The sequence below is a fragment of the Salmo salar genome, unplaced genomic scaffold (assembly GCF_905237065.1).
Source record: "Salmo salar unplaced genomic scaffold, Ssal_v3.1, whole genome shotgun sequence".
Taxonomy (NCBI): Eukaryota; Metazoa; Chordata; class Actinopteri; order Salmoniformes; family Salmonidae; genus Salmo; species Salmo salar.
The window spans coordinates 1-67,419 of NW_025548648.1; the positions used below are offsets into that span (position 1 = coordinate 1).

General features: G+C 42.5%; 3 protein-coding genes, 1 long non-coding RNA gene and 1 pseudogene across 9 annotated transcripts; all 5 read left to right on the forward strand.

The window, feature by feature from the left end:
• Window positions 1–291: 291 nt before the first annotated feature.
• LOC106598954 (B-cell receptor CD22) lies at window positions 292–25,695 on the forward strand. Of its 4 annotated transcripts, XM_045712635.1 has the most exons (13): window positions 292–634; window positions 805–1,137; window positions 1,249–1,464; window positions 1,697–2,038; window positions 2,144–2,371; window positions 3,645–3,977; window positions 4,089–4,304; window positions 4,482–4,745; window positions 4,950–5,040; window positions 5,222–5,261; window positions 5,532–5,612; window positions 5,791–5,883; window positions 6,053–6,977. In XM_045712635.1, the coding sequence occupies exons 1-13, from the start codon at window positions 445–447 to the stop codon at window positions 6,074–6,076; spliced, it is 2,451 nt and encodes an 816-aa protein (XP_045568591.1). In that variant the 5' UTR covers window positions 292–444; the 3' UTR covers window positions 6,077–6,977. The 4 variants fall into 4 exon arrangements, with proteins under 4 accessions (XP_045568591.1, XP_045568588.1, XP_045568590.1 ...); XM_045712632.1 differs by lacking the exons at window positions 5,222–5,261; window positions 5,532–5,612; window positions 5,791–5,883; window positions 6,053–6,977 and adding exons at window positions 23,467–23,521; window positions 23,605–23,840; window positions 24,748–25,695 and having other exon boundaries at window positions 302–634; XM_045712634.1 differs by lacking the exons at window positions 4,482–4,745; window positions 4,950–5,040; window positions 5,222–5,261; ... (1 more) ...; window positions 5,791–5,883; window positions 6,053–6,977 and adding exons at window positions 22,840–23,103; window positions 23,270–23,360; window positions 23,467–23,521; window positions 23,605–23,840; window positions 24,748–25,695 and having other exon boundaries at window positions 303–634; window positions 1,760–2,038.
• A 9,308-nt stretch (window positions 25,696–35,003) lies between these two features.
• On the forward strand, window positions 35,004–35,914 carry LOC123733209 (uncharacterized). Its single transcript, XR_006763661.1, has 3 exons — window positions 35,004–35,130; window positions 35,417–35,494; window positions 35,744–35,914. It is a non-coding gene; the product is annotated as an uncharacterized lncRNA (long non-coding RNA).
• Window positions 35,915–36,012: 98 nt separating this feature from the next.
• On the forward strand, window positions 36,013–37,171 carry LOC123733208 (uncharacterized). The gene has a single exon (XM_045712639.1). The coding sequence runs from the start codon at window positions 36,264–36,266 to the stop codon at window positions 37,146–37,148; it is 885 nt and encodes a 294-aa protein (XP_045568595.1). The 5' UTR covers window positions 36,013–36,263; the 3' UTR covers window positions 37,149–37,171.
• On the forward strand, window positions 37,152–41,593 carry LOC106597481 (uncharacterized protein K02A2.6-like; annotated as a pseudogene).
• Window positions 41,594–54,218: 12,625 nt separating this feature from the next.
• LOC106601635 (sialoadhesin-like) lies at window positions 54,219–67,347 on the forward strand. 3 transcript variants are annotated; one of them, XM_045712636.1, is made up of 15 exons: window positions 54,219–54,360; window positions 54,751–54,814; window positions 59,907–59,984; window positions 60,267–60,611; window positions 61,378–61,602; window positions 61,773–62,105; window positions 62,217–62,432; window positions 62,596–62,859; window positions 62,968–63,231; window positions 63,436–63,526; window positions 63,641–63,695; window positions 63,790–64,025; window positions 66,109–66,241; window positions 66,638–66,715; window positions 66,976–67,346. In XM_045712636.1, the coding sequence occupies exons 2-13, from the start codon at window positions 54,751–54,753 to the stop codon at window positions 66,200–66,202; spliced, it is 2,265 nt and encodes a 754-aa protein (XP_045568592.1). In that variant the 5' UTR covers window positions 54,219–54,360; the 3' UTR covers window positions 66,203–66,241; window positions 66,638–66,715; window positions 66,976–67,346. The 3 variants fall into 3 exon arrangements, with proteins under 3 accessions (XP_045568592.1, XP_045568594.1, XP_045568593.1); XM_045712638.1 differs by lacking the exon at window positions 54,751–54,814 and having other exon boundaries at window positions 66,976–67,347; XM_045712637.1 differs by lacking the exons at window positions 54,219–54,360; window positions 54,751–54,814 and adding an exon at window positions 59,052–59,349 and having other exon boundaries at window positions 66,976–67,347.
• Window positions 67,348–67,419: the final 72 nt, after the last annotated feature.

Genomic DNA, 67,419 nt, shown 5'->3' on the forward strand with positions numbered 1-67,419 from the left:
ACAGGTACAGTAACATTCTATATACTGGTGATCCTGGAGTCTCTCTGTCTGTAACAGGTACAGTAACATTCTATATACTGGTGATCCTGGAGTCACTCTGTCTGTCACAGGTACAGTAACATTCTATATACTGGTGATCCTGGAGTCACTCTGTCTGTCACAGGTACAGTAACATTCTACATACTGGTGATCCTGGAGTCACTCTGTCTGTAACAGGTACAGTTACATGCTTTATACTGCTTTATACTGCTGTCTTTTGAATTAATATCTACTGTCCATTTCGGTCTAGAAATTGGATTTGTATGTATGAAACAGATTGAAGAATGAAATGAGTATGAGAATGTCTTGCATCATGTGATTAAACTATAGAACAGGTGATTCAGGGTTTTAATGTTGTGATCTACTCCAGCTCTGCAGGTGAAGGTGACTCCAACATGGTCGGCAATGTCGAAGACTCTGACCTGTATCACCACCTGTACTCTGACTGGTAACCCCACCTACATCTGGTACAAGAACGGACAACATCTAGATGAGAGCACCTCCCCCCAGTACAAATACTCAGTCTACAGTAACTATGTAGACAGTTACTCCTGTGCTGTAAAAGGCCATGAGGATCTCCACTCTCCTGCAGTGTGTGAGTGTGGATTTAACTCAGTATTCTACTATAACTCTTCTGTCTGCTAAACAGCCCTCACAGTTGTCTAACCAAACTGCAACACTTTGACAAGACAGGATGGTATAACTACTTTGGATTACTGAAGCTCACGATTCCACTGTGTAAATAATGCCCTCTTTATGTTTCAGGTGTTCAGGGTCAGGACTGCAGCAGAGTAACTTACACCAAGAGGAGAATCTGTGTCTTGAAGGGGTCAACAGTGGACATATCCTGTACTTATGTTGGTTATTATTCCACCACATCAACATTCTGGTTTAGAAGTGATAAGTCGACCCCTGAAGACCTAACCAGCGACCCAGGGTATACAGGTCGTGTGAAGTACACTGGACCATACAGAGGTCCCTTCATCCTGAGAATCACAGACCTGAGAGAGGAGGACTCAGCTGAGTATCGCTTCACTTTTAAAACAGACAACTTTGAATGGGGTCATAGTTTCCCAGGAACAACTCTGTCTGTCACAGGTAATACTACACTGTATGATACAACTGTAAATCATATTGAATTACAGGAGAAAATAAATGAACCATCCTGTTAACACAGAGGTGTATGTGGTTTTATACATATTGTTTCAGGTCTGCAGGTGAAGGTGACTCCTGCTGCAGAGGGACAGAAGACACTGACCTGTATCACTACCTGTACTCTGACTGACAACCCCACCTACATCTGGTACAAGAACGGACAACGTCTAGATGAGCCCACTTCCCAGCAGTACTCTGTCAATAGTTATTATTCAGACAGTTACTCCTGTACTGTAAAAGGCCATGAGGATCACCACTCTCCTGCAGTGTGTGAGTATGAATGAAACTAGTATTTTATGTAGTATCATTTAGAACCAATAAGAATGGTATTACTTTCTCTATCAATATGCTTAACTATATAAATTGGAATGATAAACAGTTTTATAGATATATGTCAATATATATATTTTTCAATTCAAAATGAACCTGTCCAATACATCTAAAACAGTTGAAACTATTCTCATGATCATTTCAGGAAATGATCAGCTACATTTTGTTTCAGGTGTTCTGGGTGAGAGCTGTATGAATGTGACTTACACCCATCATAGTATCTGTGCTTTGAAAGGGTCAACAGTGGACATATCCTGCTTTTACACACATCCCAGTTGGCATAAGGTCACAGAAGTATCCTGGTTCAACAAATGGGAGTCTGGTGTAACTAAAGACCTGAGACAGGACTCAGAGTATGCAGATCGTGTGGAATACCATCGACAAACAGAAAAGGACTCCACCCTGAGAATCACAGACCTGAGAGAGAGTGACTCAACTGAGTACAAGTTTAGATTTACAACTGATAAGGCAAGATGGGGGTACAGCTTCCATGGAACAACTCTGACTGTCACAGGTAACACTGCATAACACATTATACAGTTTTGAAGAGTCATGACGTTAATAATTAACTCACACTAATTCTGAACCATGTACCCTTTTTTGCTCTCATTTAATTCAGGTACTCAGGTGGAGGTGACTCCTGAATGGAGATCAGAGTCGAAGACACTGTCCTGTAGTACCACCTGTCCTCTGAGTAACCACAACCCCACCTACATCTGGTACAAGAACGGACAACATCTAGATGAGAGCACCTCCCCCCAGTACAAAGACCCAGTCTCCAGTAACTATGAGGACAGTTACTCCTGTGCTGTAAAAGGCCATGAGGATCTCCACTCTCCTGCAGTGTGTGAGTGTTTATTTAAGGGACAAATCAAAATGTATTATGGGATGGGACGGAATGGGGCTGGTCTCCAAAGTTGAAAATATTTTCACATGACCCTCCTATTGTACTGTAAAATAAATTGAACACCCTCCCTCGCATAGAATTAATGCAAAATAATGTTTACGGCCACAAATAAAAATAACTGTATTTATAAACGTGAATATTGACTTTGCCACTTCAGCATGCTTTTGTGGCATGGTCGATACCACGCAGGGCTGCGGGCCAGAAGTTTGACGGTTCCCAACCACTACAGACAAGCTCACCCTGCCTGCCTGTTTCATTACACTACGATCATATACAAAATATATGCAATGAATTTTCCACCAACAGGTTTCTGTGCCAATGCAACACACAAGCAATAAGCAAAGCGTACAAATTTCGTTCACTTAAATATCATGGTTTGTGTTTTCAACACCACAATAAATAGACAATGTAAATCTGGACAAACAGAGAATACATCCCTCCCCACCTTGTAGTCTTACCCAGTATCGAAGGCTTGACAATCTCTGAATGTCATTAAACTTTTTGGTGTTTTGTAACAAATGTCTCTTTCCATTCATCAAATGGCTACTGCACAGTTTGGATTGATTGACTGATTGATTTTATTTGTCAGTAAAATACATACACAATATTTTCTGAAGTGACCACGATTGCACAATAAAGTCAGGGACGTATTTCCATTGTGGTCCCTATGTTATACATAAATACATATACAATTATACTGAACAAAAACAAACACAACATGCAACAATTTCAAATATTTTACTGAGTTAGGGTTCATACAAAGAAATCAGTCAATTGAAATAAATTAATTAGGCTCTAATCTATGGATTTCACATGACTGGGCAGGGTCGCAACCATGGGTGGGCTTGAGGGCATGGGCCCACCCACTGGGGAGCCTGGCCCAGCGAATCAGACTGAGTTTTTCACAACAAAAGAGCTTCATTACAGACAGAAATACTCCTCACTTTCATCAGCTGTCTGGGTGGCTGTTCTCAGATGATCCCGCAGGTCAAGAAGCCGGATGTGGAGATCCTGGGCTGAATGTAAAAAAACACTCCATCCTCCCTAAAGCAAAAAATAAATAGATTTATCCCTAATACATCACTGTAAAACTGTATAACATGTATATCTGTGTCTGTGCTAGTTTCACTTTGTAGTAGGAGAACTGTTAGCATTTCTAGAAAGAACTGAGAATATAATCCAGTTGTTCTCTTGTTATGTCACTGTGTTTCAGGTGTTCAGGGTCAGATCTGCAGCAGAGTAACTTACACCAAGAGGAGAATCTGTGTCTTGAAGGGGTCAACAGTGGACATATCCTGTACATATGTTGGTTATTATTCCACCACATCAACATTCTGGTTTAGAAGTGATAAGTCGACCCCTGAAGACCTAACCAGCGACCCAGGGTATACAGGTCGTGTGAAGTACACTGGACCATACAGAGGTCCCTTCATCCTGAGAATCACAGACCTGAGAGAGGAGGACTCAGCTGAGTATCGCTTCACTTTTAAAACAGACTACGTTGAATGGGGTCATAGTTTCCCAGGAACAACTCTGTCTGTCACAGGTAATACTACACTGTATGATACAACTGTAAATCATATTGAATTACAGGAGAAAATAAATGAACCATCCTGTTAACACAGAGGTGTATGTGGTTTTATACATATTGTTTCAGGTCTGCAGGTGAAGGTGACTCCTGCTGCAGAGGGACAGAAGACACTGACCTGTATCACCACCTGTACTCTGACTGACAACCCCACCTACATCTGGTACAAGAATGGACAGAATGTACAAGATAACTCCTCCCCCATGTACTCCATCAGCAGTGAGGATGCAGACAGCTACTACTGTGCTGTAAAAGGCCAAGAGGATCTCAGCTCTCCTGCAGTGTGTGAGTACAGTGCAACAAAATAGTACAGTATTCTATTTGATTTGATTTCTACTTAGCAAGTATCATGCACTCAGGCAAAATAGACATGCCTTACTTTGTCAATAATTTTACAACAAAAATATATCTTTTACTTATTGTTAATACTACTTTGACAAAATGTTTGGTATTTTACATCAGATAAACCTAAGAAGACCTCAGTGTCAGTCAGTCCCTCTGGTGAAATAGTGGAGGGCAGTTCAGTGACTCTGACCTGCAGCAGTGATGCCAACCCACCTGTGGACAAATACACCTGGTACTTTCAAAATAAGACTTTTCTAAATGGATTTGGACAGATGTACAACATAAGTAAGTTCAAGTCTAAGGACAATGGACATTACCACTGTGAGGCCTGGAATGGAAGAGGATCTAGGAACTCTACAGCTCTGATGATCATTTTACCAGGTGAACTTTCATCTTCAATATTTCAATACAAAATGACATTTCATGCTCATCTTAATAATTGTACATTGGCTTATTATACTTTGTTTTATAATTATATATACGTTGAGATTAGATCAGTTAACAGATGTTGTATTATTGTCCTAGACTACATTTATGTTCAATTTATTAAATTACAGTACTCGTATCATCCATATTTTATTATAGTTAAACAGACCTCAGTTCTGACTGCAGCTGTAGGAATCATAGTGGTTGTTCTGGTTCTCATCCTCTGTCTCTCTGGACTCATGTGGTTCAGGTGAGTGAAGAAGGGAAAATTGATATTTGTATTATTCTTTCACCTTATCACTCTGATTTGTTATTAACCTCATTCCTTTATTTATTGGCCCAAAGCCCTTAACTACTAAACTATATTAGTAACACATCAACTTCCACTAGAGGTCAGTAGAGAACAGAACTCACTCTGTCCCTCATTACAGGAGATCCACAGGAGGAAGTGATGCCACAGCAGACACACAGGTGATTATATCACTTACACCAGGACCCCCCCACCCCCCCCCAACAACTCATCAGTCTTTGATTATAGTAATCAGCTGTGTAGTGTTCGGGCAAAAAACAAAATGTGCAGCTCTGAGATCAAAATGTGCAGGGACCAGCTCTGAGTTTGGGAAACCCTGAGTTACAACTCCATTTTCATTAATTTACTGTGTCACGACAGTCTCTTTCATACTATTTTAATTGTTACCTCTCTCTCTCTATCTATCTATCTCTCTCTCTCTCTCTCCACAGAGTGTCCGTCCTGACTGTAACAGTGACACGTACACAGGTCTGAACATGAGGACCATGTCCCCTGACTACGACACTCTGGCAGTAAGTCTCTTATAATTCATTTTGTTTGTTAGTGTGTTTGTTTTATACAGTACTTGAATGTGTATAGAGAAAATGATAGAAAGACTAGTGTCTCAATGAACTCATGCATTTCCTCTCTCCAATTCCATCTTTCTTTCTCTCTCTCTCTCTCTCTCTCTCTCTCTCTCTCTGTCCACAGAATGTCCATCCTGACCCTACCAGTGACCCCAACAGTGACATGTACACACCTCTGAACATGAAGACCAGGTCACCAGAGTATGACACCCTGGCAGTAAGTGTGTGTGTGTGTGTGTGTGTGTGTGTGTGTGTGTGTGTGTGTGTGTGTGTGTGTGTGTGTGTGTGTGTGTGTGTGTGTGTGTGTGTGTGTGTGTGTGTGTGTGTGTGTGTGTGTGTCCATAAACATTTTAAAGGGAGTGCTAATTCAGTATATCTTCTTTCAGAATGTGAGGGGAATCTCCCTCTGAAGAGAAGCACCACAGATCCTGGACTGAAGAGAAGCACCACAGATCCTGGACTGAAGAGAAGCACCACAGATCCTGGACTGAAGAGAAGCACCACAGATCCTGGACTGAAGAGAAGCACCACAGATCCTGGACTAAAGAGAAGCACCACAGAAGCTGGACTAAAGAGAAGCACCACAGAAGCTGGACTGAAGAGAAGCACCACAGATCCTGGACTAAAGAGAAGCACCACAGAAGCTGGACTAAAGAGAAGCACCACAGAAGCTGGACTGAAGAGAAGCACCACAGATCCTGGACTGAAGAGAAGCACCACAGATCCTGGACTGAAGAGAAGCACCACAGATCCTGGCCTGAAGAGAAGCACCACAGAAGCTGGACTGAAGAGCTACTGTTCCAATCCAAAGCCAGGCCTCAAACCTCTATTCTCTTGCTATCATATCTAGATGGTTTTCAAGACCATGAACTTTAACTTTTGAGTAAATGCTGGAATATACATTTTATTATTTTATTATGATAATTATGTATATTGATGATAAATGGGTTATGCTTCTGCTTTTTTTTCAATGGGATTTTTCCATTTCCATATTTTTTCTTGTGTATTAATCTGTTTAATATCTATAGTTGAAGTTTATATTTCTGATCTTTTTCAATGGGATTTTTCCATTTAGGGATTTATAACATCAATAGTCCTACTTTCCTCAGCAACTAATATGGATAATATTGATAAAAGCTTTTTAATATTTTTAGCTTTTGGGTCAAGTTTCTCCTGATGTGTTTAATGATGATTTACTTTGTATTGCTGTCATATATTATTCCACATTTTATATTTGGGGTGGCAGGTAGCCTATATTGGGGTGGCAGGTAGCCTATATTGGGACGGCAGGTAGCCTATATTGGGGCGGCAGGTAGCCTAGTGGTTAGAGCGTTGGACTAGTATCCGGAAGGTTGCAAGATCGAATCCCTGAGCTGACAAGGTACAAATCTGTCGTTCTGCGGCTGAACAAGGCAGGTTACCCACTGTTCCTAGGCCGTCATTGAAAATAAGAATTTGTTCTTAGCTGACTTGCCTAGTTAAATAAAGGTCAAAAATATTATGCAATACGATATTGTTTTTTTTATTAATTTTTTTTTTTTTTATCAGTACATTACATACATTTAAACATTTGCAGTTTTTTACATTTTATATTAATTATAATTGTATATTAGGTAATGCTATATTGTTCAGTGTCATGATATCACTTGTTTTGTCATCACATTTTTCATTATTACGTACTTTATATACGTTAAATACATGTTTACCTTTGCAGTTTTTACTGTGTGGTTTAGTGTCAATACAGTATAAGCATCATGTTGTAAACAAGATCAACATTTAAGACAATAAATACATAGATTATTTGATTAACTAATTATACACTGATTCATAACTATTTCCACTCAGCTCTTGTTTCTTGTATTTCTGCCTATTAGACACATGATGGTGGCATTGAATCATTTAACCATGAGTGGCTAGGCCAGCGTTTCCTAAACTCAGCTCTAACAGCTAGGCTACCCGCCATAGTATAGACAGGCTGCACTACCAGACCCCACCACAGGGGGTATTGTATATGCAGACTGCACTACCAGACCCCACCACAGGGGGTATTGTATATGCAGACTGCACTACCAGACCCCACCACAGGGGGTATTGTATATGCAGACTGCACTACCAGACCCCACCACAGGGGGTATTGTATATACAGACTGCACTACCAGACCCCACCACAGGGGCATTGTATATGCAGACTGCACTACCAGACCCCACCACAGGGGGTATTGTATATGCAGACTGCACTACCAGACCCCACCACAGGGGGTATTGTATATACAGACTGCACTACCAGACCCCACCACAGGGGCATTGTATATGCAGACTGCACTACCAGACCCCACCACAGGGGGTATTGTATATACAGACTGCACTACCAGACCACACCACAGGGAGCATAGTATAGACAGACTGCACTACCAGACCCCACCACAGGGGGTATTGTATCTACAGACTGCACTACCAGACCACACCACAGGGAGCATAATATAGACAGACTGCACTACCAGACCCCACCACAGGGGGTATTGTATATACAGACTGCACTACCAGAACCCACCACAGGGAGCATAGCCATTATTAGAGGAGTTTCTGATTTACCCAAAACACTACAACAATAATGAAATACATGCTGTACATCTAACATTGATTTATTGTGAGGTTTAGCTACAATGTTTCCGGAGGGAAGGACCTCTTCTCCCCTAAGGATTCCAGTGGTGGACCTCTCCTCCCCTCAGGACTCCAGTGGTGGACCTCTCCTCCCCTCAGGACTCCAGTGGTGGATCTCTCCTCCCCTCAGGATTCCAGTGGTGGACCTATCCTCCCCTCAGGACTGCAGTGGTGGACCTCTCCTCCCCTCAGGATTCCAGTGGTGGACCTATCCTCCCCTCAGGACTCCAGTGGTAGAACTCTCCTCCCCTCAGGACTCCAGTGGTAGACCTCTCCTCCCCTAAGGATTCCAGTGGTGGACCTATCCTCCCCTCAGGACTCCAGTGGTGGACCTATCCTCCCCTCAGGACTCCAGTGGTGGACCTCTCCTCCCCTCAGGACTCCAGTGGTGGACCTCACCTCCCCTCTTGACTCCAGTGGTGGACCTCTCCTCCCCTCAGGACTCCAGTGGGTGAGTATGTTTAATTCTGGTTATTCCACAGTATATATTCCTGCAGTTATAGGTTCTATAGGCTGTCTCAAATAGCACCCTGTTCCTATATGCATTGTATTTTGACTGTGGTCACCTCCCTCCCTTCCTCTCCTACATTCTGTACTTTAGTTGTGGGGAGATATAATTAGAATGTAGAACTCTGATACTCTCTATGTTCTGTACTGTAGTTGTGGGGAGATAGAGAGTATCAACGTTCTACATTCTAAATCTAGGTTATGTACTGTAGTTGTGGGGAGAGAGAGAGAGTATCAGAGTTCTACAAGAGAGATTATGTGCCTTTGTCAACTTCAAGAATCCCAACGTGTCCACTTGCACCTTGGAGAGGCTAAAGGTGAGTGGTGGGATGAAACATAATGCTGTCATATGCATTGAACTATGTGAGATGTGCTATGAATTTTTTAGCTTGAACTTAAGGAGTGTGTACTTTTGGGACCATGCTATTGGTTCAATTGTACTTTTGGGACTATGCCATTGGTCCCATTGTACTTTTGAGACTGTACTATTGGTTCCATTGTACGCTTAGGACTGTGCTATTAGTTCCATTGTACTTTTGGGACCATGCTACTGGTTCGTTTGTATGTATTTGGACTACGCCTGCGGTTTGTCTTCCTGTCCAGGGGGTGGAGCTGGAGAGCACCAGGCTGGTGATCAGGTACATAGACAGCTAGTATTATAACAATATAGAAATACATACTGTACATCTAATAATGATTTAATGTGAGGTTTAGCTATGTTTCACCAAAGATAGTACATTAGAATGACTCTCTGGTTTTACAAATAATAAGTGAACCTTTTCTTGTACTTTTGAGACTAATCTATTGGCTCCATTTTACTTTTGGGACAATGCTTTTGGTTCCATTGTACTTTTGGGACTTTGCTATTAGTTCCATTCTAAATATTTTGACTGTTGCTGCTGTTTGTCCTCCTGTCCAGGGGATGGAGCTGGAGAGCACTAGGCTGGTGATCAGGTACCTAGACCGCTGGCTGTAGAGAACACCTCCCTCTCCTCAGAGGACCAACCCTATAGGCCTCATCACCTTCTCAGCCTCCCAGTACGCCTCCACAGGGTACGGACATCCATCTGTCTGTCAAAACATCATTATGAGTTATTCTAAAGTGTTATCAATAAACTCATAAACTTTTGAAATGTACAAAGTGATGGAAGGAGGAAGCAGGAGCACAGGTGCAGGTGTTTGTGTTTTGATACTGTTTGTCTCTCTCTCCCAGGACCAGGAGGATGGCTCCCATCAACGGTGACGAGTGTTTCTTCTGGAGGACCACCGGCTGTTTCTATGGTGACAAATGTCGCTTCAAACACAAGCCTGACTAGAGAGGAAGAGACAGGAATCCATGGCAACGCTGACCACCATGACAACCCTGACCACCACACAGTGACTGGATAGTAGAGAGGGAGGAGAATGATGAAGATTAAGGAAGAGGATGAGGGACCGTGTCCCAACTTTAAAAGGGAACAGGAGGTTTGGGGGGATGATGGATGGGGGGACAGAACACTAGACATATAGAATGAGTGTGTGAAGTGTAAATCAAAGTGAGAAGAGTGCACCTCTGATTTCCTTCCCCCTCTCCCTCGGCATGATCTGTGAAACATGTCATCATTGATGTCAGATGATGGAGATGATGTCATCATTGATGTCAGATGATGGAGATGATGTCATCATTAGAACCTTGATGGGATCTTTGCCCAGTGAACCTCCTCTATGATGACCATGTTGTAAACACTAAGGGGGCTGACATCTGTTGTTATCATGTGTTTTACTGTGTATGTATGTATGGTCATGTGACTGGACATGTGACCTGAAAGTGTGACCCCTTGTGATGTCACTGTGAGACTCACTGCAAGCCTGATGCCATAGGGTGTTTAGTAATTGTCCCTACAGGGGATAAATAAATGTTATTTTTTATTGAATTACAATTGAATATGGGGCATGTTCCAGGCAGACTATATTGCAGTCACCTGCCTGCTCTCACAAACATTAGTCCTTCTCCTTTTTAACCTAAAGGGGTACTATAAATCAAAATCAAATATCTAAATGATCCATGGTACGACCACCTTAAACCAATTCCATATGTCAGCTAGTAGAACCCCCCCAAACGGCTTAGACATGTAGAGGTTCAGAAACCCAGTGTCAGAGGGAGCAATGTCCAGCACCTAAACACACAAATCAAATCAAATTGTATTAGTTACATGCGCCAAACACAACAGGTGTAGACCTTACTGTAAAATGGTTAAAGACAAGCACTTACATAAAAACAACTGCATTGTTAGTTAAGAAAATAATACAAAATGCTATAAAAAAAGATCACACAATAAAATAACAATAATGAAGCAGCAATAAAGATTATTCATTGTCATTTAAAGGAAACACGAATCATGCAGACACAATGGGACACAATAATCCCACACAGACAGACAGACTTAGTTATATGCATGTCAGGGTTCACTTTGGGTCCGTTGTTCTGAAGATCAGTGAGCTGAAGACACCTCTTTCACACAAGCACACTGGAAATTCAGAGCAGCTTGCCTTGGCCTTGGCATAATGACAGCTCAATGTTGTCTGTTGTTTCTAGCTAGCTAATGTTGATAGCTAAATGTTAGCTTGTGAGCTAGCTAGTTAGCTAACTATGGGGTCTTGCTGTAATTCAGCGGCAGCGCATCGTATTGTTCACAATCCAGTCCATTCAGAGTAGCTGTGTGACGCACAAAAATTCTTATTTTATTGCTGAATAACAGCAGCTTCATGTAACTTTTCTACATCCATAACAACCAGCTCTCTAGAATTTGATTCATTCTCCATAAACCTCATATACGCCATCTAGCAGACACTTTTATCTAAAGTCATTCACTCAGTCATTACAGTCATGGTGCATAGATCCTTCATATGGGAAGTCCCAGCAGGAATGGAACCCATTCACTCAGTCATTACAGTCATGGTGCATAAATCCTTCATATGGGAAGTCCCAGCAGGAATGGAACCTGTGAGCCATGCTGTACAAACTGAGTCACACAGGACTACTCTATTCACACTTAGAATAAGAGTGCTGATCTAGGGTCAGTTTAGCCTTTTATTAAACTGTGATGAATAAGAAATGAACCTTGTAAATATTTAATAAGTAACAATTTTTTTTGAATATTTCTTAAAGCAAACTCGGTATCTGATTACAAGAACTTTTGACCAAAACGTTATATATCTGAATTAGTCAGCCTCGATGTTCAGTTATATTTTACATTACTATTATTTTGTTATATGTTATTGTGACAGGTTAAAGGAAATACTCATAGCCTGTTATACATTAAAAAGTATTAGTAAGTTCATAGTATGTGAGGATCTTAAAACATCTAAGGTTAAAAAGATCATGCATTCTATATTAGTTGATAGAGATTGATAACATTCATATAATTGTGTTAAAAAGTTAAAATCCGTCAAGCGTACAAAGGGTAAGAATTGTAAAAGGAATGTGTAAACATTACATTGATTACTTTATTTTGTGGTGCCTAATTGAAGGGGAAAAGTGTTAATCTGTGATCTACTAAATGCTCTTAATCTATGAGCCTGAGATCGATTGCTCTGGTCTCCACCCAAGTTCGCGGGGAAATCGCGGGTTTTTCCTCATTGCACTGAAGGTTATTGAGGAAACGATACCATATCATGCTCGTGATTATTTCTCCCCTTTTTCAGGTACGTTATTGAAGATTAAACAGAGTCATTTAAATGTAATAACTCGCTAACATGTCAAGAGTGTTTAGGTGTGTCTTAGTAACATCTTGAGGAAGTTAGAGTTAAGTTTTCTGAGAGTAATATGAGCTCTGCTCGGTTGCATGAAGGATAGCTTCATACTGAGAGTAGCTGCCATTTTATGTCGATCATCAATGAACATGTGCGTTGTTATTAATAAGATATTTTGCGGTGTTGTTTGTATAATGGTTTTTCAAACACTTTATTGACTGTTGATAAATTGAGTTATGGTTTACTGAGTTAAAGCTTTGTGCTTGACAGTTACATTGATATTAGTATATGTTTCAGTGAATTAGTGTATACTGTTGTGACTTGAATAAGCCTTGTACCCTACAACACTAGCTCTTTCCTGTAGATCTGTTGTTCTGTAAAATGTGTTACTTTTGTAAAATGATTGCACTAAAGGTTATTGAGGAAACGATACCATATCACGCTCGTGATTATTTCTCCCCTTTTTCAGGGGCGTAACAATCTGTCTGAAAAAATCATCAGACTTGTGAGACTAAATATGAACTACTGTATTACTTCATATGGTACTGTAACATGATACACATAATATACGTTTGTGTGATTTCTTAAATAGTTTTTATGACAAGTTAAGGCACAATTTTGCCTCAATGTCCAGGAAAGAGTTCTGCTTGATGCAACGTTTCTTATTGCTTTAAAAAAATGTGTGAAGTGTGATATTTTTTGTAGTCTTTTCAGAATAAACTTCATTGTCATTGTTTCCACCTTGTTATAACAGTTTCTTCAGTGGAGAGGAAATGAAAAGCTTTCAACATCACACCTCTTATAGTGTACAGTACATACAGTAACTACAAATAATACATTTACATTGGTTTGGAGGGCAATAGTGGTTTATTCACCTTCAATATCATCATCATCTGTACAAAATAAACACAGACACTTTCAGAAGGAGCAAATGTCCTGTTACATGAAATATTATTTATTGTCATTTTAAAACACATCATGCAGACACAATATGACATCATGGATGTTTGGAGTGTTGAAGGTAGTTCCATCAGCGAGGGCATTCCACTCCGGAACACAGAAAGATGGAACATACCGGAATGTTCCATGATTGTTAATATATCTCACAGTTTATTTCTTCATTTAAAGCCTTTGTCCTTAGATGAATATCCACCATTTTGTCCAAGTAGTAGTTAGAGAATAGAATACATCATTGTTTAGTGAGAATGTGATGTCATATGTTTCATGACCCCCTAACTAGTGTGAAACTTTCCCAGGTAGGAAGAGAGGGGTGAGGGGTGGATGGGAGAGTGGAGATCCAATGGAGAGGTATCGTTTACCCCCTGACATCTCCATTGAGTCTGTTTTTGGATAGAGCATGGGGCGGGGGCAGTGGGGGTAAATATGGGCGTCCCTTCTGGTATGCCACACCCACAGGAAGTGTCACTAAATGACGTCGAACAGATGCATTGACTGCATGATGTTCTCATCCTGGCCTGGAGGCAGGAAGGGACAAAATGCACAACGGGTAAGAGGCAGCTGGAGATAAGGTTTAATTCTATTTCCATGTATCTCTTTCCTCCTAGAAACCCTGTTGTATAAGAACCCAAAGTGAACCGGAGGGCCTTGTTGTGGTCACAATAACAACCCTTTGTCAGACATCCCTGTGGTCCTTCACACATTCCTGAGTCAGTACCTAGGGATTAGTAGAGGTCATCCAGACCGTTTTTACATGTATAAACAGCTGGATCTCGTCTGAGTGGTTAGCTGACAATGCCGAGACCCGCTACCTACTTAATGCTGATTGGTTTAGGTTCTGTCTGGTCAGAACATGGTGTTGAGGCCCGTCACTCTACTCTTGATGGTCACCACCACCACATACATGCAGACACAGCTGTTTCCATTTGAAGATGTTTTATATTGTTGCGTGGTTATATTCGCTGGTCTCACACTTCAGTAAGGAACTGCATGTCAAAAGTCTGTCAGCAACACAACACTTCTCAAGACTGAAGATGCCGTGCACTAACTAAAGGTGAGGGGAGGCGGTGTCCTGCAGCGCATCCAAGTACCCTGATTGGTTGGATGAACAGCGGTGTGAAGGGTGATTGACAGGGCTGCAGGCCAATCAAGTTGAGAAGGCAAACACATGCACACAGTCATACCATGCCCATTGGGCTCTGGTCAGAGGTAGTGCACTATAGGGATTGGGGTGTCAAGTAGCCAGTGTTGTGTTCCACCATTCTATCTGATTCATTTCCAGTTTGTTATGTTGTTATTATCCCAACATTGTTGAGGACATTATTATTAGGATGGTGCAGTAATGTTGAGATGCCAGTAGGGAGAGCTCTAGTCTAGAACACTGGAATCTTCAGTACCACTTTGATACAGCTGATGAGGAGTGTAAATTTTAATGGGTTTGTAGAATAGAATGAAAATCTAATCAAAAGGTTACCGTGAAATGCTTACATACAAGTCCATGGAGCTTACCAGCTGTCAGCAGCATACCACCCTGCATCCCACTGCTAGCTTGCCTCTGAAGCTAAGCAGTGTTCACCCTGGTCAGTCCCTGGATGGGAGACCAGAACCTACTGGCAGTGGTGTTGGAGGGCCAGTAGGAGGCACTCTTTCCTCAGATCAAAATTATTATATGCCCGAGGGCAGTGATTGGGGATATTGCTCTGTATAGGGTGCTGTCTTTTGGATGGGACATTAAATGGGTGTCCTGACTCTCTGTGGTCACTAAAGATCCCATGGCACTTGTTGTAAGAGTAGGGGTGTTAACCCCAGTGTCCTAGCTAAAATTCTTGATCTGTCGCTCATGCCACCTAATCATCCCCTTATTTGAATTGGCTCATTCATGCCCCCTCCTCTTACCTTTGAACTATTCCCCAGGTTGTTGTTGTAAGTGAGAATGTGTTTTCAGTCAACTTACCTGGAAAAATAAGGCTTAGATAAATAATAATAAATATATATAGAACTTTGACCTTGTCCATGTAGAACTGAGAGGGGCAAGGCAACACATTCTAAGATATTATAAACATTCTAAATAGTTGGCTATAGTAAACACATTCTAAGATATAAACATTCTAAATAGTAGGCTATAGTAAACACATTCTAAGATATTATAAACATTCTAAATAGTAGGCTACAGTAAACACATTCTAAGATATTATAAACATTCTAAATAGTAGGCTACAGTAAACACATTCTAAGATATTATAAACATTCTAAATAGTAGGCTGTAGTAAACACATTCTAAGATATTATAAACATTCTAAATAGTAGGCTATAGTAAACACATTCTAAGATATTATAAACATTCCAAATAGTAGGCTATAGTAAACACATTCTAAGATATTATAAACATTCTAAATAGTAGTCTACAGTAAACACATTCTAAGATATTATAAACATTCTAAATAGTAGGCTGTAGTAAACACATTCTAAGATATTATAAACATTCTAAATAGTAGTCTATAGTAAACACATTCTAAGATATTATAAACATTCTAAATAGTAGGCTGTAGTAAACACATTCTAAGATATTATAAACATTCTAAATAGTAGTCTATAGTAAACACATTCTAAGATATTATAAACATTCTAAATAGTAGGCTGTAGTAAACACATTCTAAGATATTATAAACATTCTAAATAGTAGGCTGTAGTAAACACATTCTAAGATATTATAAACATTCTAAATAGTAGTCTATAGTAAACACATTCTAAGATATTATAAACATTCTAAATAGTAGGCTACAGTAAACACATTCTAAGATATTATAAACATTCCAAATAGCAGGCTATAGTAAACACATTCTAAGATATTATAAACATTCTAAATAGTAGGCTATAGTAAACACTATTCTGACGTGCTGGTCTGGTCCTCATGCATGTTAATGTCTTAAAGAGGAAGGAAAGGACAGTTCTGCATCAGCTACTTGTGTTCTGACTACTATAAATATGTATCAACCACAGAACCAACACTTACTAGCAGTTCCCACTCACTACCAGTCAGTTGACTCACTGTACAAGACCTCTCCCCTTCAGTCTGTAAGTACTCTTGATATCTTGAAATATAGTTGTTTGTTTTTAGCCACAAGTCATGTACTCAAGGGTCTCGGACTTGGAGTGCTGATCTAGGATCAGGTCCTGCTGGTCCATATAAATATGATCTAAATGGGAAAACTAATCCTAGATCCTACTCTGAGACACTTTGTGAATACAGACACTATCATATAATGATGATATTAAAGGTATGTGTGTGTGACTTACTGTTTATCCTCACAGCTTGGGGATAGGAGCTATCATTGAACCTGGTGGTCAGTCTTTAGGCTGCTGTACAGCTTGACGGACCGTAGAGGGTTGAACATTTATCCTCCTATATTTGGGGTTCTGAGGATAAAACAGCTTCAGAACAATCAATGTAGAAATATATGTTTACAGTACTACACATCTGTTCAATAAGTGACTTGTTGTTGTTGATGATGATGATGATTATGACTTTATTTTATCCATTAGATCTTTTTTTCTTGCATCATACCATCTTAAATAGACAGACGTAGACAGACATGCAACACATCACACACATTACATACATAGTACAATAGACTTCCAGACAGACAGTATTCACATAGACAACCATACAGCACAATACAACACAACACAATATGAGCCTGGTTCATTTTCAGTAATGAGGCCCTGTACCCCATTTACAGTTTCTACTTCAATGTATCAGGAGGAGTTATTCACCAGCTATAGAGTGAGTTGTTGTTTATGTTTCTAAGACTGCAGGGTGGGAGATGCAACAATGGCCTTGAGAACAGCAGGAAGTGTGTTGGTGGTCTTTCTCTGGTCTGTAGCAGGTATGGTCTCACTCTTAATTGTATTATAGTATCCTTAGACATTTCTAAAATAATACAGATCTTGATGTTATTCTGGAGTGTTCAGTGGTGTCGTCTGTTAGGAATCTCCACTTCACTTTTATAGCTTCTTTTCACACCTCAATAAGTGCAGCTGTAGTTTCCATTCACACTCAACTCAGCAACTACAGACACAAAGTGTGGACAAAACCCTACTGTTAGTGTAAGCCATTAGGTAATACCCTTGTGTTGTGTGAATGTTTCAGTGGTACTGGGTCAGACTGGCTGGAGTGTGACTTACACCAAGAAGAGTATCTGTGCCTTTAAGGGGTCAAAAGTGGAGCTGTCCTGCTCTTACACATATCCCAGCGTTCATACAATCACAACAACCTTCTGGTTCACTAAATATGATGCTGAGGGGGAAACCTGTGAGTCTGAGAGATGACCCAGACTACAATCGTCGTGTGACGTACCATAGAGATAAGAAGAATAGACTGACAATCAGAGACCTGAGAGAGAAAGACTCAGCTACGTACAAGTTCAGATTTATAACAGATCATACTGGAGGGAAATATACTGGTGATCCTGGAGTCACTCTGTCTGTAACAGGTACAGTAACATTCTATATACTGGTGATCCTGGAGTCACTCTGTCTGTCACAGGTACAGTAACATTCTATATACTGGTGATCCTGGAGTCTCTCTGTCTGTAACAGGTACAGTAACATTCTATATACTGGTGATCCTGGAGTCACTCTGTCTGTAACAGGTACAGTAACATTCTATATACTGGTGATCCTGGAGTCTCTCTGTCTGTCACAGGTCCAGTAACATTCTATATACTGGTGATCCTGGAGTTACTCTGTCTGTCACAGGTACAGTAACATTCTATATACTGGTGATCCTGGAGTCACTCTGTCTGTCACAGGTACAGTAACATTCTATATACTGGTGATCCTGGAGTCTCTCTGTCTGTCACAGGTACAGTAACATTCTATATACTGGTGATCCTGGAGTCTCTCTGTCTGTCACAGGTACAGTAACATTCTATATACTGGTGATCCTGGAGTCTCTCTGTCTGTCACAGGTACAGTAACATTCTATATACTGGTGATCCTGGAGTCACTCTGTCTGTCACAGGTACAGTAACATTCTATATACTGGTGATCCTGGAGTCTGTCTGTAACAGGTACAGTAACATTCTATATACTGGTGATCCTGGAGTCACTCTGTCTGTAACAGGTACAGTAACATTCTATATACTGGTGATCCTGGAGTCTCTCTGTCTGTCACAGGTACAGTAACATTCTATATACTGGTGATCCTGGAGTTACTCTGTCACAGGTACAGTAACATTCTATATACTACTTTTCTTTCCTTTTCAAATCTTTATTTATTTATTTGAGGTTTTGCAGGATGAAATCTATTGAGATGCATCACCTAGTTTTCAAGTGTTTAAATGAAAAATGCAAAGCAAACTATACTTACTAACAAGAATAATATGGCAACTAATCAAATCAAATGTTATTTGTCACATACACATGGTTAGCAGATGTTAATGCGAGTGTAGCGAAATGATTGTGCTTCTAGTTGCAACAATGCAGTAATAACTAACAAGTAATCTAACAAATTCACAACAACTACCTTATTCACACAAATGTAAAGGGATGAATGGGAATATGTACATATAAATATACGGATGAGCGATAGCCGTGCGGCATAGGCAAGATGCAGTAGTCTTTGATGTACCTGTACTGACCTCGCCTTCTGGATGATTGCGGGGTGAACAGGCAGTGCCTCGGGTGGTTGTTGTCCTTGATGATCTTTTTGGCCTTCCTGTGACATCGGGTGGTGTAGGTGTCCTGGAGGGCAGGTAGTTTGCACCCGGTGATGCGTTGTGCAGACCTCAATACCCTCTGGAGAGCCTTATGGTTGTGGGCGGAGCAGCTGCCGTACCAGGCGGTGATACAGCCTGACAGGATGCTCTCGATTGTGCATCTGTAACAGTTTGTGAGGGTTTTAGGTGACAATCCACATTTCTTCAGCCTCCTGAGGTTGAAGAGGCGCTGTTGCACCTTCTTCACCACGCTGTCTGTGTTGGAGGACCATTTCAGTTTGTCCGTGATGTGTACGCCGAGGAACTTAAAAGGGGGGGTGCTCCCTCTGCTGTTTCCTGAAGTCCACAATCATCTCCTTTGTTTTGTTGACATTGAGTGTGAGGTTATTGTCCTGACACCACACTCCGAGGGCCCTCACCTCCTCCCTGTAGGCCGTCTCATCATTGTTGGTAATCAAGCTTACTACTGTAGTGTCGTCTGCAAACTTGATGATTGAGTTGGATGCGTGCATGGCCACGCAGTCATGGGTGAACAGGGAGTACAGGAGAGGTCTCAGAACACACCCTTGTGGGGCCCCAGTGTTGAGGATCAGCAGGGTGGAGATGTTGTTTCCTACCTTCACCACAGCGGGCGGCCCGTCAGGAAGTCCAGGACCCAGTTGCACAGGGAGGGGTCGAGACCCAGAGTCTCGAGCTTAATGACGAGTTTGGAGGGTACTATGGTGTTAAATGCTGAGCTGTAATCGATGAACAGCATTCTTACATAGGTATTCCTCTTGTCCAGATGGGATAGGGCAGTGTGCAGTGTGATGGCGATTGCATCGTCAGTGGACCCATTGGAGTGGGTCTAGGGTGACAGGTAGGGTGGAGGTGATATGATCCTTGACTAGTCTCTCAAAGCACTTCATGATGACAGAAGTGAGTGCTATGGGGCGATAGTAATTTAGTTCAGATAGCTTAGCTTTCTTGGGAACAGGAACACTGGTTTCCATCTTGAAGCATGTGGAGACAACAGACTGGGATAGGGATTGGTTGAATATGTCCGTAAATACACCAGCCAGCTGGTCTGCACATGCTCAGAGGACACAGCTAGGGATGCTGTCTGGGCCGGCAGCCTTGTGAGGGTTAACACGGTTAATGTTTTACTCACGTCGGCCATGGAGAAGGAGAGCCCACAGGTTTTGATAGCAGGCCATGTCAGTGGCACTGTATAGTCCTCAAAGCGAGCAAAGAAGTTGTTTATTCTGTCTGGGAGCAAGACATTGATGTTATCTTTTAGTAATCCGTGATTGACTGTAGACCCTGCCACTTGCGTCTCATATTTGGGCCGTTGAATTGCTACTCTACTTTGTCTCGATACTAACGCTTTGCTTGTTTGATCGCTCACCGAGTCAGCGTATTCATAAATGTTGTTGTCTGAGGCTACCCGCAACACATCCCATTCCACGTGATCAAAGCAATCTTGAAGCGTGGAATCCGATTAGTCAGACCAGCGTTGGACAGATCTGAGCACGGGCATTTCCTGTTTTAGTTTCTGTCTATAGGCTTGGAGTAACAAAATGGAGTCAAGGTCAGATTTGTCGAAAGCAGGGCGAGGTAGGACTCAGGTGAGTATCGCTTCACTTTTAAAACAGACAACTTTGAATGGGGTCATAGTTTCCCAGGAACAACTCTGACTGTCACAGGTAATACTACACTGTATGATACAACTGTAAATCATATTGAATTACAGGAGAAAATAAATGAACCATCCTGTTAACACAGAGGTGTATGTGGTTTTATACATATTGTTTCAGGTCTGCAGGTGAAGGTGACTCCTGCTGCAGAGGGACAGAGGACACTGACCTGTAGCACCACCTGCACTCTGACTAACAACTTCAACCCCACCTACATCTGGTACAAGAACAGACAACCTGTAAGAAAGGCCTCCTCCCCCATGTACTCCATCAGCAGTGAGGATGCAGACAGTTACTCCTGTGCTGTAAAAGGCCACGATGGTCTCAGCTCTCCTGCAGTGTGTGAGTACAGTACAATAGTACTGTCACGCCCTGATCTGTTTCACCTGTCCTTGTGATTGTCTCCACCCCCTCCAGGTGTCTCTTATTTTCCCCAGTGTATTGTTCCCTGTGTTTCCTGTCTTTCTGTGCCAGTTCGTCTTGTATATTCAAGTCAACCAGCGTGTTTTTCCCGTGCTCCTGCTTTTCTATTCTCCTTTACTAGTCCTCCCGGTTTTGACCTTTGCCTGTTTTTCTGGACTCCATTCCCGCCTACCTGACCATTCTGCCTGCCCTGACCTCTAGCCTGCTTGCCATTCTGTACCTCTGAACTGGTTTTGACCTTTTGCCTGTCCACAACCATTCTCTTACCTACCCTTTCTGGATTGTTAATAAACATCTTGGACTCTGACCATCTGCCTCCTGTGTCTGCATCTGTGTCTCACCGTGTGCCCTTATAAGTACAATATACTACTTAGCAAGTATCATGCATCTTACTTTATCAATCATTACAGAACAAAAAGCCTTTTTTACTCATTGTCTATATTACTGTAAAATCTTAGAATTATTATGAAAGTATTGTGACATTAAGGCTTTGGGAAATTAATCTTTTACATCAGACAAACCAAAGAGCACCTCAGTGTCAGTCAGTCCCTCTGGTGAAATAGTGGAGGACAGTTCAGTGACTCTGACCTGCAGCAGTGATGCCAACCCACCTGTGGACAAATACACCTGGTACAAGAAGAATGGAGGTGACTATCAGAGTATGACAGGACCACAGCATGTCTTCAATCAAATCCAGTCATCTGACACTGGAGAGTACTACTGTGAGGCCCAGAATGAGATGGGGACAGACAGGTCTAGGACCATAAACATGGATGTGAAGTGTGAGTAAAGTACAGCTCAGTGTTTGAATGATAAGGTAGCAAAACAATTGGAATTAAATGCATTAGTCCTAAAGCATAACATCTCCATCTGTATTTATTAACGTTTTGTGTAAGTTAGAGTTTTAGATAGTTCTCTGACTTAACAGATCATTTATTTTTGACATGACATTTGTAAATATACTACGGTCATAAATATACTACTGTCATATCCTTCTGACAAATTCTCCTTTACCAGACGGCCCAAAGAGCACCTCAGTGTCAGTCAGTCCCTCTGGTGAAATAGTGGAGGACAGTTCAGTGACTCTGACCTGCAGCAGTGATGCCAACCCACCTGTGGACAAATACACCTGGTACAAGAAGAATGGAGTCTACTATCCATCAACCACCTATATGACCACAGGACCACATCTTGTCTTCAATCATATCAAGTCCTCAGTCACTGGAGAGTACTACTGTGAGGCCTGGAATGGGATTAAGACAGGGAGGCCTGAATATATCAACATCAATGTGAGATGTGAGTAAAGTACAGCTCAGTATCACATGTGTTCCTGTTAATGTTTTGTGTTAGTGGATTCTATTTTTAATAGTCTGGCTTCACAGATTTTGACATATCATGACCATTATAATCATCTGAAAAATTCTAATTTATTTTTTTACGTTTAATTTGTAAATATACTACTGTCATAACCCTCTGATAAATTCTCCTTAACATCAGATAAACCAAAGAACACCTCAGTATCAGTCAGTCCCTCTGGTGAAATAGTGGAGGGCAGTTCAGTGACTCTGACCTGCAGCAGTGATGCCAACCCACCTGTGGACAAATACATCTGGTACTTTCAAAATGAGACTTTTCTAAATGGATTTGGACAGATGTACAACATAAGTAAGTTCAAGTCTAAGGACAATGGACATTACCACTGTGAGGCCTGGAATGGAAGAGGATCTAGGAACTCTACAGCTCTGATGATCATTTTACCAGGTGAACTTTCATCTTCAATATTTCAACACAAAATGACATTTCAATCTAATACTAATAATTATACTTTAGCGTATCATACTTTGTTTAATAATTATATATACATTGAGATTAGATCAGTTAACAAATATTGTACTATTGTACTCATATCATTCATATTTTATTATAGGGAAACAAACATCAGTTCTGAATGCAGCTGCAGGAATCATAGTGGTTGTTCTGGTTCTCATCCTCTGTCTCTCTGGCTTCATGTGGTTCAGGTGAGTGATTCTTTTAAAGATTATTTCACTCTAACTCTTTTTTTATTAACTTCATTTGTTCAATAATTCATTAAATAATAAATGTATTAATTAATGTGCAAACCAGGAAGAAGGCCTCCATATCCACCTCTGACACAAGAGACACATCAGAGAATGTACAGGTGAGTCTGTTACAATCAGATTATTTGTATTGCTTTGTGGAACATTTCTACTCATTATGTTGTCTGTCCTCTCTTCCCATCAGGGAGACTCTAGTCCCGTGTATGAAAACGTCTCAAGCATGGCCATGACCCCTACTGCAGCAAAGACAGCAACCACCGTCATCCAGGATGATGTTCACTATGCCAGCGTCCACTTCTCTCGCTTCAAAAACCAGGAAGTGCCTCTGTACTCCACCGTCCAGCTGCCTCAACCACAGCAACAGGACGAGGATGTCCAGTACGATGCTGTAAAATTCAACCTCTCCAGTGCTGCCAACCGGTGAGCATATTCTGCCATTGAAATAACATAGACTCAATTCTAGAGCATTGTGAATACACCGCATTACAGGAGAAGTTGGCTTTTTTACAACCAAATTTCTGTTTTGTATCTAAATGCCATGTTTTAGAAAGGTCCAGAAAAACTTTTTTGTGATTTCACTTGTTTTAGAGAAACTTACCACATCCAGCAATTCACTTCCTCATCCTCGTTGTGCAGTACGGAGGCTCTGAAAAAACATGAACAAATGCTCCAAAAACACCCAAATACGTCCTTTTAGAAACAGAAAGCTCTCAGTATAGTGATGCAGGTCTTTAGATGTAACAGTTGTACACATTAAATTGTGTCATTCCAAGCTTTATCCACAACGTTATATTCCATTTTGTGTGACTCGTGCTGTTTCCCCGTCCAACTGTTCTATTCTCTGGTGTATCATGCTGCTAGAACGGACGAGAGGCATCGTTCAAGTCTCAACAACATGGAACATAACGTTGCGGATAAAGTTCTGAATGACACAATTTCACTTGTACAACATCTAAAGACATGCACCACTCACTATAGACTATGTATAGCTTTTTTGTTTCTTAAAGCATGTTTTGGGGTGTTTTTGGAGCCCACTTACTGAACAACGAGGACGAGGAAGTGAATAGATGGTTGGGAATAGTTTCTCAAAAAAAGAGTGAATTCGCACCAAAATAATCTGGACCCTCCTATAACATTCCAGTTACATATGTTTTTAGATTTGGTTGTAAACAAGCTATATTCTTGATTACAGCTCATTCACATGCTGCTGCTTATTGGACGAGAAGACCATGATGGGTCTTGGTCAAAGTAATGCACTATAAAAGAGAATATGAAGGTTTTTTGGAGGGCTGCAGATTCAGTTAAATTTCTGTTTCTCTTTCTTCAGACCCACGGCAGCACAAGCAGCTGAGGAGGACTCTTCTGAGATCTATAGTAGAGTCAACAAACCCAGAGGACCTGAACACAACAAACCCAGAACCAAGAAGACCTGAACACAACAAGTTTGACAGAAACCTTGTATATCTGGACATGTCTAGTCCAACTAAGTGTTATAATAATATATCATGATATGCCATTTAGAAATGCTTTCATCCAAAGTGACTTATTATGTGTGGATCCATCTTTCATGCCGGTGGCACCATTGGGAATTGAACCCATACACCATGTTCTACCAACTGAGCCACAGGACTATTGTATTCACACTTAGTAGGAGTGCTGATCTAGGGTCAGTTTTGCCTTTTAAACTATGATGAATAAGATGGGAAACCTTGTAAATCATTTGTATGTTAAATATTTTTCCATAAATGTTTAAGTAACATGGAACAGAATCTGAACACAACTTTGCTTTGTATTTCTGTAATAGCCTCGATGTACAGTTCTATTTTATATGAAGGCTGAGAACATTATAAATATATGTTTTAATTTCTTCTTGATGTTTGCTCACAGGAACAATACTTCTATTCTACAGTTGTCACGACTTCCACCGAGGGTGACTCCTCTCCCTGTTTGGGCGGTGCTCGGCGTCGCCGGCCTACTAGCTGCCACCGATCCACTTTTCCTTTTCATTTAGTGCTGTCTAGTTTTACACACCTGTGTCTTGTTTTCTCTGATTTAGGTGGGTATAATTTTCCCCGCTGCAGGTTAGGCTGCGTGCGGGATTGTTTGCCTTAGGGAACATGTAAGGGGTGCGTGCCTGCACCACGGGCGTTGTTTGTTTTACGGTATGTGTTTACCGGGGATATATTTGCTCGTGGCTAGCGGAGTTGAGATTTCTCCCCTGTGTGTGTCGCTGTGCTTGTGGAACCACCAAAATAAACAATGGATTCTCCTTGAACCCTTCTGCTCTCCTGCTCCTGATTCCACACACCCCCCTCCATCGAGAGGCCTTGTTACAATAGTACCATTCTGTTGCATTCTACAGTACTTTACTATTATACTACATTCTACAGTACTATTCTGTTACATTCTACTGTCCTGTACAGTACTATTCTGTTACATTCTACAGTACTGTACTATTCATTTACATTATACAGTACTATTCTATTACGGTACATTCTACAGTACTATATTGCAGTATACTGTACTATTCTATTACGTTATACAGTCCTATTCTATTACAGTCCTGTACTTTTACAGTACAGTACTTTTACAGTACTATTCTATTACAGTACTGTAATATGATACACAATGTTACCTTGATATTTTCATATACATTTATTATTGGTTTTATGACAAAGTTATGGTAATATTTTACCTCATTGTTCTGATGCAACGTTTCTTATCACTTTGTAGTGTCTGTGACTGTCATATGATGACATGCTATTTTAACAAATCCATTACCTAACGTTTAATTGATTATGTGATTGAATTAAATCATGCAACAATTAACTCACTAATAACCTGGGGCTTATTTAAAGGATTTCTCTCTTCCAAATGAACTCTTACAGATCTAAAAATATCTTACATTTCAGTCATCCATTATTCTTGACCTCATTCAGTCTCATCTGAACGTCGTAAAATTATTGGTTATCTGCACGAACTCTGGTTTCCATAATGAATCAGCAATATACACATTGGCTTATTTATTTAATAACTAAATAATCACACAGAATGACATAAACAAACAGTAGATATTGGTTACTGACAATGATAGAAAAGTCCCTAGTGCACTAAGCGGATATGACCTCTCGGTAGACAAAAGAAAGGGGCGGGAAAGACAAAATGGATTCACTACACAGTCTATAATTACATTCATTGAAATGCTAATCCTTTGCACATGAACGGCCGCTCATTCGAGAATAATTGCAATGTATATATATATATATTTACGCCCCTATGTCGTTGTCATCTTCTCTGTTGGAATCCTTGATCTTCCTGTGGGTTCCTCAGTCTCATTTTGTCCAACTAGTAATAGAGAATAAAGGACATTATTGCATAGTGTGAATGTGATGTCATATAGAATGAGTGCTATGGTCTCCAACACAGCGTGACTCTTGAGCCCCTAACTGTTGTCTGACCATCCCAGGTAGGGGTGTCTCTTTTGGGGGGCAGAGATGGGCTAGAGGTGGATGAGAGAGTGGAGACCCATGGAGGTGTACCTATTGCCCACCTAACTGTTGTCTGATCTTCCCAGGTAGGGGTGTCTCTTTTTTGGGGGAGGGGCATGTTTTACCCCCCTGACAGCCCTAATGAGTCTGTGTTTAGGGATAGAGGAGAGCTAGGGGTGGAGGCTGTGGGGCCAAATATGGGCATCCTGTCCAGAAATTCCTCAATGGTGACCACACCATCTTTGTTCTTGTCCATTTTCTAACAGAGAAACAGTTGAATATGCAACCCTTTCTCTTCCCCGAGGGTGTCTCAGTGGGAGTGGGATATGTAAAAAACACATTTCACACCACACACACACACTGTACAGGTTACACACCTACATCTGAAACAGGACAAATATAAGCACAACCTATTTGACCTTTTTGGTCCTGGTTGTTCATAAGGTCTGAGTGCACCAATAAGGAGAAGATTATGTCCACAGGATCCTTTTAAAACACTTTGTGGAAAACACAGGATGTAGACGTATCTAACCCTTGATCCAATTAGAAACCACAGGATGTAGACGTATCTAACCCTGGATCCAATTAGAAACCACAGGATGTAGACGTATCTAACCCTTGATCCAATTAGAAACCACAGGATGTAGACGTATCTAACCCTGGGGCCTGGATCCAATTAGAAACCACAGGATGTAGACGTATCTAACCCTGGTGCCTGGATCCAATTAGAAACCACATGATGTAGACGTATCTAACCCTGGGGCCTGGATCCAATTACAAACCACAGGATGTAGACGTATCTAACCCTGGGGCCTGGATCCAATTAGAAACCACAGGATGTAGACGAATCTAACCCTGTGGCCTGGATCCAATTAGAAACCACAGGATGTAGACGTATCTAACCCTGGGGCTGGATCCAATTAGAAACCACAGGATGTAGACGTATCTAACGGCCTGGATCCAATTAGAAACCACAGGATGGTGACGTATCTAACCCTGGGGCCTGGATCCAATTAGAAACTGTGCTAAAGCATTTAAAAGGTAATTTCCAATTGAGCCGACATCTGCTGTGTTTACCTTGAATGTGATCTCCACTAACGCAGGAACTCTGCCTTTAAATAAACATATTGTCTACAAGCACATTTGGATTGACTGAAGGGCCACAGTGGATTCAGAAAGTATTCAGACCCCTTGGCTTTTTCCACATTTTGTTAATTAAGTTACAGCCTTATTCTAAAATGGATGAAATTGTTTATTTATTTTCCCCTCAATCTACACACAATACCCATTAATGACAAAGCAAAAACACAATTAAAAATGTTTGCAAACGTGGTTAGTTCTGTTACCTGGAATAAGTTGTCGACATGCTCCATGGGTACATTTTTTATATTATTTAACCAAGTAAGTTGACTGAGAACACATTCTCATCTACAGCAACAACCTGGGAAATAGTTACAGGGAGAGGAGGGGGATGAATCAGCCAATTGGAAGCTGGGGATGAATAGGTGACTGTAATGGTATGAGGGCAAGATTGGGAATTTAGCCAGGACACCAGGGTTAACACCCCTACTCTTATGATAAGTGGCATGGGATCTTTAGTGACCAGAGAGTCAGGACACCCGTTTAGCATCCCATCCAAAAGAGGGCACCCAACACAGGGCAATGTCCCCAATCACTACCCTGGGACATTGGGATATTGTTTTAGACCAAAGGAAAGAGTGCCTCCTACTGGCCCTCCAACACCACTTCCAGCAGCATCTGGTCTCCTATCCAGGGACTGACCAAGACCCACCCTGCTTAGCTTCAGAAACAAGCCAGCAGTGGGATGCAGGGTGGTATGCTGCTGGCCAACACATTCCCATCATATTGTATCATAGATGGAGAGCATGATATGAGTCATCCCCTGGAACACATACACCACCCTAATCCCTATATAGTGCAATACTTTTGACTATGGGCTCTGGGTGTTGCACTATATAGGGATTAGGGTGCCATTTGAGACAGAAACAGTGTAACAGAATATGACATTGGCATGTTGTACCAATACAGACATCAGTTTGTAGCGGTACTGTTAGAGAGAGGTAAAGAGAAAGGTTTTTATGTTCAGGCGCCAGACAGGTATTAACCTGCTGAACTGGAAAGAGTAGGATAGATAGAGAACCACTACCAGACAGGTATTAACCTGCTAAACTGGAAAGAGTAGGATAGATAGAGAACCACTACCAGACAGGTATTAACCTGCTGAACTGGAAAGAGTAGGATAGATAGAGAACCACTACCAGACAGGTATTAACCTGCTGAACTGGAAAGAGTAGGATAGATAGAGAACCACTACCAGACAGGTATTAACCTGCTGAACTGGAAAGAGTAGGATAGATAGAGAACCACTACCAGACAGGTATTAACCTGCTGAACTGGAAAGAGTAGGATAGATAGAGAACCACTACCAGACAGGTATTAACCCTGCTGAACTGGAAAGAGTAGGATAGATAGAGAACCACTACCAGACAGGTATTAACCTGCTGAACTGGAAAGAGTAGGATAGATAGAGAACCACTACCAGACAGGTATTAACCTGCTGAACTGGAAAGAGTAGGATAGATAGAGAACCACTACCAGACAGGTATTAACCTGCTGAACTGGAAAGAGTAGGATAGATAGAGAACCACTACCAGACAGGTATTAACCTGCTGAACTGGAAAGAGTAGGATAGATAGAGAACCACTACCAGACAGGTATTAACCTGCTGAACTGGAAAGAGTAGGATAGATAGAGAACCACTACCAGACAGGTATTAACCTGCTGAACTGGAAAGAGTAGGATAGATAGAGAACCACTACCAGACAGGTATTAACCTGCTGAACTGGAAAGAGTAGGATAGATAGAGAACCACTACCAGACAGGTATTAACCTGCTGAACTGGAAAGAGTAGGATAGATAGAGAACCACTATCAGACAGGTATTAACCTGCTGAACTGGAAAGAGTAGGATAGATAGAGAACCACTACCAGACAGGTATTAACCTGCTGAACTGGAAAGAGTAGGATAGATAGAGAACCACTACCAGACAGGTATTAACCTGCTGAACTGGAAAGAGTAGGATAGATAGAGAACCACTACCAGACAGGTATTAACCTGCTGAACTGGAAAGAGTAGGATAGATAGAGAACCACTACCAGACAGGTATTAACCTGCTGAACTGGAAAGAGTAAGTTAGATAGAGAACCACTACCAGACATCAGCAGAAGAGACTGCCTATAGGGTAGCCTGTTGGCCAGATAGCCAGTGGAGGAAAAGACACCATATAAAAACACACACGTCACAGCACAGGGGTAACCCAACCAATAATACCTCACACAAAATTAATGGCAAAGCAATTCAAAGGCAACTTCCTGGAAACAATGGACAAGAAAGAACCCAGTCATAAAACTTAGAGAATTTAATATATTCTGTATTACCTCCAAGTGGAGGAGGGAGGGGGTATGAATGGGTGTGTTCATAGACAACAAAAGGCCTTAAAAATGTCCAAATGTCAGTTGTCCCACACAAAATCAATAAAGTTCAAAACAATACACTCACACAACCTGCCTCTAACTAAAATGTCAAACAGTACTACAGTGAATTATTAGTTCACTGAAGGCAGTTTACATAAAAAGGAGCGCAGCACAAAGAGAGAACAAATTTCACTGTAAAGCACTGAAGAAGGAGATAGAAAGTGAGATGGGCTAAACTGTTGTGTCCAGGCTTGAACGTGCATTTGTCCGTCCGACACAATACTTGGTTGTTCATTTGACAAAAGCTTGCAACAATGTTGCTAGTAATCGATGAGATCAGAGGCCAGAACGCTTCCAACTTGTCAGGAGTAGCGCGACAAAAGGCGACCAAACTTGGAAACGTTATAACTAAGCACATTGAAACTAAACAAGACTTGCTCTCGCCGATCGAGAGCTCCTAACAGAGCTGGAAGAGCCGTCTTGATTTCCTCTTTCCTGACTGCTGCTGCGCTCTTAAAGTGGCAGTGCATGGTGAAGGCTCCGTGTAGGTTTTCGTTACTAGTGTTTGTGTGCGTAACTGTTGCTTTGTCAAGTAGCCAGGGATGTTTTTCACCATTCTATCTGATTAATTTACAGTTTGTAATGTTGTTATTAGTCCAACATTATTGGGGACATTAATATTTGACGGCTGCAGTAATGTTGCTATGCCACTAGGTGGAGATCTAGTCTAGAACAATATTCCGTCAGTAGCACTTTGATGAGAGTAAATTGAATGTGTTTGTAGAATAGAATGAATGACATCATGGAACTGACCAAATGTAAATGGTACTTTGACCTGTTCCATGTAGAACTCAGAGGGACAAGGCAACACTGTCTTGTTTTGCACGCTTTGTACAAAATAATAAAATGCAGTACTACAGGATATTTCTTAACGTAGCTCTTTATTAGCTAGCTACAACTGCATGTTCACTTATCTCCAACCATGATCAACTGACCATGACCTCACCATCTGGGTGGTCTTAACCAATCATAGCACAGTATGATACGGCGGTAAAATGCATCCAATTACAATTCAGTATGTTTACACATATGAATATTACATCCCCCTTCTTTTAAAACAAAAGACAAATGTTTACATATTCTAAGCGTTTCTTTTGAATACATGCTCTGTAGTATGAACTCAAGGTAAGTAACCATTTATATTGCATACTACACCAACTGAATCAACATAGACTCTGAAACAATGATCCAACATACTGTTACGTTTCGAACAAGGGATTCTCAGCAACTCAGCTTTCACTGTAGAAATGACATCTTAACAATTCAAACAAATACAATACCAAAGCATTTCAAGTGAACTTTCAATAACAAGTTTACAGTCTGGAACTCTTTTAGGGCAGCGATCCACCTACACCCTTTGACATTTCACAGGTCTAAGACAGCTCTGGGCTTGACCTCTCTTCCTGACCTTGTGCGATATGATGTTGAGCATGCTTCTGTGTCAGTCAGCAGTTCTTGTGGTGTTGCAGGTAAGTATGGTGTATGTTGTGCTGTGTGTGTGTTTAGTCCATCACGTTCTCTTTCAGGGGAACAGTTCATCTCATCAGTGTGTTATTCTTTTGTGTTCAGTAGGTGACGACGATTGCGGTGGTACACCGCTCCTTCTGCTGTGCGGACATGATATGAGCGTTCAGTGTCAGCTGGCTGGATGACGACTGCTGGCTTCCAGGGGCCATGCTCCTGGATTGTAACTGACTCTCCGTCGATCAGTGGTGACAGTCTAGCTAACCTGTTGTAGTATCGCTTTTGTTATTGTTGTCTCTGTGCACGTTTTTCATGCATTTCCTTGTAGCTGACGACCTCAGGTTGCAGTTGCTGGTTGGTGCTGGGAAGGCTTGAGCGAAGTCTGCAGCTCATCAACAGCTGGGCTGGTGATTTGAAGTTGATAACTGGAGTGTTGCGGCATTCAAGGAGACTGAGGTAGGGGTCTCTCTTGTCTGCTTTTACTTTGTCCATGAGTGATTTAGCAATCTGCACAGATTTTTCAGCAAGGCCATTACTTTGAGGGTAATGTGGGCTTGTGGTGACATGTGTGAACTCCCATGCTTTTGTGAAGGATTCAAACTCATTTGATTTGTAACAGGGCCCATTGTCAGATATTAAAGTCTCTATAATGCCATGCCTGGCAAAGGCTGCTTTCAGCTTGTATCACAGCTGCAGATGTGGTGCTGTGAAGCTTGTCGAGTTCGAAGTATCTGCTGTAGTAGTCCACTGTTACGATGTAGTACTCGTTGTTCTAGGTGAACAGATCGGTTGCCATGACCTGCCAGGGTTGGTCTGGGATACAGTGAGGTAACATTGGCTCTTTGGTGTTTGAGGGGTGTCGCTCAAGATAGATGGCGCATTTACCAAGAATGTCCTCTATTTTTTTGCACATTCCGGGCCAAAACAAAATGTCCCGTGCTCTCTGTTTGCACTTTTCCATGCCCATGTGTCCAGCGTGGATCTTTGTCAAAATCTCTTCTCCGAGACTGGTAGGAATAATGATTTTCTCTCCTTTGAAAATGATTCCGTTGATCTGTGATAGTTCATCACGATGGTTCCAGAATTCTGAGACGCTCTGAGGGCATTTTCTCCTCTCCTCAGGCCATCCATCCTGTATGACTTTCCTCAGCTGTGTGAGTTGTGAGTCCTTGTCTGTTTCTGCTTGGATCTCCTTCAGTTTTGTGTCACTAACTGGTAAGTTGCTGTACACAGTGTGCACTTGCATGTCCATGCCTTCACTGAGGCTGCTGTCCTTGTAGGTAAGAAACTTTGGAGAGTGTGTCTGCGACAGTGATGTCTTTGCCTAGACGGTGAGTGATTGTGAAGTCGTATTTTTGTAGTTGAAGGATCATTCTCTGTAGCCTTGGCGGGGCTGCGGCTAGTGGTTTCCTCATGATTGACTCAAGGGGCTATGGTTGGATTCCACAATGACTTGTCGTCCATATACGTACTGATGGAAACGTTTTACATCTGAACAGAATGGCATAGAGCTCCTTTTCGATTTGAGCGTAGTTGATTTCACAGTCTGTGAGAGATTTGGAAGCGTAGCCGATGGGTTTTCCTGCTTGCAGTAGCACTGCACCTAGTCCATACTTCGACGTGTCCACTTGGAGTCTGAGCTCTTTGTTGGGGTTGTAGTAGGCAAGGATTGGTCCTGGTTCTCTTGTGATCAAGTCTTTCACACTCTGGAAACCAATGTCGTGTTGCTTGTCCCAGAGAAACTCACTGGACTGCTTTAGCAGTTGACGCAGGAGTGCATTAGCATTGGAGAGGCTGGGTGCGAACTTGGATAAGTAGTTGACCATGCCAAGCACTGTTTCCAGCTCTGCACAGTTCTTTGGTGGCTCCATTTCTTTTATGGCTGAGATCTTCTGTGGATCTGGCTTGATTCCGTTCGCTGTGAGAAGATGTCCAAAGTAGCTAACCTCTGTAGCACCGACTGGGCTCTTCTCGGGGTTGAGCCGAACTCTTCTCTCGCAGGACCTTTGCAGCATCGCGCGGAGGTTTCGGTCGTGCTCCTCTTTGGTTCGACTATAGGCAAGGATGTCGTCCACAACTGCCAAAACTCCGTCTAGGCCTTCATACAGTTCGTCGATCTTTTGCTGAAACTCGTCTTGGGCTGAGACAATCCCAAAAGGCAGGCGACAGAACCTGTAGCGTCCAAACGGTGTGTTGAACATTGTGAGCGTAGACGACTCTTCTGTGAGCTTGATAGCCCAGTAGCCTGATCTAGCGTCCATGACACTGAAGTAGTGTGCTCCTGCTAGCTTGTGTGTGTGATGTCATCTAGCGTCGGTAAAGGGTAATGGGGGGCGTTTGATTGCCATGTTCAAGTCTCTTGGGTCGAGACATACTCGGAGCTTGCCTGTGCGTGGTTTCTCCACCACCACTAACGCGTTTACCCAGTCAGTCGGTTCTGTAACCTTGGTGACTGTGTCAGATTGCTCCATGCTCTCCAACTTTTCTTCAGACGGGCACGGAGAGCAAGGGGAATCTTTCTCGGTGGGTAGAACACAGGGGTTGCGTCTGGGTCAAGGTGAATGGTACATTCTCCTGGGAATAATCCTATTCCTGTAAAAACATCAGCAAACTCCTCCAGTACATTTTCTGTCTCTACTGGTGCTGTCACTGATAAAACTAGCTTGATGAGGTCCATGTCTAAACATGCTTTAAGACCTAGCACTGCAGGTGTTCTAGTGTCAACAACGTAAAAGTCCAACATCATGTCACTTTCCTTGTATTTGCCTTTGAAAGTGCATGTGCCTTTTACTGGGAGCTGTTCACCACCATAACCAGTCAGTCTGCACATGGTGGGCTGTAGCTCACACTCAGATGTCAAGCTGTGGTACTTATTCAGAGGAATAATGTTTACTTGTGCACCAGTGTCTAGTTTGAACTTTAGCTTTGTGCCTTGTGTTCCTATCTCAATGTCAGCAAAGGCTTGCTCTGTCTCTGATATTTGACTTTTCTGTGTCACTGAATCAATAAACAGTTCACCAGCGTTTGACTCTTTGATTGACATTTCCTCTGTGTTCTGTTTTTCCACGTTAAGCTCTGCACACTTTTGCAAAGTGATTCCATTGACTATATTTCAAGATATTGTCAAGTGTATTTACAAAGTGAAGTGAAGGGGAGAGGTCTTGTACAATAAGTCAACTTACTGGTTGTGCATGGAAACTGACAGTAAGTGTGAATTATACGGTTGATACATATTTAAAGTAGTTGGGTGGGAACAAATAGCTGATGCAGAACTTTATTAACTTCCTCTTTAAGTCATTAACATTCCATTTACCACATGCCTTTAGCTGGGCAATTTCCTTGTTCGCCATGCACTTTGTATCCACAATATCCACATGTTTTGGGGCGTTTTCAGTAATGAGGCCCTGTACCCCATTTACAGTTTCTACTTCAATGTATCAGGTGGAGTTATTCACCAGCTATAGAGTGAGTTGTTGTTTATGTTTCTAAGACTGCAGGGTGGGAGATGCAACAATGGACTTGAGAACAGCAGGAAGTGTGTTGGTGGTCTTTCTCTGGTCTGTAGCAGGTATGGTCTCATTCTTATCTTTTAGTTGCTCTGTTTAATAATCTACAGACATTTCTAAAAGGATAAGAATCATAATGTTATTCTGGTGTGTTCTGTTAGGAGTCTCCACTTCACTTTAAATAGTTATCTTTCACATTCACACTCAACTCAGCAAATATGGCAACAAAGTGTGAACAAACCTTACTGTCAGTGTGAACCAATAGGTTTGTGCTTAATGTAATGTGCTTGTGATGTCTAACTGTGTTTTAGTGGTACTCGGGAAATATGGTTGGAGTGTGACTTACACCAAGAAGAGTATCTGTGCCTTGAAGGGGTCAACAGTGGATCTGTCCTGCTCTTACACATATCCCAGAGGTCATAGAGTCACAACAACCACATGGAATAAACGGAAGAGTTTAACTTGGACTCAAATCCAAGATAAATATTGTTAGTGTGGACACTATATAAATAATGACATGGTTATTATTGGTATTGACCGTGACCTTTCCCTTTTGATGATGTCATCACTAAGAGTGATTTCTGTGCAATGTGATTCTACCACCGGTTGAGTGGGCTATATAGTTCTGCTATATTTGTACCGTTTGTACCTGGCAATACACCTTTAGGTTTGGGTTGAAAGTAAAGGAAAGTAATATCGAAATGCGTGTGGGCATTCCTTGTCAAGTTACTACACTTTTTGGCGACGAGGATAAAACTTTATCAACTTGTACAGGGCGAGGTGCTAGCTAGCTAAGAAACAGTGGAGGAAGTCAGTTAGCTAGCTAGCTTAATGAGCGACGGAGAGCAGGTGCCCCTGGACGGAAACACCGACGGGGACAATCAGCAGCAAGTGAAAATCGCTAACGAGGATCAAGGACAAGTTGGCGTTATAATGGCAATGTTTGGGACTATCACTGAGTTTGTGGAAGAGAACGAGGACTGGACGGAATATGTGGAAAGGTTGGGACACTTTTTCTTGGCAAATGGAATCATAGATGAGGCTAAACAGCGCTCTATTCTCTTGAGTGTGTGTGGGGCTAAAACCTACAAGCTAATGAGGAATTTGCCTACACTACGGAGACCGGGAGAAATTCCTTTTGGGGATCTAGTTGCTCTCATTCAGACTCACCACAATCCAAAGCCGTCAGTGATTGTCCAGAGGTTCAAGTTTAACTGCCATTTTCGGAAAACAGGTCAGTCTGTTGCTAACTTTGTTGCTGAATTACGTGAACTCTCTGAACATTGTGAGTTTGGGGCTATGTTAGAGGACATGCTCCATGACAGATTAGTCTGTTGCATTAATGAGGACAGCATACAGCGCCGGTTGCTGGGGGAAGCCACACTGACTTTCAAGAGAGCATTGGAACTATCTCAAGGGATGGAGATGGCCGCTAGTAATGTGAAAAATATTCAAAAGGCCAACAGTGAAAGTTGTGCAGTGCATCAGGTGACAAAAGAGGTGGCAGGAAAAAGGGGAAAAGCAGTGGAATGTTTCAGATGTGGAGGGACACATTATGGTAACAACTGTAAGTTCATGGAGACTGTCTGTCACAATTGCAACAAAAAGGGCCATTTAGAAAAAAATGCAGGGGTCCTAGGAGCAAGCCAGAGGGTGGGTGGACTGGGCTGGGCAAGTTCACAGCACCAAAGCCTCAGTCAGCAACGCACCACCTAGAGAGCACAGAGGAGGAGGAAGAGCATTGTTCCTACAACATGTTTAATGCTACAGTGGAGGTAGATGGAAAGCAGATGAGGATGGAGGTTGACACGGGGGCCTCTGCCTCTGTCATAAGGGAGGAGACCTACAAACAAAAATGGGTCTCAAGACAGGTTTCTGCCCTCACACCGGCAGGGATCAGACTGTGTACGTACACCGGGGAGACCATACCATTGCTGGGGGCTCTAGAGGTGGACATTGCATACAACAGCCAGGAAGCGAGAGCACGGCTCCTGGTGGTGAAAGGGAATGGGCCTAGTTTACTAGGGCGTGACTGGCTAAACAAAATACAACTGAGCTGGGGTGAGATAAAACACACCCGAGTGACTGAGGATGTCATTCAAAAGTACCCAGAGATTTTCAAAGATGAACTGGGCACACTGCAGGGCACTGCAGTTAAGCTGTTCGTGGATCCTCAGGCCGAGCCTCGCTTTTTCAAGCCCAGGACAGTGCCTTACGCCATGAAAAAGAAAGTGGAAGATGAGTTGGAGCGGCTGCAGGAAGCAAACGTCATTACTCCCGTTCAGTTCTCCCGCTGGGCAGCTCCTATCGTTCCCGTTCTGAAAAGTGACGGCACGGTGCGTATATGTGGGGACTACAAATTCACCATCAACAGGGCCTCTAAGCTAGACGCTTACCCGCTGCCACGGGTGGAGGACTTGTTCGCGACACTGGCAGGAGGCCAGACGTTCTCAAAGCTTGACATGAGTCACGCCTACCAACAGCTCCTCCTGGACGAGGACTCAAAAGAGTATGTCACAGTGAACACGCACAAAGGCTTGTTCAGGTACAACCGCTTGGTTTTCGGAGTGGCGTCCAGCCCAGCCATTTTCCAGAGGACAATGGACAATCTGCTGCAGGGGATCCCTCATGTAGCAGTGTACCTGGATGACATCCTGGTTACAGGGGAGACGGAGGAGGAGCACCTCCACCATCTGGACCAGGTGTTAAAGAGATTCTCTGAGGCAGGGCTGCGCCTGAAGCGTAGCAAGTGCACATTCCAAGCACAGAGTGTGACATACCTAGGTCACAAGATCACAGTGCAGGGTCTGTGTCCTGTGGAGGACAAAGTCAGGGCAATCAAGGATGCTCCAAACCCCAAGAATGGGTCAGAGCTCAGGTCGTTCCTGGGCATGGTGAACTACTATGGTAAGTTCCTCCCAGAGCTGTCAACAGTGTTGGCTCCACTTTATCAGTTGCTCCACAAAGACTATAAATGGAAGTGGGGGCCAGCACAAGAGAAAGCTTTCAAGGAAGTGAAAGCACTACTACAATCAGCACAACTTCTGGTTAATTTTGACCAAGACAAATAGATCATCCTGTCATGCGACGCCTCACCCTATGGCGTCAGGGCAGTACTCTCTCATCAGATGGAGGACGGGTCAGAGAGACCCATTGGATTCACATCACGTACGCTGACGAGTGCTGAGAAGGGTTATTCACAGTTAGACAAGGAAGGTCTGGCCATAGTCTTTGCTGTGAAACGCTTCCATCAGTACCTCTACGGTCGTCATTTCACCATATGCACTGACCACAAACCACTGATGAGCCTTTTTAGTGAATCAAGATGCATTCCGCCCATGGCTTCAGCAAGGTTACAGCGCTGGGCCCTGACACTGTCAGCTTACCAGTACACGATAGTGTATAGAGCGGGGAAGCACAATGCAAATGCAGATGCGCTCAGCCTACCAGAGATGCCTGCCACAACTGTGGTGCCTCCCGAGACAATTTTCCTAATGGAGAGATTGTCAAACTCACCTGTGAATGCCAAACAGATCAAACAGTGGACAGACCGGGATCCTATCCTGTCCCAAGTGAAAAGATTCCTGATGCAGGGTTGGCCTCCTGTCATAGAGGATGATGGACTAAGACCTTATGCAAAGCGCAAAACTGAGCTGAGTGTGCAGGATGGCTGCATACTCTGGGGGTCCAGAGTGGTTGTTCCACCCCCTGGCCGTGCACAAGTTATGGATGAGGTCCATGAGGCTCACCTGGGTGCCTCCCGGATGAAAAGTTTAGCCAGATCTTACATCTGGTGGCCTAACATGGATCAGGAGGTAGAAGACAAATTTAAATAATGTTCTGAGTGCCAGATCAACCAGAAGATGGCGCCGCCTGCGCCACTACATCTGTGGGAGTGGCCTGACCTCCCATGGTCCAGGCTGCATATAGATTTTGCAGGCCCTTTCATGGGTCACATGTTCCTTGTCATGGTGGACGCACACACCAAGTGTCTGGAGGCGCACATCATGAGCAACATCACAGTGACCACAACCATCGAAAAGCTTCGGCAGGTGTTTTCAACCCATGGTCTGCCGGACTCTCTGGTGTCCGACAACGCAACAACGTTTACCTGTGACTTGTTCCAAGAATTCATGCGGAGAAACGGGATCCGCCATGTCCGCAGCGCCCGTTTCACCCGGCCTCATACGGCTTAGCGGAGCGGGCTGTGCAGACAATGAAAGAGGGGCTCAAAAGGATGACTGGGGGAACCATCACAACTAAGCTCTCTCGGTTCTTGTTCCAGTACCGCATCACGCCACAAACAACAACAGGACAGGCTCCAGCGGTGATGTTAATGGGCAGGAAGCCAAAAGCTCACCTGGATCTACTGCGTCCGAACATCAGAGCACGAGTGGAACGGAAGCAGGAGAAACAAAAAGAGAGACATGACCACCACGCAAGGGAGAGACAGTTAAAACCCAATGACACTGTCTACATCCGCAACTTCACAAGCAGCCAACGCTGGTTGCCAGGTATCAGAGTCAGAGTGGTCCCGTCTCCTTTGTGGTCAAACTGACTGATGGGCGAGTCATGCGCAGACACCAGGACCATCTCCGCCTGCGCTATGACAAAGACAAGACCATGTTTTCAGACGGAACAGCTGTGGGTGGTAGTATACAAGTTGAAATCCCACAGGAAACAGCATCTGAGGAACAGGGGCATTCAGTGGTTCCAGCAGAGGGTGATGGACATTCTCTCACAAACACCCAACCCGCTCCTGTGCCCTCAGACCGAGCTCCACTGGGACACGCCTTACCTGTGTCTCGTAGCACACCAGGAGTACTGCGCAGATCACAACGTAGTCACAAGCCTCCTGTAAGACTAACTCTGTAGTTGAGACTGAGCGACTCATGGTGTTAGTGTTTGTTTGGAGCAGCAGACCTAGTTGAAAAGAAATAAGGACTGTCATTTTATTGTTGTTGTTTTGGTTACATTTACGGTAACACCAGCAGAAGTTCTACAGTGAGAACCTTGGGATGGTGCTGACTGACAGATGTTCTCCATTGTTCTTTCATAACTTTCAAAGGCACCCTATTTATTTTTATTCCATCCATAATACCTGATTGGTTTAATTACGTTATTGTCATTGACCCTGCATTCAGACCTGCAGGTGAAGATGACTCCTGGAACAGAGGCAGGAAGGGGAACACTGACCTGTAGCACCACCTGTACTCTGACTGACAACCCCACCTACATCTGGTACAAGAACGGACACAAAGTAAAGGAGGACACTTCCAGCCTGTACTCAGAATACTTTAGTGATGTAGACTGCTACTCCTGTGCTGTAAAAGGCCATGAGGATCTCCACTCTCCTGCTGTGTGTGAGTCTGGAATTTTTAATTAAGATGTTATATAAATGCAGTTTAGTTCAGGTTGTGAGACTAATGTCAATTAATCACTAAATACTGATCATTGTCAAAGTGAAGAGGAGTGCACCTCTGATTTCCTTCCCCCTCTCCCTCGGCCTGAGAAGTGAAACATGTCGTCATTGATGTCAGATGATGGAGATGATGTCATCATTAGAACCTTGAAGGGATCTTTGCCCAGTGAACCTCCTCTATGATGACCATGTTGTAAACACTAAGGGGGCTGACATCTGTTGTTATCATGTGTTTTACTGTGTATGTATGTATGGTCATGTGACTGGACATGTGACCTAAATCTGTGACCCCTTGTGATGTCACTTTGAGACTCACTGCCAGTCTGATGCCATAGGGTGCCTAGTAATTGCCCCGACATGGGATAAATAAATAAAGCTTTTTAATTGAATATGGGGCATGTTCCAGGCAGACTAAATTGCAGTCACCTGCCTTCTCTCACAACACCTGGATAGGTGTTTGTTTAAGATGTCAGCTAACCCAATCATGTTATAGCAAACTGATGCACGACTGCACAGTCCGTGGCGTGGCACACAACCATGAGTCAGCCTGGAACGTCTCCAGTGTCCATGGGGTGTTCTAACATCCACACTAGACCACCTTAAATGAAACAAGTAGTGTGCTACTGTGGATATTGGAACAAGACCCATAACACCTTCCTAATATTGAGTTGCTCCACCCCCTTTTGCCCTCAGAAAAGCCTCAATTCGTCGGGGCATGGACTCTACAAGGTGTCAAAAGCGTTCCACGGGGATTCTGGCCCATGTTGACTCCAATGCTTCCTACAGTTGTGTCAAGTTTGCTGGATGTCCTTTTGGTGGTGGACCATTCTTGATACACACGGGAAACTGTTGAGCATGAAAAACCCAGCAGCGTTGTAGTTCTTGACACACTCAAACCAGTGCGCCTGGCACCTACTACTGTACCCCATTCAAAGGCACTTAAATCTTTTGTCTCCCCCATTCACCCTCTGAATGACACACATACGCAATCCATGTCTCAAGGCTTAAAAATCCTTCTTTAACCTGTCTCCTCCCCTTCATCTACACTGATTGAAGTGGATTTAACAAGTGACATCAATAAGGGATCAAAGCTTTTACCTGGTCAGTTAATGTCATGGAAATAGCAGGTGTTCCTAATATTATGTACACTCAGTGTCTGTTCAGTGGACTAATACAATTGAAGTTGACTAAAGTGACAATATGAGGAGTACAGAATGACTGTCAATCAGTTGTATTCATTCATAATAAAATACAGTTTTATCAAATCAGATGAAGTTTCATTATTAAATGTAATTTTTATCTGTATCTTTACCCGGTGCCACGTGGCGTATATTTACGTTTCACTCTCTGATTGGATTGTCTGAATTCACTCGTCGAGTGACAATTTAAAGAAAAAAAACTACATTGATGAAAGATGTGAATCCCTCTACCCTGGCAAAGACATAGACCATATCTAGGAAAACGATTTAGGCTTTGACTGTTTCTCTCTGCCCCTGGCCCCAATCCTTTCTGTCTGCGTCCCTTTTCTCCACCTTTCCGAAGTGTGCACTAACAATTAATCACCAAAACACACACACACACACACACACACACACACACACACACACACACACACACACACACACACACACACACACACAAAGGCAGTGTTAACTGAGTTGTCTCATTTCAGGTGGAGAGTTCAGACCCTGTGAAGAGAAAGAGAGCTTCACTAACAGGTGACATTAATACAATTGTCTCAGAATGATTATTTCTATTCACTGAAATGACCCCAGTTTAACACTGTATGTGTGTGTTCTCCTCCAGAGAAGGGTATTCAGTTGTTTAAGCAGGGCCAGTACTCTCAGGATGTGGACATGTTCTCTGAGGCTATCCACTGTTACCCCAAAGACCACAGGTACACCTTAAAGCTTGTCCTCTAACCTATGACCCCAAACACCACAGGTACACAACATAAAATATCACTATACTCCCACCTGAAATTAGATTTGTGTAATCTTGTCCAAACTCTCTCTGTCTCTGTCTCTGTCTCTCTCTCTCTCTGGTTCTTTGGGAATAATTGATACAGCTACGGGTGTTTGGAGATCTACTCCTCTGACTTATCAGATGCTCAGAAGTCTATCCAGCTTGCTCCTGATTGGCCAAATGGATACTTCCACAAAGGGAGTGCACTAACAGAGTTGAAGGTCACTATCTGAGCTATCTACTGTGAACGTGCACAATGCTTTGTGTGTTTGTCTGTCTGTCAGAATTCTGACTATCTCGCCATCTCTCTTCCTCCCCCTCCTCTCTTCTCTCCAGCGGTATGGTGAGGCAGAGAGGGCCATGTAACACAGTGGAGGCTCCTCAGAGGAGGAAGGGGAGGGCCATCCCCCTTAGTGAATTTCATTAAAAAAGTTATCCTTTTTAGATGAAACTATGTAATCAAATAAATGATTAAAACACACTATTTTGCAATGAAGGTCTATAGTAGCCTCAACAGCACTGTGTAGGGTAGCACCATGGTGTAGGTGGAGGACAGCTAGCTTCCGTCCCCTGGTACATTGAATTTCATACAAAACCCAAGAGGCTCATGGTTCTTGCCCCCTTCCATTGACTTACACAGTAATTATGACAAGTTCCAGAGCATGTCCTCCAACCTATCAGAGCTCTTGCAGAATGAACTGACATTTTGTCCACCCAATCAAAGGATCTGCGAATGAATCTAGTACTGAAAGTATAAGCTACAGCTAGATAGCACTGCAGTGCATAACATGTGGTGAGTAGTTGACTCAAAGAGAAAGACAATAGTTGAACAGTTTTGAACAAAACAAACACATTTCTTCCAAAATGAAGGAGAAGCAAGATAGAGAGCGATAGAGAGATATTTCGTAATTCTTTTTCACTTTCACTTACTTAGCCAGCAAATGCAGCTATCTAGTTTAGCCTACTCAAACACCCTGCTCAAACAGAGGGATGCTATGTTAGCTAGATGTCTATGACTATCCAACAGAACACTGGAACTCTTCCAACTCAAGGTAAGCTTTTGGTTTTACTAATTTATTGCCATCAGGGCTCGCCTGTGTAAGTGCTAAACTGCTTACTGACTGTACACAGTAACTTTACTGCATGATTTTAGTGGGATTACTAAAGGGTTAGTTCTATTAGCTATTGTAGCGACACGCACAGACAGCTGTGTGTTATGTGTTAGGCTATTAGTTGGTTGTGTTGTACTTACCAGTACCCAGTGTTCGCGGGGTCCGACATGCCAATCAACCTGCCAATCACGGGAATGCCTGGAATGTTCTGATGCCGGGCATACTGGTGGTTGGTGGAGTGGCGTGGAGGGGGGTGTCGCATGGAAGTTAAGACCAGAAGTTCATGGTTGTTTTATAGGGTATCCTTCATTTATTTGGCGTGGGCTACGGCCAAACAGTAATCTGTGTGAAATTGGATTAATAAAACGTAAATTCGTTAACTCAATCCTCTGTCTGGACAATTGTTCCTTTATGATCTAGCCAGGTCATTACACTATGTTGACTATGACGTTACTTTAGCTAATATGGTGACAACGATATAGGGTGTGTGTAGTGGTTTGGCTTGGAAAGTTTTTTTTTGCCAGGTCACATACAGCTGATGTGTTGTGCATTGCAACTATAACAACCTCCACTCTTCTGGGAAGGCTTTCCACTAGATGTTGGAACATTGCTACAAGCATTTCGCTACATCATTTGGCTAACACCCGCAATAACATCTGCTAAACACGTGCATTTGACAAATACAATTTGATTTGATTTGATTGCTGTAGGGACTTGCTTCCATTCAGCCACAAGAGCATTGGTGAGGTTGGGCAGTGATGTTCGGCGATTAGGCCTGGCTTGCAGTCGACGTTCCAATTCATCCCAAAGGTTTTCGATGGGGTTGAGGTCTGGGCTCTGTGCAGGCCATTCAAGATCTTCCACACCGATCTCGACAAACCATTTCTGTATGGATCTTACTCTGTACACGTGGGCATTGTCATGCTGAAACAGGAAAGTGTCTTTCCCAAACTGTTGCCACAAAGTTGGAAGCACAGAATCGTATAGAATATCATTGTATGCTGCAGCGTTAAGATCTGTCTTCACTGGAACTAATGGATCTAGCCTAAACCATGAAAATCAGCCCCAATCCATTATTCCTCCTCCACCAAACTTTACAGTTGGCACTGTGCATTGGGGCAGGTAGCGTTCTGGCATCTGCCAAACCCAGATTCATCCGTCTGACTGCCAGATGGTGAAGCGTGATTCATCCTCCAGAGAACGTGTTTCCACTGCTCCAGAGTCCAATGGCGGTGAGCTTTACACTACTCCAGCTGACGCTTGGCATTGCGCACGGTGATCTTAAGAAATGAAAACCCATTTCATGAAGCTCCCGACAAACAGTTATTGGGCTGAAGTTGCTTCTAGCCGCAGTTCGGAACTCGGTAGTGAGTGTTGCAGCCAAGGACAGACGATCTCTACACGCTACGCACTTCAGCACTCAGCAGACCCCGTTCTGTGAGCTTGTGTGGCCTACCACTTCACGGCTGAGCCGTTGTTGTTCCTAGACGTTACCACTTCATAATAACAGCACTTACAGTTGACCAGGTCAGCTCTAGCAGGGCAGAAATTTGACGAACTGACTTGATAAACTGTTGTAAAGTTGGCATCCTATGAAGGTGCCACGTTGAAAGTCACTGAGCTCTTCAGTAAGGCCATTCTACTGCCAATGTTTATGGCGATTGCATGGATGTGTGCTCGATTTTATACATCTGTCAGCAACGGGTGTGGCTGAAATAACCTAATCCACTAATTTGAAGGGGTGTTAACATACTTTTGTATATATAGTGTATGTGTCCAAAAAACACATTTCCTGAGCTTTGTTATATCCCCTAGATATAGGACAGTCACTTCAAAACATTAGTCCTTATGATACATTTTTTCACTGTCTTTTTTTTAGAACCATTTATGAATGTGTTGCTCCATGCGTTTGTATTGTCTATAGCAGTACAGGCCAAATTCAATATTTTATCAAATCACTTTTTAATGTACACTGCTCAAAAAAATAAAGGGAACACTTAAACAACACAATGTAACTCCAAGTCAATCACACTTCTGTGAAATCAAACTGTCCACTTAGGAAGCAACACTGATTGACAATACATTTCACATGCTGTTGTGCAAATGGAATAGACAACAGGTGGAAATTATAGGCAATTAGCAAGACACCCCCAATAAAGGAGTGGTTCTGCAGGTGGGGACCACAGACCACTTCTCAGTTCCTATGCTTCCTGGCTGATGTTTTGGTCACTTTTGAATGCTGGCGGTGCTTTCACTCTAGTGGTAGCATGAGACGGAGTCTACAACCCACACAAGTGGCTCAGGTAGTGCAGCTCATCCAGGATGGCACATCAATGCGAGCTGTGGCAAGAAGGTTTGCTGTGTCTGTCAGCGTAGTGTCCAGAGCATGGAGGCGCTACCAGGAGACAGGCCAGTACATCAGGAGGCGTGGAGGAAGCCGTAGGAGGGCAACAACCCAGCAGCAGGACTGCTACCTCCGCCTTTGTGGAAGGTGGAGCAGGAGAAGCACTACCAGAGCCCTGCAAAATGACCTCCAGCAGGCCACAAATGTGCATGTGTCTGCTCAAACGGTCAGAAACAGACTCCATGAGGGTGGTATGAGGGCCCGATGTCCACAGGTGGGGGTTGTGCTTACAGCCCAATACCGTGCAGGATGTTTGGCATTTGCCAGAGAACACCAAGATTGGCAAATTCGCCACTGGCGCCCTGTGCTCTTCACAGATGCAAGCAGGTTCACACTGAGCACGTGACAGACGTGACAGAGTCTGGAGACGCCGTGGAGAACGTTCTGCTGCCTGCAACATCCTCCAGCATGACCGGTTTGGCGGTGGGTCAGTCATGGTGTGGGGTGGCATTTCTTTGGGGGCCGCACAGCCCTCCATGTGTTCGCCAGAGGTAGCCTGACTGCCATTAGGTACCGAGATGAGATCCTCAGACCCCTTGTGAGACCAAATGCTGGTGCGGTTGGCCCTGGGTTCCTCCTAATGCAAGACAATGCTAGACCTCATGTGGCTGGAGTGTGTCAGCAGTTCCTGCAAGAGGAAGGCATTGATGCTATGGACTGGCCCGCCCGTTCCCCAGACCTGAATCCAATTGAGCACATCTGGGACATCATGTCTCGCTCCATCCACCAACGCCACGTTGCACCACAGACTGTCCAGGAGTTGGCGGATGCTTTAGTCCAGGTCTGGGAGGAGATCCCTCAGTAGACCATCCGCCACCTCATCAGCAGCATGCCCAGGTATTGTAGGGAGGTCATACAGGCACGTGGAGGCCACACACACTACTGAGCCTCATTTTGACTTGTTTTAAGGACATTACATCAAAGTTGGATCAGCCTGTAGTGTGGTTTTCCACTTTAATTTTGAGTGTGACTCCAAATCCAGACCTCTATGGGTTGATAAATTGGATTTCCATTGATTATTTTTGTGTGATTTTGTTGTCAGCACATTCAACTATGTAAAGAAAAAAGTATTTCATAAGATTATTTCTTTCATTCAGATCTAGGATGTGTTGTTTAAGTGTTCCCTTTATTTTTTTGAGCAGTATATTTAATTTTTTTACCTAAAGGGGTACTATAATTCAAAATCAAATAAGGTGGTACAACCACCTTAAAACAATTCCATATGTCAGCTAGTAGAACCCCCCCAAACGGCTTAGACTTTTAGATGTTCAGAAACCCAGTGTCAGAGGGAGCAATGTCCAGCACCTAAACACACAAATCAAATCAAATTGTATTTGTCACATGCACCGAATACAACAGGTGTAGACCTTACTGTGAAATGGTTACTGACAAGCCCTTAAGCAACAATGCAGTTGTTTTTATGTAAGAAAATATTTGATTTTTTTAATTATAAAAATGCTAAAAAAATGAATTACACAGTAAAATAGCAATAACGAAGCAGCAATAAACAATTACATGAAAGATTATTCAATGTCATTTAAAAAAAAAATGCATCATGCAGACACAATAGGACACAATAATCCCAGACAGACAGACAGACTTAGCTATGAGCATGTCAGGGTTCACTTTGGGTCCATTGCTCTGAAGATTAGTGAGCTGAACACATCTCTTTCACATAAGAACACACTGGAAATTCAGAGCAGCTTGCCTTGGCCTTGGCATAATGTCAGCTCACTGTTGTCTGTTGTTTCTAGCTAGCTAGCTAACGTTGATATATAAAAGTTAGCTAACTAACTAGCTCACTAGCTAACTATGGGGTCTTGATGATATTCAGAGGCAGCTTATCGTATTGTTCACAATCCAGTACATTCAGAGTAGCTGTGTGATGCACAAAAATGCTTGTTTATCACTGAATAACAGCCTCTTCGTGTAGCTAACAAGCTAGCTGAGCTCCCTAGTTCACTCAGTTCAAATGCCAGTTCAACATAAGTCCCAATGACACAGTATTTTTACGTGCATGCCTGGTTTAATCTATATATATTTTTAATATTTTCAAATGTTATTTGACCTTCTATTTTGTATATTTACATCGGTCTAGTAGGGACATATGAAGCCTGGAGGCTGCAGTAATGTTGAGATGTCAGTAGGGAGAGCTCTAGTCTAGAACACTGGTACCAAAGACACTCCCCTTTCATCTGTTCTGGAACCTTCAGTACCACTTTGTTGCAGCTGATGAGGAGTGATGGGAATGGGTCACATTTTGTCTCTTGTAAATTATGTAGGCCCACTCAAATAAAGAAATGTAACTACAGTATGCTGACTTTAGACCATTTTCTATTTAGATACAGTAACATCCTTTATGTGACATGCTGTTCATGCATGTTAATGCCCAGACTAGGCTACTTTAAAACGTGTCAACCACAGAACTCACACTTAGGCTATGCCTGCTTCTACTAATACTTACATTAGACTACTTCTTGTTTCCGCGCACTGACAGTATGTTGACTGACTGTTCAAGACCTCTCCCCTTCACTTCACTCTTTAAGTACACTTGACAATATGTTGGAATATAGTTTTTGTTTTGATGTTTTTAGCCATACATCACATGACTCCCTGTATCTTTGTACTTTTTGGTTTATATTGAACTGTGTTTTGGTTGTTACATCAGGGCCTGTATTCATAAAGTGTCTCAGACGGTCCATATCATTATGATCTAAAAGGCTAAACTGATCCCAGATCAGCTCTCCTACTCTGATACACTTTGTGAATACTGATCCTGGACTGTGGTTTCATGTGTTTAGTTCTGTTTATTCATTTGCATGTTTAAAACATGTTCAGTAGAGTATGCCAGTAATACCCAGATCTCCATTCAATAGGGTCAAGTTCACTGTCAAAGTATAACAGAGTCAAGTATAACTGTGGAAGTGTGCATGTGTGTGTGTGTGTGTGTGTGTGTGTGTGTATATATAAATGTATTTTTACATCTTCATCTGATGGTTGGATATACAGTCACGACCAAAATTATTGGCACCCTTGACAAATACTGAGCTATATATTGTGTGATACAAAAGATGGGATGTAAATTGTACATGTTTCACATAAAAACTTGTGCATGCTATTTTAAGAGCTCTGAGAGCAATAGATTGTTGTGGAGACATTTTGAAAATGGCGTGTAATTGACATTTGTCACATGCACTGAATACAACAGGTGTAGACCTTACAGTGAAATGCTTACTTAAAAGCCCTTAACTTGTTAAGGTATCGGGGGCAGTATTTTCACGGCCGGATGAAAAACGTACCCAAATTAAACTGCCTACTACTCGGGCCCAGAAACTAGGATGTGCATATTATTAGTAGATTTGGATAGGAAACACTCTGACGGTTCTAAAACTGTTTGAATGATGTCTGTGAGTATAACAGAACTCATATGGCAAGCAAAAACCTGAGAACAATCCAACCAGGAAGTGGGAAATCTGAGGCTTGTAGTCTTTCAAACCATTGCCTATTGAAACTACAGTGTCTGTGGGGTCATTTTGCACTTCCTAAGGCTTCCACTAGATGTCAACAGTCTTTAGAAAGTTGTTTGAGTCTTCTATGGTGAATTTTGAGGGAATAACAGCCGGTTCAAGCAGTGGACTGGCTGAGGTCATTTAGTTACTTCATGCGCGATCACGCATGGCTAGCATTTTACATTTTTCTTCTGTAATGAATACGCTATTGTCCAGTTGGAATATTATTGATTATTTATGTTAAAAACACCCTAAGGATTGATTGTAAACATTGTTTGACATGTTTCTACAGACGGTAATGGAACTTTTGAACTTTTCGTATGTTGATTTGCGCTCCCGCATCGTGCCTTTGGAATAGTGTTCTGGATGCACCAACAAAACGGAGGTATTTGGACATAAATGAACCTTATCGAACAAATGAACATTTCTTGTGGGAGTCCTGCGAGTGCATTCCGCCGAAGATCAGCAAAGGTAAGGAAAGATTTGTAACACTAATTTAGAGTTTTGTTGATGCCATGACTTGGCGGGTAGCTGTATAGCTTTCATTGATGGCTGAGCTCTGTACTCAGAATATTGAACATTGTGCTTTCTCCGTAAAGTTATTTTGAAATCTGACACAGCGGTTGCATTAACATCTATGGGCTACGTGGGACGCTAGCATCATAATAATTGGCCATAATGACTATCATTATGTTTGGAGGAAAAAGGTGGAGGCTTGCAAGCCGAAGAACGTCATCCCAACCGTGAAGCACGGGGGTGGCAGCATCATGTTGTGGGGGTGCTTTGCTGCAGGAGGGACTGGTGCACTTCACAAAGTAGATTGTATCATGGAGGGGAAATTACGTGGATATATTGAAGCAAGTTAAAGGAAGTTAAAGCTTGGTCGCAAATGGGTCTTTCAAATGGACAATGACCCCAAGCATACTTCCAAAGTTGTGGCAAAATGGCTTAAGGACAACAAAGTCAATGTATTGTAGTGGCCATCACAAAGCCCTGACCTCAAACCAATAGAAAATTTGCTTGCAGAAATGAAAAAGCGTGTGCGAGCAAGGAGGCCTGAAAACCTGATTCAGTTACACAAGCTCTGTCAGGAGGAATGGGCCAAAATTCAACAAACTTATTGTGGGAAGCTTGTGGAAGGCTACTCGCAACGTTTGACCCAAGTTAAACAATTTAAAGGCAATGCTACCAAATACTAATTGAGTGAATGTAAACTTCTGACCCACTTTGGAATGTGATGAAAGAAAAAGCTGAAATAAATCACTCTACTGTTATTCTGACATTTCACATACTTAAAATAAACTGGTGATCCTAACTGACCTAAGACAGGGCATTTTTTCAAGGATTAAATGTCAAGGATTGTGAAAAAAATGAGTTTAAATGTATTTGGCTAAGGTGTATGTAAATTTCAGACTTCAACTGTATATGGATAGATTAGAATATATTGATAACAGGCTACATTAGACTATATATGGATATGTCACAATAGTTGAAGCCGTGTTGTATGGACCAAACGGAATGTGGATACTCATCTTTTTAATATAGACGAGCAACTCATACACAGAAAAACAACAATGAACGACATCAGACAGGCTACACGTACAAAATAGCAGTGCTAGCTCAACCACCCACAAATTCAAGTAACAAACACACACCTAAATATATGACTCCCAATCACGAAGAACGATCCCCAGCTGTTCCTGATCAGGAGTCACAAGACCGTCAATGACGGCACTGTGCTACACCCTCCCTCCCCAACCCACCTATCCTGGAGGTGGCTCTGGTTCCGGCCTCCTTCCCTCCAGGTTGTAGGCAGACTCATTGGGGTCCGGGTCGTAGACAGACTCAAGTTGTTGTGGCTCGTGGGCAGGTTCCCTCATCTCCACTCTGTAGGCAGACTCATTTACAACACAGTTAGTCAATTTCAGTTCCGAGTCGCAGGCAGACTCCCTCGGTTCCCGGACTAGACACTGGTGCCGGATACTCTGGACTGCACACTGGTGCCGGATACTCTGGACTGCACACTGGTGCCGGATACTCTGGACTGCACACTGGTGCCGGGCTCTTGAGGCTGGGCCGTCGCACTGGACGCCTGGTGCGTGGAGCGGGAACAGGCTGAATAGGACTAGGCCGACTGATGGAAAGCTTGGTCCGGGTTGCTGGTACTGGTCGTGCCATACTGGAGGTACTCACTTCCGGGATAGCACGAGAGGCAGGAACCGGAAAGACTAGGCCATGGAGGCGCACAGGTGGCCTTGACCGCACCGCCTGCACAACCCGTCCTGGCTGGATGGAACTAGCAACCCTGCACGAGCGGGGTGCTGGTACAGGGCGAACTGGGCTGTGCAGGGGCCTGATGGTTGCCGTGCATAGAGCGGGAGTAGGGTAGCCTGGTCCTAGGAGATGTACCGGCGACCAGATGCGCTGCGCAGGCATCCTCCTACCAGGCTGGATGCCCACTCTAGCACGGCATCTGCGAGGGGCTGGAATGGCGCGCACCGGACTGTGCGTGCGTATGGGTGAGAGAGTGCGCACCTCAGCAAAACACGACGCCCTCCACTCCATATGCTCCTCCACATAATCAAGGGTAGCTGGCTGATGGCTCTTCCTTGGCCTAGCCAAACTACCCATGTGCCCCCCCCAAAAAAATTATTGGGGGTGCCTCTCCGGCTTCCTCGCCAGTCGTGTACCCCGGTAGCGTTCCCGGTCCTCACCGGACTTTCACCACGGGCCCTCTCCGACCAGAATCTGGTCCCAAGTCCATTTCTCATGAGTGTCCATGTTGAAGTCTATTTCCTCAGAATAGTCCATATATTCAGCGTCCTGCTCCTTTTTCCGCTGCTTGGTCTTGTTGTGGTGGGTGGTTCTGTCACAATAGTTGAAGCCGTGTTGTATGGACCAAACTGCAGACGGAATGTGGATACTCATCTTTTTAATATAGACGAGCAACGCATACACAGAAAACAATAAACAATGACCGACTTCAGACAGGCTACCAGGCTATACTTACAATATAATAGCAGTGCTAGCTCAACCACCCACAAACCCAAGTGACAAACATACTCCTAAATATATGACTCCCAATCAGGAACAACGATCCCCAGCTGTTCCTGATCAGGAGTCACAAGACCAACACAGAAACAGACATACTAGACAACATATACAGACTTCTTCTGCCACGTCCTGACCAAAATACTACACCACTACTCCCTCTGCTGGTCAGGACGTGACAGGATAACAGGCTACATTAGACTATATATGGATAACAGGCTACATTAGACTATATATGGATAACAGGCTACATTAGACTATATATGGATAACAGGCTACATTAGACTATATATGGATAACAGGCTACATTAGACTATATATGGATAACAGGCTACATTAGACTATATATGGATAACAGGCTACATTAGACTATATATGGATAACAGGCTACATTAGACTACATATGGATAACAGGTTACATTAGACTATATATGGATAACAGGCTACATTAGACTATATATGGATAACAGGCTACATTAGACTATATATGGATAACAGGCTACATTAGACTATATATGGATAACAGGCTACATTAGACTATATATGGATAACAGGCTACATTAGACTATATATTGATAACAGGCTACATTAGACTATATATGGATAACAGGCTACATTAGACTATATATGGATAACAGGCTACATTAAACTATATATGGATAACGGGCTACATTAGACTATACAGTATATGGACAGCAGCAGTCAATACAGAAGGCTATGGTGATGATGATACTGATTCCTCTGCTAACTAATGCTACTACCAGTACTGTACACAACGGTCAACAGTGTAACATAATATGATAGTGGCATGTTGTAATACTACAGACATCAGTGTTTGTGTGATTAAATGTGACTTTGTCAAGTAGACAGTGTTGAGCTTCACCATTCTATCTGATATATTGTCAGTTTGTAATGTTGTTATTACCCCAACTTTAATGAGGACATTATTATTAGGATGGTGCAGTAATGTTGAGATGCCAGTAGGGAGAGCTCTAGTCTAGAACACTGGAACCTTCAGTACCACTTTGATGCAGCTGATAAGGAGTGTAAATTTAATGTGTTTGTAGAATAGAATGAATGACATCATGGAACTGACCAAATGTAAATGGAACTTTGACCTGTTCCATGTAGAATTCAGAGGGACAAGGCAACACATTCTAAGATATTATAAACATTCCATATAGAATAGTCAACATTTTGTTAACATGGTTTTGTATTGAATAAAAAGTGGAAATGTGGGACATTTTGTACATTTCAGAAATATAGGGCCCACTCTAATAAGTAATCTTCCTTTGAGTGTGTTCTGTAAATTTTAAGAGGAAGGAAAGGACAGTTCTGCATCAGCTACTTGTGTTCTGACTACTATAAATATGTATCAACCACAGAACTGACACTTACTAGCAGTTCCCACTCACTACCAGTCAGTTGACTCACTGTACAAGACCTCTCCTCTTCACTTCACTCTGTAAGTACAATATAAAATATAGTTTTGGGTTATTTGTTTTTAGTCATTAGTCATATTCTTGAGGGTAATGTATCATTTTACTTCTTGTTATGTTTTGAGCTGTGTTTTGGTTGTTACATCAGGGTCAGTATTCATAAAGTGTCTCAGTGTAGGAGTGTTGATCTACATAGGGATGAGATGATTAACCAGGGTAAAAAATACATACAGTCAAACATTGTAACACTGCAGTGTGTCTGTCTGTCTGTCTGTCTGTCTGTCTGTCTGTCTGTCTGTCTGTCTGTCTGTCTGTCTGTCTGTCTGTCTGTCTGTCTGTCTGTCTGTCTGTCTGTCTGTCTGTCTGTCTGTCTGTCTGTCTGTCTGTCTGTCTGTCTGTCTGACGTTGTTGAACAGATGCATGGACTGCATGATGTAATCATCCTGGCCTGGAGGCAGGAAGGGACAAAATGCACAACGGGTAAGAGGCAGCTGGAGAGAAGGTTTAATTCTATTTCCATGTATCTCTTTCCTCCTAGAAACCCTGTTGTATAAGAACCCAAAGTGAACCGGAGGGCCTTGTTGTGGTCACAATAACAACCCTTTGTCAGACATCCCTGTGGTCCTTCACACATTCCTGAGTCAGTACCTAGGGATTAGTAGAGGTCATCCAGACCGTTTTTACATGTATAGACAGTTGGATCTCATCTGAGCGGTTAGCTGACAATGCCGAGACCCTCTACGTACTTAATGCTGATTGGTTTAGGTTCTGTCTGGTCAGAACATGGTGTTGAGGCCCGTCACTCTACTCTTGATGGTCACCACCACCACATACATGCAGACACAGCTGTTTCCATTTGAAGATGTTTTATATTATTGTGTGGTTATATTCGCTGGTCTCACACTTCAGTAAGGAACTGCATGTCAAAAGTCTGTCAGCAACACAACACTTCTTCTCAAGACTGAAGATGCCGTGCACTAACTAAAGGTGAGGGGAGGCGGTGTCCTGCAGCGCATCCAAGCACCCTGATTGGTTGGATGAACAGCGGGTGCAAAGGGTGATTGACAGGGCTGCAGGCCAGTCAAGTTGAGAGGGCATGCAAACGCACACAGTCATACCAGGCCCATAGGGCTCTGGTCAAAGGTAGTGCACTATATAGGGATTATGGTGTCATTTAGGACGCAGTCAGTGTAACAGAATGACAGTGGCATGGTGTACTACTACAAACATGTGTTTGTGTGCTTCAATGTGACTTTGTCAAGTAGCCAGTGATGTGTTTCACCATTCTATCTGATGTATTGTCAGTTTGTTATGTTGTTATTAGCCCAACATTATTGAGGACATTATTATTAGGATGGTGCAGTAATGTTGAGATGCCAGTAGGGAGATCTCTAGTCTAGAACACTGGAACCTTCAGTACCACTTTGATGCAGCTGATGAGTAGTGTAAATTGAATGGGTTTGTAGAATAGAAGTAAAATCTAATGAAAGGTGTAGACCTTACCATGAAATGCTTACTTACAAGTCCATGGAACTGGCCAACTGTTAGCAGCATACCTCTCTGCATCCCACTGCTAGCTTGCTTCTGAAGCTAAGCAGAGTTCACCCTGGTCAGTCCCTGGATGGGAGACCAGAAGCTACTGGAAGTGGTGTTGGAGAGCCAGAAGGAGGCACTCTTTCCTCTGGTCTAAAAATATACATCCCAATGCCCCATGGTAGTGATTGGGGACATTGCCCTGTGTAGGGTGCTGTCTTTTGGATGGGATGTTAAACGGGTGTCCTGACTCTCTGTTGTCACTAAAGATCGCATGGCACTTATTGTAAGAGTAGGGGTGTTAACCCTGGTGTCCACTGCTAAAATTCACAATCTGGCCCTCATGCCACCTAATCATCCCCAGATTTGAATTGGCTCATTCATCCCCCTTTTAAATATTCCCCAGGTTGTTGCTGTAAATGAGAATGTGTTCTCAGTCAACCTACCTGGTAAAAAAAGGCTTAGATAAATAATAATAAATATATAGAACTTTGACCTGTTCCATGTAGAACTGAGAGGGGCAAGGCAACACATTCTAAGATATTATAAACATTCCAAATAGTAGACTATAGTAAACACATTCTAAGATATTATAAACATTCCAAATAGCCGGTTATAGTAAACACATTCTAAGATATTATAAACATTCCAAATAGTAGGCTATAGTAAACACATTCTAAGATATTATAAACATTCTAAATAGTAGACTATAGTAAACACATTCTAAGATATTATAAAAATTCCAAATAGAGTAAACACATTCTAAGATATTATAAACATTCCAAATAGTAGGCTATAGTAAACACATTCTAAGATATTATAAACATTCCAAATAGTAGACTATAGTAAACACATTCTAAGATTTTATAAACATTTCAAATAGGGGACTATAGTAAACACATTCTAAGATATTATAAACATTCCAAATAGTAGGCTATAGTAAACACATTCTAAGATATTATAAACATTCCAAATAGTAGGCTATAGTAAACACATTCTAAGATATTATAAACATTCCAAATAGCAGGCTATAGTAAACACATTCTAAGATATTATAAACATTCCAAATAGTAGGCTATAGTAAACACATTCTAAGATATTATAAATATTCCAAATATTAGGCTATAGTAAACACATTCTAAGATTTTATAAACATTCCAAATAGTAGGCTATAGTAAACACATTCTAAGATTTTATAAACATTCCAAATAGTAGGCTATAGTAAACACATTCTAAGATTTTATAAACATTCCAAATAGTAGGTTATAGTAAACACTATTCTGACGTGCTTTTCTGCACGTCATGCATGTTAATGTCTTACAGAACTGTCCTTTCCTTCCTCTTTATCAGCTACTTGTGTTCTGACTACTTTAAATACAGTCGTATGAAAAAGTTTGGGTACCCCTGACAATTTCCATGATTTCCATTTATAATTAATTGGGTGTTTGGATCAGCAATTTCATTTTGATCTATCAAATAACTGATGGACAGTAATATTTCAGTAGTGAAATGAGGTTTATTGGATTAACAGAAAATGTGCAATATGCATCAAAACAAAATTAGACAGGTGCATAAATTTGGGCACCTGTAACGGCGTTGGTAGTCGTGTTTGTAGGAATGAGGCGCAGGAAGCAACGAGCACAGGGAGTGGTGTTTTTAATAACACTTTGAAGGAAGAAAACAAAGTTCCCAAACACAGGGGAATAAATACAAGGTGCGACAATGCCAAGCCGACACGAACAAGACAGTCGATAACAACAATAAATCCCGCACAACAAGGAGCGGGCCAGCTAAACTAAATAGCCCCTCTAATGGCTAATTGACCACAGGTGTCTAAAATAAAAAAAGGGAAAAGCAAAAAGGGATCGGTAGTAGCTAATAGGCCGGTGACGACGACCGCCGAGCGCCACCCGAGCAGGAGGGGGCGCCACCGTCGGTGGGAATCGTGACAGCACCCCAATAGAGAAATCACATCAATATTTAGTAGAGCCTCCTTTTGCTAAAATAACAGCCTCTAGACACTTCCAGAGCCTCTAATGAGTGTGTTGATTCTGGATGAAGGTATTTTGGACCATTCCTCCTTCCAAAACATCTCCAGTTCAGTTAGGTTTGATGGTTTTCGAGCATGGACAGCCCGCTTCAAATCATCCCACAGATTCTCAATGATATTCAGGTCTGGGGACTGGAATGGCCATTCCAGAACATTGTACTTGTTCCTCTGCATAAATGCCCGGGTAGATTTTGAGCAGTGTTTTGGGTCGTTGTCTTGTTGAAATATCCAGCCCCGGCGTAACTTCAACTTTGTGACTGATTCTTCAACATTATTCCCAAGAATCTGCTGATATTGGGTGGAATCCATGCGACCCTCAACTTTAACAAGATTCCCAGTACCGGCACTGGCCACACAGCCCCACAGCATGATGGAACCCCCACCAAATGTTACTGTGGGTAGCAAGTGTTTTTCTTGGAACGCTGTGTTCTTTTGCCGCCATGCATAACGTCCCTTGTTATGACCAAATAACTCAATCTTTGTTTCATCAGTCCACAGAACCTTATTCCAAAATGAAGCTGGCTTGTCCAAATGTGCGTTTGCATACCTCAAGCGACTCTGTTTGTGGCGCGTGTGCAGAAAAGGCTTCTTCCGCATCACTCTCCCATACAGCTTCTCCTTGTGCAAAGTGCGCTGAATTGTTGAACGATGCACAGTGACACCATCTGCAGCAAGATGATGTTGTAGGTCTTTGGAGGTGGTCTGTGGGCTGTTTTTGACCGTTCTCACCATCCTTTGCCTTACCGATATTTTACTTGGCCTGCCACTTCTGGCCTTAACAAGAACTGTGCCTGTGGTCTTCCATTTCCTCACTATGTTTCTCACAGTGGACATTGACAGCTTACATCTCTGCGATAGCTTTTTGTAGCCTTCCTCTAAACCATAATGTTGAACAATCTTTGTTTTCAGGTCATTTGAGAGTTGTTTTGAGGCCCCCACATTGCCACTCTTCAGAGGAGAGTCAAAGAGAACAACACCTTGCAATTGGCCACCTTAAATACCTTTTCTCATGATTGGATGCACTTGTCTATGAAGTTCAAGGCTTAATGAGCTCACCAAACCAATTGTGTTCCAATTAATCAGTGCTAAGTAGTTACAGGTATTCAAATCAACAGAATGACAAGGGTGCCCACATTTTTGCAGAGCCTATTTTTCACATCTGATTTAATTTCATAGAACTTTCATAGAATATTGCTACACTAAACATCTTTGTCTGGATAATACCCCAGTACTCAGCTTTTATTAGAAAATGAATGGCATGCCACTGTGATCATTTTCTGTGACGACAGAGTAAATTATTATGCAGCCTCAGAGGGGTGCCCAAACTTTTTCATACGACTGTATGTATCAACCACAGAACTGACACTTACTAGCAGTTCCCACTCACTACCAGTCAGTTGACTCACTGTACAAGACCTCTCCCCTTCAGTCTGTAAGTACTCTTGATATCTTGAAATATAGTTGTTTGTTTTTAGCCATAAGTCATGTATTCAAGGGTCTCAGACTTGGAGTGCTGATCTAGGATCAGGTCCTGCTGGTCCATATAAATATGATCTAAATGGGAAACTAATCCTAGATCCTACTCCTATAAAAGGTATGTGTGACTTGTTGTGTAGTCTCACAGCTTGGGGATAGGAGCTATCATTCAACCTGGTGGTAACTGCCTTGCTCAAATTGGCAGATTTTTCCACCTTGCCAGGTCGGGGATTTGAACCAGCAATGTTTCAGTTACTGGCTCAACTCTCTTAATCGCTATGCTACCTGCCGATATCGCTGACACAGACCATATTACCAAACTATTATAATGATGTTATTTACACACCATCCACTCAAGGCTGTGGTGATGATGTGTTGTTATACTGCATCCCAAATGACACCATATTCCCTATAGAGTGCACTACTTTTGACTAGAGCCCTACCTGCTGCCCCTGATGGTATGTATGTAGTTATTCACCAGCTATAGAGTGAGTTGTTGTTTATGTTTCTAAGACTGCAGGGTGGGAGATGCAACAATGGCCTTGAGAACAGCAGGAAGTGTGTTGGTGGTCTTTCTCTGGTCTGTAGCAGGTATGGTCTCATTCTTATCTTTTAGTTGCTCTGTTTAATAATCTACAGACATTTCTAAAAGGATAAGAATCATAATGTTATTCTGGTGTGTTCTGTTAGGAATCTCCACTTCACTTTAAATAGTTATCTTTCACACCTCACTGAGTGATGCTTATCTCTGGTTTCCATTCACACTCAAATCAGCAACTACAACAACAAAGTGTGGTCAAACCCTACCTTCAGTGTGAGCCAATAGACCTTGTCTTCATTCTGATACCATTGTGTTATGTGACTGTGTTTCAGTGGTACTGGGTCAGTATGGCTGGAGTGTGACTTACACCACTCAGAGTATCTGTACTTTGGAGGGGTCAACAGTGGAGCTGTCCTGCTCTATCAGATATCCCAGTGGTACAGTCACATCAACCGTCTGGTTCACTAAATGGGGGACTGGTGTAGAACCTGAAGATCTAGGTCAGGACCCAGAGTATGCAGGTCGTCTGGAGTATCATGGGGATAAGAAGAATGGTCACAACCTGACAATCACAGACCTGAGAGAGAAAGACTCAGCTACGTACAAGTTCAGATTTATAACAGATCAGACTGGAAGGAAATATACTGGTGATCCTGGAGTCACTCTGTCTGTCACAGGTACTGTAACATTCTATATACTGGTGATCCTGGAGTCACTCTGTCTGTCACAGGTACAGTAACATTCTATATACTGGTGATCCTGGAGTCTCTCTGTCTGTCACAGGTACAGTAACATTCTATATACTGGTGATCCTGGAGTCACTCTGTCTGTAACAGGTACAGTAACATTCTATATACTGGTGATCCTGGAGTCACTCTGTCTGTCACAGGTAAAGTAACATTCTATATACTGGTGATCCTGGAGTCACTCTGTCTGTAACAGGTACAGTAACATTCTATATACTGGTGATCCTGGAGTCACTCTGTCTGTAACAGGTAAAGTAACATTCTATATACTGGTGATCCTGGAGTCACTCTGTCTGTCACAGGTACAGTAACATTATATATACTAGTGATCCTGGAGTCACTCTGTCTGTAACAGGTACAGTAACATTCTATATACTGGTGATCCTGGAGTCACTCTGTCTGTTACAGGTACAGTAACATTCTATATACTGGTGATCCTGGAGTCTCTCTGTCTGTAACAGGTACAGTAACATTCTATATACTGGTGATCCTGGAGTCACTCTGTCTGTAACAGGTACAGTAACATGCTTTATACTGCTAGTCTGTTGAATTAATATCTACTCTCCATTTCGGTCTAGAAGTTGGATTTGTATGTATGAAACAGATTGAAGAATGAAATGAGTATGAGAATGTCTTGCATCATGTGATTAAACTATGAACAGGTGATTCAGGGTTTTAATGTTGTGATCTACTCCAGCTCTGCAGGTGATGGTGACTCCACCACGGTGGGCAACGTCGAAGACACTGACCTGTATCACCACCTGTACTCTGACTGACAACCCCACCTACATCTGGTACAAGAATGGACAACATCTAGATGAGAGCACCTCCCCCCAGTACAAAGACCCAGTCTCCAGTAACTATGAGGACAGTTACTCCTGTGCTGTAAAAGGCCATGAGGATCTCCACTCTCCTGCAGTGTGTGAGTGTGGATTTAACTCAGTATTCTACTATAACTCTTCTGTCTGCTAAACAGCCCTCACAGTTGTCTAACCAAACTGCAACACTTTGACAAGACAGGATGGTATAACTACTTTGGATTACTGAAGCTCACGATTCCACTGTGTAAATAATGCCCTCTTTATGTTTCAGGTGTTCAGGATCAGGACTGCAGCAGAGTAACTTACACCAAGAGGAGAATCTGTGTCTTGAAGGGGTCAACAGTGGACATATCCTGTACTTATGTTGGTTATTATTCCACCACATCAACATTCTGGTTTAGAAGTGATAAGTCGACCCCTGAAGACCTAACCAGCGACCCAGGGTATACAGGTCGTGTGAAGTACACTGGAACATACAGAGGTCCCTTCATCCTGAGAATCACAGACCTGAGAGAGGAGGACTCAGCTGAGTATCGCTTCACTTTTAAAACATACAACTTTGAATGGGGTCATAGTTTCCCAGGAACAACTCTGTCTGTCACAGGTAATACTACACTGTATGATACAACTGTAAATCATATTGAATTACAGGAGAAAATAAATGAATCATCCTGTTAACACAGAGGTGTATGTGGTTTTATACATATTGTTTCAGGTCTGCAGGTGAAGGTGACTCCTGCTGCAGAGGGACAGAAGACACTGACCTGTATCACCACCTGTACTCTGACTGACAACCCCACCTACATCTGGTACAGGAATGGACAGAATGTACAAGATACCTCCTCTCCCATGTACTCCATCAGCAGTGAGGATGCAGACAGTTACTCCTGTGCTGTAAAAGGCCGTGAGGGTCTCAGATCTCCTGCAGTGTGTGAGTACAGTGCAGCACAATAGTACAGTATTCTATTTGATTTGATTTCTACTTAGCAAGTATCATGCACTCAGGCAAAATAGACATGTCTTACTTTATCAATCATTACAGAACAAAACGCTGTTAATATCACTTTGACAAAATGTTTGGTATTTTACATCAGATAAACCAAAGAAGACCTCAGTGTCAGTCAGTCCCTCTGGTGAAATAGTGGAGGGCAGTTCAGTGACTCTGACCTGCAGCAGTGATGCCAACCCACCTGTGGACAAATACATCTGGTACAAGAAGAATGGAGCTTCACTGACAGGATCTGAAAAGACATACAATTTCACCACCATCAGCTCTGAGGACAGTGGAGAATACTACTGTGAGGCTGAGAATAAATGTGGACGTCTCAACTCTTCTTCTGTGTCTGTAGACGTTCAGTGTTAGTACACCTAACCTCATCTTTTGATTTGAGGATCAAATTTAAATTCATATTTCAATAACAAGTAAAACACTATTTAAAACAATGTTGTTACATATTGTCCACCAGATGACCCAAAGAACACCTCAGTGTCAGTCAGTCCCTCTGGTGAAATAGTGGAGGGCAGTTCAGTGACTCTGACCTGCAGCAGTGATGCCAACCCACCTGTGGACAAATACACCTGGTACTTTCAAAATGAGACTTTTCTAAATGGATTTGGACAGATGTACAACATAAGTAAGTTCAAGTCTAAGGACAATGGACATTACCACTGTGAGGCCTGGAATGGAAGAGGATCTAGGAACTCTACAGCTCTGATGATCATTTTACCAGGTGAACTTTCATCTTCAATATTTCAATACAAAATGACATTTCATGCTCATCTTAATAATTGTACATTGGCTTATCATACTTTGTTTTATAGTTATATATACGTTGAGATTAGATCAGTTAACAGATGTTGTATTATTGTCCTGGACTACGTTTATGTTCAGTTTATAAAATGCCAGTACTCATATCATCCATATTATATTATAGAGAAACAAACATCAGTTCTGAATGCAGCTGTAGGAATCATAGTGGTTGTTCTGGTTCTCATCCTCTGTATCTCTGGCTTCATGTGGTTCAGGTGAGTGATTCTTTTAAAGATTATTTCACTCCTAACTCTTTTTTATTAACTTAATTTGTTCATTGATTTATTGATTCATTATTTCAGTAATAAATTCATTCATTCACAAACCAGGAAGAAGTCCTCGATATCCACCTCTGACACAAGAGACACAGCAGATGATGAACAGGTGAGTCTGTTTGAATCAGAAGATGACTGTGATGACTTTATATGCTTAGTGGGACTTTACACTCCTCATGTTGTCTGTCCTCTCACCCCATCAGGGAGACTCTAGTCCAGTGTATGACAACATCTCAGGCATGGCCATGACCCCTACTGCAGCACAGACAGCAGCCACAGACGACCAGGATGATGTTCACTACGCCAGCATCCACTTTTCTCGCTCCAAATACGAGGAAGTGCCTCTGTACTCCACCGTCCAGCTGCCTCAACCACAGAAACAGGATGAGGATGTCCAGTACGATGCTGTGAAATTCAACCTCCCCAGTGCTGCCAACCGGTGAGCATATTCTGCCATTACAACAACATAGAGTCAATTCTAGAACATTGTGAATACACAGCATTAAAGGAGAGGTTTGTTTGATTACAACCAAATCTGGATGTCCAGTACGCTGCTGCTGGTGGTGGGGGGGGGGGCATTATCACCTTGGCTGCTGAGGGTTATTTCACCTCAGTCCATCTACAAACACTTAGCCTATTAGCTTTACAGTTGTAATGTTATACACCTAAAATGGAGGAAATATGGGAAATATATGGGAAATGATTCACACTGACACACTAATCATTTACAAAATAGCCTCCAATACCCTACTCAAAAAATTGGATGCAGTCTATCACAGTGCCATCTGTTTTGTCACCAAAGCCCCATATACTACCCACCACTGTGACCTGTACGCTCTCGTTGGCTGGCCCTCGCTTCATACTCGTCGCCAAACCCACTGGCTCCAGGTCATCTACAAGACCCTGCTAGGTAAAGTCCCCCTTATCTCAGCTTGCTGGTCACCATAGCAGCACCCACCTGTAGCACGCGCTCCAGCAGGTATATCTCTCTGGTCACCCCCAAAGCCAATTCCTCCTTTGGCCGTCTCTCCTTCCAGTTCTCTGCTGCCAATGACTGGAACGAACTACAAAGGTCTCTGAAACTGGAAACGCTTATCTCCCTCACTAGCTTTAGTAGTAGCGTATTTGTTGCTCCTGCTGAGGTAGGCTCTATTTAACGTTAGCTTCTTACTTCATCCTTCTAGCTGGCTAAGTAATACTAACCAGAACCCTTCAATGTTACTGCAATATAAGTCTCTACCGTCAGCTATCCCCTCAACCTGAATGACTGACATACAGTATGTATCTATAAGAGACTATTTACCAGCTGTGCACTCATTCTCTGAGAGTGATTTTTTTATTGGGGGATTTCTTTGGACATGACAGGACGGTTTTAAAAATTGCCTTTTCGTCTCGCAAACACACTGTTAGCAGAGCAACAGTGAATTATTATCCTTCTGAGAAAATGGTGAATGTGCTGCTAAAAAGGCAAATCAGGGAGGCAAATCCGGGGGACGCAGGAGAACATGACAATGAAACCACAGTTCATGAATCCAGTCGTTCTCAAAGAGGCAGGCATGATTAGTCAGATCAAGAATATTAGCGTTCTGAGCTTTGACCAACGCTGGCAGCAATAGTTAGATGTTGATCCCTAATTATTTTTCTTTATTGTGTACTGTATTTGTATTGGGCTATTATTATTAGTTTTAAATTAGAATATAATTACGAGGTCTGAACCTCTGTGTTACATTTACATTTAAGTAATTTAGCGGACGCTCTTATCCAGAGCGACTCACAAATTGGTGCATTCACCTTATAATATCCAGTGGAACAACCACTTACAATAGTGCATCTAAATCTTTTAAGGGGGGGTTAGAAGGATTACTTTATCCTATCCTAGGTATTCCTTAAAGAGGTGGGGTTTCAGGTGTCTCCGGAAGGTGGTGATTGACTCCGCTGTCCTGGCGTCATGAGGGAGCTTGTTCCACCATTGGGGTGCCAGAGCAGCGAACAGTTTTGACTGGGCTGAGCGGGAACTGTGCTTCCTCAGAGGTAGGGAGGCGAGCAGGCCAGAGGTGGATGAACGTGTTCTCATATGTAGTTAAGGCCATGTGCTCATTGGAGGAGTAGACAATGATGACGTCATCAATAATGCTTATTCTGCATTAAGGTAATTCATGCCTCAACAACAGAAACAGGATGAGGATGTGCAATAAGCTGTTGTGAAATGTAACCGCCTCACTGCTGCCACCCGGTGACCATATTCTGCACTAAGGTCATTCATATGCTGCTGTTTATTGTAGGGGATGTCATCAATAAGCAAACCAATTTGCCCCTAGTGGCCACTATTGATGTTATATCCTTAAACTATGAACCCAACAATGGACATCTCAAGACAATTACTATGACAAAAATGAGGGAGTGATTTTTTAGGAAGCTTTCTCTCCCTGCGATCCAAATGGCACACTGTTCCCTATTTAGTGCACTCCTTTTGACCTGAGTTGGGATGCGGCTTTGTTTAATTTCTGTTTCTCTCTCTTCAGACCCGTGGCGGCACAAGCAGTTGAGGAGGACCGCTCTGAGATCTACAGTAGAATCAACAAACCCAGAAGACCTGAACACAACAAATTCTGGTGATCCTGGAGTCACTTCTTCGTTCTATGCACTGCTATGACGGTAAGTTGACTCACTGTACAAGACCTCTCCCCTTCACTATGTAAGTACGGTTGACGAGATCATTAAATATATATATATGTATTTTTTTGGTGGGGGGTCATAAATCATATACTTGTGGTTATGTACTGTATCATTTTACTTTTACTTACATTTTTGACCTGTGTTTTGGTTGTTACATCAGGGCCAGTATTCATTCATTGTCTCAGAGTAGGAGTGCTGATGTAGGATCAGGTCCCCCTGGTCCATATAATAATGATCTAAAAGGCAAAAGTGATCCTAGATCAGCTCTCCTAGTTTACTCTGAGACACTTTGTGAATATGGACCCTGGACTGTTTCATTGTATCAGGTGGAGTTATTCACCAGCTATAGAGTGACTTGTTGTTTATGTTTCTAAGACTGCAGGGTGGGAGATGCAACAATGGCCTTGAGAACAGCAGGAAGTGTGTTGGTGGTCTTTCTCTGGTCTGTAGCAGGTATGGTCTCATTCATAACTGTTTTAGTAATGTTATCTTAATGTTATTCTGGTGTGTTCAGTGACATCGTCTGTTAGGGGCTTATTCTGTTTTCTGGAATAGTTGTCTTTCACACCTCACTGAGTGATGCTTAGGCCCTTTCTGTGGTTTCCATTCACACTCAGCAAGTAGAGTACGGCAACAAAGTGTGGACAAACACTGTTAGTGTGAGCAAATGGGTCTGTAATGTATAATCACTATAATGTGTGATTGTGTTTCAGTGTTACTGGGTCAGTATGGCTGAAGTGTGATGTACACCACTCAGAGTATCTGTACCTTGAAGGGGTCAACAGTGGAGCTGTCCTGCTCTTACACATATTCCAGAGGTTATACAGTCACAAAAACCTTCTGGTTTACCAAACTTTATACCGTGACTCTGAGTGATGACCCAGACTACGTAGGTCATGTGAAGTACCGTAGAGACATATAGAATGGCCACACTCTGACAATCAGAGACCTGAGAGAGAGAGACTCAGCTACGTATAAGTTCAGATTTATAACAGATCAGACCGTAGGGAAATATACTGGTGATCCTGGAGTCACTCTGTCTGTAACAGGTACAGTAACATTCTATATACTTGTGATCCTGGAGTCACTCTGTCTGTTACAGGTACAGTAACATTCTATATACTGGTGATCCTGGAGTCTCTCTGTCTGTCACAGGT

Excerpts from the sequence above, each read along its gene's own strand:
- LOC106598954 (XM_045712632.1), top strand. The coding sequence starts at position 445 with ATGTCGAAGACTCTGACCTGTATCACCACCTGTACTCTGACTGGTAAC. Across the intron at positions 5,041-23,466 it reads TCTGGACTCATGTGGTTCAG|GAAGAAGGCCTCCATATCCA; the intron begins GTGAGTGAAGAA and ends TGTGCAAACCAG. Across the intron at positions 23,522-23,604 it reads ACACATCAGAGAATGTACAG|GGAGACTCTAGTCCCGTGTA; the intron begins GTGAGTCTGTTA and ends TCTTCCCATCAG.
- LOC106601635 (XM_045712636.1), top strand. The coding sequence starts at position 54,751 with ATGCATGGACTGCATGATGTAATCATCCTGGCCTGGAGGCAGGAAGGG. Across the intron at positions 59,985-60,266 it reads CTTTCTCTGGTCTGTAGCAG|TGGTACTGGGTCAGTATGGC; the intron begins GTATGGTCTCAT and ends ACTGTGTTTCAG. Across the intron at positions 61,603-61,772 it reads TCTCCACTCTCCTGCAGTGT|GTGTTCAGGATCAGGACTGC; the intron begins GTGAGTGTGGAT and ends TTTATGTTTCAG.
- LOC123733208 (XM_045712639.1), top strand. The coding sequence starts at position 36,264 with ATGAGCGACGGAGAGCAGGTGCCCCTGGACGGAAACACCGACGGGGAC.